The 62775-nt window shown below is 54.9% G+C and overlaps 3 protein-coding genes across 3 annotated transcripts; all 3 read left to right on the top strand.

Annotated features, from left to right (window-relative positions):
• The first annotated feature begins 25018 nt into the window (after positions 1-25018).
• On the top strand, positions 25019-31242 carry LOC131483028 (USP6 N-terminal-like protein). The gene is made up of 8 exons (XM_058679892.1): positions 25019-25057; positions 25529-25636; positions 26453-26562; positions 27872-27920; positions 28839-28959; positions 29602-29696; positions 30083-30148; positions 31231-31242. The coding sequence occupies exons 1-8, from the start codon at positions 25019-25021 to the stop codon at positions 31240-31242; spliced, it is 600 nt and encodes a 199-aa protein (XP_058535875.1).
• On the top strand, positions 31017-37706 carry LOC131483027 (podocalyxin-like protein 2). The gene is made up of 4 exons (XM_058679891.1): positions 31017-31383; positions 31993-32266; positions 33065-33201; positions 37510-37706. Exons 1-4 carry the CDS (start codon positions 31245-31247, stop codon positions 37704-37706), a joined length of 747 nt encoding a protein of 248 aa, XP_058535874.1. The 5' UTR covers positions 31017-31244.
• A 6134-nt stretch (positions 37707-43840) lies between these two features.
• SLC52A3 (solute carrier family 52 member 3) lies at positions 43841-51696 on the top strand. The gene is made up of 5 exons (XM_058679549.1): positions 43841-43901; positions 47052-47658; positions 49365-49861; positions 51114-51237; positions 51381-51696. The coding sequence occupies exons 2-5, from the start codon at positions 47110-47112 to the stop codon at positions 51591-51593; spliced, it is 1383 nt and encodes a 460-aa protein (XP_058535532.1). The 5' UTR covers positions 43841-43901; positions 47052-47109; the 3' UTR covers positions 51594-51696.
• Positions 51697-62775: the final 11079 nt, after the last annotated feature.

Raw genomic sequence — 62775 nt, 5'->3', positions numbered from 1 at the left:
GGGGGCAGGGAGAGGAGTTTGAGGTGTGGCAGGCTCCCAGCTGGGTCCTCCAACCCAGCCAAAGGAGTCTGGCTCCAAGAACCCCAGGGATTTGTCCTACCTGGGTCAACCTTGCTTCTGGAACCTGCATTAATTCACTTTGCTCCCATGCTACAAGCCTGTTTCCTAAGCTGTTAGTGAAGCCCTCGGCCTCCCCACCTACGTGGCTGCTACCTCAACTCTTCCCACCATCCCCCTCTCTCCCCCCCGGTACTGGCTAGCAGACCTGGGGTGGGTAATTTGGGGGTCTCCACATTGATTCGTGGGTGAACCCCATTGTGGCACAGAGGAAATGTGTGGGACTCCAGTGGGGTGATGGGAGGGGCCGGGGATTTTCAGCTGGGCAGGTCGGAATCTGGCTCCAGCACCTACCAGCTGTGTGACTCAGGGAAATGACTTAACCTCTCTGTGCCTTCATTTCCTCTTGAAAGAGGAAAATGACGCCACCCTTGTCATCATGCAGGAAGTCGGTGGGGGGCCACTAAATGCTTCGGATGCCTCTCCCCTCCTCAGCCCCTCCCTGGGATTACACCCCCAGAGCAAGGGGGTAAGGGGGAATGGTTTGCCGGGTGGGAAGGGCCCAGAAGAGGGTTGAGTGGGCTGACCTGGCCTCCTGGTTCCCCACTCCTCTCCCTGGCTCTTGGGTTATTGTTTCTTTCCTTTGTTTTCCCAGATCCTGAGCTGGGCCAGGCTGCTTGGGGACAGCGGAAAATGAGGGGTTCATCCGGGGGACTGAGACCGCTCCAGCAGGTGCGAAGCTATGGCAGGAAGGGGAAAAGGAGCCACTGCCCAGCCTGTGGTGGGCCCTGCCTTCTGGAAGAGAACCCTGACCCCAGTCCTGAGGGTGAGGCTGGCTCAGCCACTCAGTCTGGAACCAAAGAACTGGAAAGGCTCCATCTTCCCTAAGCCAAGTTCCGTGGCCTCCACTCAGCCCCCTGGGGGCAGTGGGTGAGAACACATGCCCCCATCTTGGTCATTGTCCACATCGGTGCCTGGCATCCGGGGGAGCTCCCAGCATAGGATGTGGTTAACCTTCTGGGGAAGACTGAAAGTTTCGTTTGTCCAGACTTTGTTAGACACAGGTCCTAGAATCATACTCAATGCAACATGGAAGCGGAAATAGGTTTATCCATCAACAGGGGAAGAAATGAAGGCAAAAGAGCCCTCTGCCTCGTGCCCCACCTGCCTGAGCCTTGCCAACCTCTGCAACATCATATCAATCCCATCTGCGCACCCCAGGGCCTTTGCACCTGCTAATTTCTCTGTCCAGAAGACCATTGTCCACCTACCCTCACTCCACTTTTTATCAGTATTCCAGTTATTACAGCTGGTGCCTGCCGGGTACACACACCCCAATATGTGGTCATGCCCTGGCCTAGGACATCACTGTGGCATTTTCATCACTGTCTGTCCCTGTGGAATGCAAACCCTGTGTCTGTGGAGAAAAAGGTCACAGTTATAATGAGGGCAGGCAGAAGGGATGGCATTGTGGCACCCCAGTAGGTTAAACTGCCACCAGCAAGGCCAACATTTCATAAGCACACTGGTTTGAGCCCTGGCTGCTCCACTTCCAATACAGCTGCATGCTAACACGCCTGGGAAGCAGCAGCAGATGGCGCTGGAGCTTGGGAGATCTGGATGGAGTTCCAGATTCCTGGTTATCACAGTCATTTTGAGAGTGAATCAGTGAGTCTCCCTCTTTGCAACTTTGCCTTTCAAATACATAAGTACATTAGATTTAAAAAAAAGCGAAACAAGCCAGGGCATGCCTGGGGATGCCCAGTGGCTTCTGGAAAGTGCCCTCCAGCCCACGCAGGGGAATTCCCCTCTCCCCTTTCCAGCTGCTGTGGTGTTGATGCCCATTCACACCAGCTCCTGCCTACGTCTCAGCTCCCATCAGAAGCCCATGTTACAGACCCCTCCTCTTCACCTCACGGCTTCGTTGGTGCTACGAGGCTGATTCCTTGGACAGTGACCCCACAGGCCCTGAATTGGACACTCAGTCAGTTAGCACCTTCTGGATGATATGCACACCAGGAGATGGGGCCAAGGACCTGGGAGAAGCCTTTGCCAAGGTCATACTCAGTTTTCCTGAACTCCCAGATCAGGTGGCAAATGGACAGCTATTCCTGGAGGGCTGTTGGTCACCCTGGGTTCCTTAAAGGGTATGTTTCTGGAAGCAGCGAGTGGCCACGGCCTGAGCCCACCACCACTTCCAGCCGTCATCCGCACAGTCTGGCCCTCCTTTGCTAATCCCTGTGTCTCACCAGTCAGGGTGACCACTGAGGGTGCCAGCAGGAAAGACCCAAGGCTCCTCTGCTGAGCTGCTCCTGGTCATTGCCTGGCCATCTCCCAGGGCCGTGAATAGCATGGGGTGAGGCCTTGGTGGGAAGCTGTGTGAATGCTGGTCATACTGGAGATGTTAGTGTCCCTGGAGGACAGTGGTGAAGTTCATGGGCAAGCATCAAGGTGGGCCTGGAGCCTTGTGGCCCCAGACAGCAGCTGTGTGTCCCCCACCTCCTCTCACCACTGCCCCCAACCCAGGGACCCACTCAGCTGCAAGGTTGGCTCTGAGTCCAGCTGGGGATCCACTTGTGAGACAGCCCATGAGCAGGGTCTCACACCCCTGATACGGACCCTTATGTTGACTTTGTTGAACAAGGCTTTGTTTCCTCATCTATGACGTGAGGAGCACAGGGGCTGTCAGCCCCCTCGGCTTCCCAGAGGGAATGCATTTATTTGTTCAAGCGGCTTGGCCAGGCTGCCCCTGGGGACAGGGCCACATGTTCCTAGTTCTCTCCTCGGAGGGTCCTAGAGCCCAGCTGAACTGGGATGAGAGGGAGTTAAGCAGAAAGCATCAATTCATACAATCCAGCTTCAGGAGCCAAACAGGTCCACTCCTCTGCGCTTGCCATGGAGATGCTAAGTCCCATCCAAGTTCAAGGGGCAAGAGACCAGCATCCATAGCTCCATGGGAAGTGGCCCAGCTTTGGAAGAGGATCCGGTGTGTGGTTGTGGGCGCATTTGGAGCATGCAATGGCTTGGGAGGTAGGAGGAGAAGTTGTCCACCCCTAAATCCCAAGACTACTGTGTCATGCCTCACTGCTCCGTGTTGCTAGCTGTCGTGATTCTCCTTGGAAGGCCTCTGCCTCTGGGCAGGAGAATGTCCATCAGACAGCTGCCACAGGTGCTGCAGGAAGTAGTGCTATTTCCACTGGAGCTGTCAGAGAGCTTGGCTCACAAATTCAGGGGGTTTAGCTCAAATCAGCTGGCACATTGGCATCCAATCCGAGCCGGTGGGGCCTGTTGGCAACACCTTCTCTCTCCAAGCCTCGGTGTCCCCTCTGCAATGCAATGTCCCAGCTCTGCCATCTCAGGGATTGAGGGGACAGAACAGAGGACAGGCACCCCATGGGCTGTGTACAGCCTGGGCCGCCAGCCCTGCTCGTGCTTCTCAGGCCTGGGGGAGGGGGTGGGGTCAGCTGCTGCTGAGCCCATGTCTGGCGCTGTGCCAGGACGTCAAGAATGCATCTGCCAGGTCGGAGGGCAGATCTATTTTGGAAGTGGGGACCCCGCAGAGGCCCCAGAGGAGCCTGTGGCCTGGAGAGCCGACCACCCCTGTGCACTGTTTGTTTTCCTTATGCAGGCACAGCGTATCCCCTGCAGACAAGTCAGAGAACACACACTCACGAGAGAGAACCAACGCTGTTTGGGCTCTCAGCAGCCACAGCCAATGCAGAGCTGTGGTCCCTGCATCATCTTCCTCTGCACAGGGATACAAGGATTGGTGGGAGGACTCTAGCACAGACCACAAGGAATGCTCTGTGAACCGTGCTTAACCTAATTTTATTTATTTTGGACTGCTATGAAAAGTATCAGACAGGTGCACAGGATAATATATCTCCATACAACCATCATCCCCAGTAGGCACATTGTGATATTTGCCCCAAGTTTCTAAAGACATAAAATGTTGGAGGGGAGGGTGGGAATCAGGGTGGCTGGCACGATGGCTCACTTGGCTAATCCTCCCATTAAAAACACCAGGATCCCATATGTGCTCTGGTTCACTTCCCATCTAGATCCCTGATTATGACCTAGGAAAACAGTGGAAAATAACCCAAAACTATGGGACTCTGCACCCGTGTGGAAGACCCAGAAGAAGTTCCTGGCTCTTGGCTTCGAATTGGTTCAGTTCCAGTCATTGTAGCCATTTGGGAAGTGAACTGGTGGATGGAAGATCTTTCTGTTTCTCTCTATATAAATGTGCCTTTCCAAGAAAAACAGCTTTAAGTTTTCCAAAACCTATGGAATGTTACAGGTAGTGTTGGGATCCCTTAAGACATACCCCCCAGTCTCATTTGTACCCCCTTCTTGCAGGTAGCTCCATGTGTATGCGTATAAACTGGGTATATTCTCGTGTTTCTAAAAATGCAATCTAGGGGTTGGCATTGCTGCTAAGTGGCGAACTGAGACACCAGCATTCCATATCAGAGTTCAAGTTCTGGCTGCTGTACTTCTGATCCAACTCCCTGCTAATGTTCCTGTGAAGGTCACAAAAGATGGCTCAAGTGTATGGATTCTTGCTACCCAAGTGGGAGACCTGGATGGAGTTCCAAGCCCCTGGCTGCAGCCTGACCCATGGTTACTGTGACCATTTGCAGAGTCAATCAGTGGATAGAAAATCTCTTCTTATTTCCCTTTCATTTTCTCTGTGTCTCTGTCTCTCACTCTCTCTATATAACTTTCAAGTGAATAAATACATTGAAAAGAAGAACAGGAGCTGGCATGGCTGTGTAACTGACCACTCCGTCTGTGATACTGGCCTCCAACATAGGTACTGGTTCATGTCCCGGCTCTTGCACTTCCCATCCAACTCTGCTTATGGCCTGAGATATCATTAGAGGATGGCCCAAAGTCTCAGGACCCTGCACCCACATGGGAGACCTGAAAGAAGCTCCTAGCTTCGGATCAGCCCAGCTGTGACCACAGTGGCTATTTGGGGATTGAACCAGCAGACGGAATCTCTCTCTAATTCTGTCAAGTAAAATAAATACGTTTTTAAAAATGAGCAAAAATAGGGCTGTTGTGATAGCCTAGTGGCTAAATCCTCACCTTGAACATGCCAGGATCCCATATTGGCACTGTTCATGTCCTGGCTGCTCTACTTCCATCCAGCTCCCTGCTTGTGGCCTGGGAAAGCAGTAGTGGATGGCCCAATGCTGTGGGACCCTGCATCTGTATGGGAGACCAGGAAGAAATTCTGAGCTCCTGGCTTCAGATCAGCTCAGCTCTGGCCTTTGTGGCCACTTGGGGAGTGAATCAGTGGATGGAAGATATTTCTCTCTTCTCTGTAAATCTGCCTTTCCAATAAAAACAAATATTCTTTTTTTTTTTTAATGAACAAAAATGTAAGTATGTCTGCTGGGTGCAACATTCTGACTACATGCTCCAGATTCGTCTATGTTACGTGTATGTATCCCATGATAGTGTCACGTGCTGGTGTTGATGCCTCCAGCCCTTGGAGGATGGTTTGTGGTTAGGTTCTTCCTAACCATATGCTGCTACTCTCTCACCCAAAGCTGGTGCAGACTGGGGAGCGTGTCTCCTGGGACATGGGATCTGCATGTTGCTGGTTTGAGGATATTCCCAGACCATGCCTCCCAGCGACTGCTCCCAGCTGCTTCCCATTGGTGCGTGAAGCTGACCGCTGCACCTCCTCCTGCCCTTCTTGATATTGTCTGGCTACTCTCTTCTGCTGATTGGTTGCCTAGGAAATGGCATTTGTAATGCTACAGCCAGTTTTCCTGTTTAGTGATGTATACATAATATTTCCAAGTGTATTTGGGGCAAATATTTTTTTGAAATCCAAGCATATGCATTGATCTGCAAAACGTTCCTAGAGAATGTGGATTGTGCATGGTGGATTATGGTGGGGGGGAAGTATGAATTTTTTTTTTTTTTTTTTTTTGCACCAGGGTAGACTTACCTTTTAAACCCCTCTCTGTGATCTTTTGGGAGTATGTTTGTAGAGCAATCTGCTTTCTTCAGCAGGATGTTCTTCTGGGAGTGTGTGTTGCAGGGTGGCGTCAGTCCCCAAGCCTCACCAGGGTGCGGCCGGGCTGTCCTCATTGCTCTACTATTCTTGGGCTCCAAGGTTTGTTCCTGTGGTGGATTGCAAAACTGACCATGGGCGGTGCCCTTCCCTGAAAGCCTGTGTCTTCGCAAGGGTATTTCACACCCTGCTCCTCCTGTTACCTCTTCCCGTGGAATCTGTCTCTGGCTGCTAATTGATGGTGAGATAGTCATGGCTCTGGTCAACCCCTTTTTCTGTTCAGTCAAGTTCTGGTTGTGAACTTGGCCAAGCCTCAGTGTCCCTCTCAGTAGGGTAGGGCCACAGTGTTGACCCCTTACAGCCTCTGTGATACCTGTTGATGTCACATGATGCGATGCCATGGGTGCAGCGACTCCCATGCTGCCTAGGGCACCCTCATCTCATGCCCAGTGCCTGACTGTGTCTCAGCTCCAGTCCTGGCTACAGCTGCCTGCTCACGCACAGCTGGAAGGCAGCAGGTGGTGACTCTAGTCTTTGGGACCCTGCTACTTTCACTGGAGACTGGATTCAGTTCCATGCTCCCAGTTTTACTCTGGGTCAGGCTGTTGGACACATTGGTGAAGTGAATCAGAGAATGGGAGATTTCTATCTTTCTGATAAATAATAAACAATTAAATAAAAGTTTTAAAAAATGTTTGAGTTGGGTTCTGAAGAAAGAAAAGTGAAACCCAAAGGTCCCTTTTTCATATGCCCAAGATTTTGGACATGACTCATGACCTTTGGCATCCCTGTTATATGACCTATGACCCCTCTATCTCCTTGTTCTCCCTGCCACTTCGTTATTCAAAACACACTCATGCTGCCCCATTTCCTAGCAGGCATCAGAGTGCAGATGTGAAGGCAAACACAACAGTTCAGTTTCCAGTGGTGGCCAGGAAAGCCTCCCTAGTGTTCTCCAGGTCCCCCCTCTTGTCCAGGACCCTCTGACTTGACATGCAGAATGACCACATGACTAGCTTTGACCCACGAGTGAAGGAGAGCCCGTGTGTGGGTCTTTGGACCTCCTTCTCATACTGCAGAGAATGCAAAACCTTAGGTTGGGACAATATGAAATGGCTCAACCTTACCAGCTTTGGTTGCTGTGAGGTTGTGCTAAGACTTCACCTGATGTCCCTTAAGAGTGACGAACATGAGACAGAAAAGCCATTTCTGTCACACTGGGCAGCATTGCCCAGCCAGTGTCGTGTCTCTCCCTGCAGCTTATGCTGAGAACGTGACTGTTGGGAAATAGGGTCTTTGTAGGTGTCATTTCGTTAAAGGACAATGAAGTCATCCTGGAGTAGGGTGGATTCCTGATGCAGTGTTCCTGGTGTCCTAGTGAGAAGATAATGACAGCATCAGAACAGGACACCATGGGAAGACTAAAGCCAAGACTTGAGTGACGCAGATACAAGCCTATGCACATCAAAGACTAACAAGCGAATTCCAGCCACTGCAGGAGAGCAGGAAGGAGTGTATGAAGGACAGCGGAGTTCCCAGCCTCCCAGCCTCCAGGGCTGCAAGGGGTGTCCACCCAGCTGGGGCAAGCCACCTGACTTATAGTGCTTTGTCATGGCAACCCGGGGTATACTCGGTGACACTGACTGAAGCAGCCATCAGCAAAGGTCACCTTGTGGAGTCACCATGTGGCTGTCCAAGGGCATACACAGGCCCACCCCCCCTAACCTGGCATTGCACACCATCCCTGCATGTTGACATGCCACCTGTGCGGCCTCCTGCTGATGGAGACTTTCTCTAAATCTGGCATGAGGTTCTGCACACAGTGTTCATTCACCTTTCTTATATTTAATATTAATCTATTTTTATTGGAAAGACAGATTTACAGAGAGAGAGACAAGATCTTCTATCCACTGGTTCACTCCCTAAATGGCCACAACAGCTGGAGCTGACCTGATCTGAAGCCAGGAGCTTCTTCCATGTCTCCCACAAGGGTACGGGATCCCAAGGCTTTGGGCCATCTTGTATTGCTGTCTCAGGCCACAAGCAGGAAGCTAGATGGGAAGTAGAGCAGCTGGGACATGAACCAGCACCCACATGGGGTGTCAGCAAAGGATTAGACAATCGAGCCAACCCTATTAATTCACTTTTGTCATTTATCATTTCACTGACTGTGGGCTGTGGTAAGCCTGGCAACGGGGATGCGGATGAACCTGCACCTTTGCCCTCACCTCTCATGGAGCTGGTAGACAAGAAGGGGAAGGTTAACCCTAATCCCCTGGGGGGTTTGAGGGTGGGGGTGGGAAGCCTGGCTTGATTCTCTCCCCTGCTCAGCCAAGGAGTCCCCCTGCCCCTGGGAGCATCTCCTGCCCTCCTCCAGCTTGCCATCTGAACCGGGATCAAATGAGCAAAGGTAGGGAGCCCAGAGCCTAGTGCACAGTGGGGCCAATAGTGGGGGTGGAGTCAGGTCAGGCCAGGCCTGGGCACTCTAAGCACGAGTAGAAAGGGGAGCCTGGGAGCCAGCAGCAAAACAGAACTCTGGGGCTGGCTCACCATCTCGCCTGGGTCTCTTTCCCTAAATGAGATGCTTTTATGTGCACTTGGACAAGAGGGTGCTTGTCTCTGCCCTCCAACAGCATTCCACCAAGCTAACTCCAGACCCTCCCGCACCCAGACAGCGCCTTCTGCACTAATTTACTCATCTGTTAGCTGGCTTCCTATTTGTCGCAATCTGCTTGAGCTGTGGCTATAAATGATCACAGATTAAATGATGGGCATTTAATTGTCACAGTTGCAGAAGTGGGAAGCCCCAGATCAAGGCCTGGGCAGATGTGCCATGTGGTGAGGGGCTGTAGCGTTCTCGCATAGCGAGAATGTGGTACCAGGTCTCCATGCACCCCCACCCCTAGGGCTGAACCACCCCCCGGAGGCCCTGTCTCTTCATACCTACACCCTGGGGAGGTTTTGATTCTCACTTGTGAATTTTGGAAAGACACAGACATTCAGATCCGATCACCTGCCAAGTGATTGGTAAGAAAAAGGCTAAATCCAAAGCCTATACTTCTGCATCTTGTGGCATGCCGTGTGCCTGGCATGCAGCAGGTGCTCAGAAGTGTGACGTGGACAGACGAAGTATGGAGCACTGTTGGGCTCTGTACCGGCCTCGTGGATGGAAGGTGACTTCAGACAAACCTCCAGGGCTCTTGGTGTAACAAATGTCACAGCAAGCACAGCTGGGACACATGTCTCCGGCTTCTGCAAATATTCATGATTGAGGGGGGCAGATATAATAAAAGGGAAGAACTGTCCATGAGGGCCTCATTGATAACAGATTCTGCCACAGTTGAAGCAAGCCACACATCAGCCCACTGCGTGAAGGACTTGTACAGGTGGAACAAGTTGGCTGAAATCAAACTGTGCAGGGAGCTGGGAGGCTCAATTCCACACTTGGAGCTCCATCTCCCTCTACCACAACAAGGCTTTGCTTGTCCGTGAGAAAGAGTTTAGGTCCTGCCTAAGAGAGTGCAAGCAAAAACGATACCTGTGTAGAGTATGTGTGTACACACTCAAGGACACACTGTGTACACACAAGAATAGTCATCATTATTGTATTGCCCATGTAACAGGCACAAACATCACCCTTCCCCATCAAGAATCAAGTCCAGAGAGAGAAAGCACCTCACAGCAGGCCTCAGGGTGGGCTGGTCTGGCATCCATTGCTGTCCGCCTCTTCCACAAGACAGCCTGTGTGACCAAACACCTGACCCTTCTCCCTCACCTACAGCTGGGTGGCCCCTGGATCCCCGGCCCTGGCCAGTGCAGTGGAAGCTGGAGCCAGCAGCAGGGACATGAGTTGGTGCTGCCCTGATGTGAGACTACCCCTCTCCTTACTTTGCCTCATCGAGAACATGAACGGGAGGGACCCTCTTTGACCACGACTCAGCCCCAACCATGCTAAGCAAGCCTTAGACTTCTGGAGTGAAGGAAATTCACCTGTCACTGACGCCCTGTGTTTACTGCCCTGCTGTTAGCAGTGGAGTGTATTGTTTATGGCACAGCTCCACCCATTGCATATGGCACAGCTCCAACTCAAGCCCCACAACAGTCCAGAGAAGGCATTACCTTGCCCCCATCTGGAAAGGACTTGGTGGCCAGCAGCAGCTAGCTATCTGGACCGCCTGCCCATTGCAGCAGCAGCCTCAGATTGCGAGAGGGTAGGCAGTGGTTTCCCCAGAGCCAAAGTGGGACCGTGGTGCATCTGTTAGCAGATCAGGGAGGAGGCAGCTGCATGCCCTGCACCCGGGGATCAGAAGAGAATATAAACACCCTGTTCCTCAGCCTGAGGTTTCTCCCACCATTTCCAGGGTAGTAGAGGGATGCTGGCTCATTCACCCAGTATGAATGGAAGGGTGTGAAAGAGGGAAAGGACATTGGAACCACGTGATCTGCCAGGGCCCAGGAGCCCAGACTCCACATAGAGCACCAGTGAGCCTGCTGTCATCTGGGTACCAGGAGGGCCACCTCTCCTGGGAGCAGGATGCCTGGGGGAGATGGGGCTGGTGTGTCCTCCAACCCCTCCCACTCTCCTGACCACACACCCTTGTGTGGGACTCAGGTCCTGCAGCAGCAGGAGATAGGACCACACATGACCTGAGGCCTATACCACGCCTGGGGTGGATTTCCCCTGGCGGCCTGGAGGAGGCAGGGGAAGGGCAGGAAGGAGATGAAGCTCCAAGGCCATCTGTGGCTCTGGTGCCCAGGGCACTGTGCCCACCACGCTCCCTGCTCCACTGTCCCTTAGGCTCCTGCCCTCTCCCTGCTTTCCTGCCTCCCCCTCCCCAGGGGATGCCCCTTCTCCTTCTCCAGCCCCACCCCTCGCTGCACCAGGGTCAGGCTCTCTGTGGTACTTACAGAAGACCCGTCTTGCAGAAAGCTTGGCTCGACCCTGGTCACTCCCAGCCTGCTTGGCTTCGTGGCCCCGGCCTGTTGGCTGCCCTAGCCCAGAGCTGGGTGGAACGAAGTAGCAAGGGCCCGAGTGTACTGAAAAGTGGGCTTCAGACCCCGGCCGAGTGCTCAGGGAGGCTGTGGAGGCACTGGGGGCAGGGCTGGCACTGGCTGGGAACTGGAGCCCAGTGCTGCCCTACACCAGTTGAGAGAGATGCCTTCTGCTCCTCTGTGAAGTAGGGACCATGAAGAACAGTGATACACCTGCAGCGCCTGAGCCAGCCTCAGTGTCCTGTGAATACCTCCCACTCCAGCCATCCCTTCCTCCCTCCAGCCCTTTTTGCCACTTCTAGTAGGAAGTTCAAGTGCACTTGAGGTCCTGGGCCAGTATGGTCCCCGACCAGCACCCAACTGTTGCCAGATTAGGACCAAGGCCTGTCGTGTGCAGGCACGGCCCAGGCTGCTTGCTCTTTCGCTTGTCCTGAGCCGGCAGTGGTTGCTCAGTGATGGAAGTCCTGGGTGGGCGTACAGTGAGCAGCTGCAGTCACATGGCCCCCGTGGGCTCCCCACTCCCCTCTGGCACCCTCCCAGACCCCTGGCTGACAGCCTTGTGGTCAGTGCACTGCGCAAGCAGCTCACAGCTTCTTTTGTTTGCGGGACAATCAGCTCTGGCCCGGCCCTGTCAATGCCACAGCCCTGCATCAGGCTTTGTCATCACAGCTTCATCCCCCTGCAGTGCGGCTGGGCCACCGGCAGAGCAGATCCCACCCTGAGGGACATCCAGGCTGCAGCCAGATCTCTCTTTTTGCCACCTCTGTGTCCCACCCCCACCCTGCCCCAAGACTGGCTCCGGCAGGTCAGGCTCTGGAACCTGAGACCTGTGGGTAGCAAATGTTTGTGAGAGTGGGGGGATCCATAAAGCCTCCCGTTCCCACCCCCAGCTGCTGTCCTAAACCAGGTCCCAGTGCTTGAGGTGTCTGGGGTCCCGGCGTCTCTACCCCAGATGTTCCCCACCTCCCAGCCACTCTTGTTTTCCTGTTGGGTTCCAAGTGGTTCACCACGTGGCTGGCAGGTACTTGCCTCTCAGTTGATCAGCGCCTCTCGGTGATGACATCATAGGCATCCAGAGGCACCAGGGAAGTGTGGAGCAGGGGGCTGGTGCCTGGAGCCACACTTTGTAGCCAGCTACCTAGGTTTAAATCCTGCCCAGGCCCCCCTCTGCTGACTGTGTGACCTTGGACAAGTTACTCAAAGTCTTGCAGCCTCAGTGAGGTCATCAGAAGAGCCAAGCACTGCAGCCCATTTGGTGTAGCAAAAAGGAGACGTTGCTTGGGACTCCCACATCACAAGTTCAAGTCCTAGCTTTGCTCCCCATTTCAGCTTCCTGCTAATATGCACCTTGGGAGGAGGCCTGTGGTGGCTCAAGTCCTTGTGTCCCTGCCACCCACATGAGAGATCCAGATTGAGTTCTTGACTCCTGACTTTGGAATCTGAGGATTGAGTCAGTGCATGGACATGATCTCTGTCTCTAAGAAATGAGTGAGGAGAGGAGGGGGGATGCTGAGAAATGTTCTTGTGTTAGGATGCACCCTGGATGGGGCATGGCTGCACTCGGAAGCTGCCGGTGTGTGGCTTGGGGGCCTACAGTAGTGCAGGGAGCTGGCAGGGGTGATGGCAGGTGACAGTGGTTGCAATTGCTCCTGTGCATGCACTGGAGCCAGTGCTGTGCCAGGCGCTTGGAGCTCTGAGTGGGAACCGGGCAAGCTGACCATGAACTAGAAAACTGCTGCTTCATGGGCTGCTTCTCCACAGGACTGGTGAGATTGTTTAGGTCCCGGGGGGGAGGGGCGGCGGAGGGTGGCTGGCCTGAGGGTGGCCTGACCCCACTGGGAAGCAGGATCTCTGGGGCTGGCGCCAGGGCCGGAGCACGCGCCTTGATGAGGACCAGCTGAGCATGCGGTCCGGCGCCCTGGCCCAGCCCGCTCTGCAGCTCAGGGAACGGCTGTGCCAATGGTTTCCAGATGGGCTTGGAGCAGTACCTTAACTGATTCCGAGGGGGTGAGGCTCCGGGCTGTTCTTGGGCTGTTGGGCCTGCTGACCCTGGTGGGTACCCAAGGCGGGAGTTTGTTTCTGACAGTGTGATCTTGGACATGTCAGAACCACAGTGCCCCTACCTGAGCAGTAGGTGTTATCTAAAAGCTGGTAGGGCTCTGTCATTGGTTGGTTATTTGCTTTCTTATGTGTTTTCTGGATGGCCAATTCATATCCATGGCACAACATCTCAGAGGTACAAAAAGGTGACACACTGAAGAAAGTACTTCTTTTGTGGCCAGCACTGTGGCACAGTTAGTTAAGCTGCCACTTACGACGCTGGCATCCCACATCAGAGAGCTGGTTCCAGTCTGGACTGCCCCATTTTCAATCCAGCTCCCAGCTAATGCAGCTGAGAAGCAGCTGATGATGGCTCAAGCATTTGAGTTCCTGATACTCACATGGGAAACCTGGTTATAATTCCTGGCTCTCGGCTTTAGCCTAGTCGAGCCCTGACCTCCAAATCATCAGGATGTTTTATGCTCATATAAGGAAACACAGAAAAGAATTTTTACCCGCTGCTATTGAATCACACACACACACGCACACACTCACACACACCAGCTGCTTAGACAGTGGACGTCACTCCATAGAGTACCCATGTTTTATGACTTCTGACCAAAATGAAGTCAAAACGTCACCCAATTGCTCAGCGTGGCAACTAGGCAGCCAGTGTGAACTGTAGCAATGCAGAGCCCCACAGATGTCCACGGCTGGTGGCTGTGGGCCAGCTCTAGGTCTACGTCTTTACCCATTACGTGCCTGGCCCGATGTGCACCTTGCCAATGACTGGGTGATGGGCACTAGCCTTGTGGTGTATTCACTTTCGGGATTAACCAGCCTGCACATCTGTAGGGAGACACCCACGGGGCAAGTTTCTGGAAGAGAAGTTGTGTTCTATAGTCACTTGGAAAAAAACTCAGGCTCCGCCTCACACCATGTGGTAGACTCAACCTGAAGGAGATCACAGACCTAAATGCCAAACCTCACTGCAGAACATTTAGATCAAACATGGGAGACAATCTCTATGATCTTGATCTGGGCAAAGATGTGTTAGATATTACACACACAAGAAATGAGGACGGCCCAAAGCCTTGGGACCCTGCACCTACGTGGGAGATCCAGAGGAGCTCCTGGATCCTGGCTTCGGATTGGCTCAGCTCCAGCCGTTGCGGCTCACTTGGGAGTGAACCATCGGATGGAAGATCTTCCTCTCTGTCTCTCCTCCTCTCTGTATATCCGGCTTTCCAATAATAATAAAATCTTAAAAAATAAATAAATAAATCTTTTTAAAAAACAGCTGTATTTATTTTTATTGGAAAGGCACATATACAGAGAGGAGGAGAGACAGAGAGAAAGATCTTCCATCCGATGTTTCACTCCTCAAGTGAGCCACAACGGGCCGGTGCGCGCCGAACCGATGCCGGGAACCAGGAAACTCTTCCGGGTCTCCCACGCGGTTACAGTGTTCCAAAGCATTGGGCCGTCCTCGACTGCTTTCCCAGGCCACTAGCAGGGAGCTGGATGGGAAGTGGAGCTGCCGGGATTAGAACCAGTGCCCATATGGGATCCCGGGGCGTTCAAGGCGAGGACTTTAGCCACTAGACCACGCCGCCGGGCCCGATTTACTTATTTTTATTGAAAGGCACATATACAGAGAACAAGAGGCAGAAAGATCACTGGCTCACTCCCCAAGCAGCCACAACAGCCGGTGCCAAGCTGACGCCAGAAGCCAGGAATTCTTTCTGGGTCCCCCACATAGGTACAGGGTCCCAAGGCTCTGGACCATCTTCCACCACTTTCCCAGGCCACAAGCAGGGAGCTAGACAGGAAGTAGAGCAGACAGGACATGAACCAGCACCCATACGGAATCCCAACACATGCAAGGCAAGAACCCAACCACTAGGCCATTGCATCAGGACCCTAAAAATAATTTTAAAAAAAGATTTATTTATTTTTATGGAATTTCAGATTTTACCGAGAGGAGAGACAGAGAGAGAGAGAGAAATATTCCATTTGCTGATTCAATCCCCAAATGGCCACAGTGGCCAAAGCTGAACTGATTTGAAGCCAGGAGCTTCTTCCAGGTCTCCCACATGGGTGCAGGGTCCCAAAGCTTTGGGCGGTCCTCCTCTGCTTTCCCAGACCACAGGCAGGGAGCTGGATGGGAAGGAGAGCAGCTGGGACATGAGCTGGTGTGGTTAGGGGATCCCGGCACTTATAAGGGGAGGATTAGCCAATTGAGCCATCATGCCAGGTTTCCTACCCCCTATTTTTAAGCAAGTATGTATTGATGACAGACAAGCTCAAGAACAGATACTCTACATGCTTTGTCGTCAGAGAAATGCCAGTTAAAGCAACAATAGCCTACATCTGCACACTTATTAGAATGGCAGAAATTAATCGCAATGGAAAATATGAAGTTGTATCTGTGGGACGATGGGGTGAAAAGGTAAATACACTGCAGTGAAAGAAATCTTGAAATCATGAATAGTTTTTTTTCCATAATATATGTTTCCTTGAAGCTTTTGAAGACCCGTTGCATGCCTGAATTAAATAATAAAACTTCTTTGCAAGAAAAGAAGTTTATCTTTCCATTTCTATTTTCTTTTTAAGGGTTTAGTGTTTTTTAATTTTTATTGGAAACTCAGATATGCAGAGAGGAAGATCTTTTGTCTGATGATTCATTCCCCAAGTGACAGCAATGGCCGGTGCTGTGCCGATCCGAAGCCGGGAACCAGGAACTTCCTCCAGGTCTCCCACATGGGACCAAGGTCCCAAGACTGGGTCATCCTCGACTGCTTTCCCAGGCCACAAGCAGGGAGCTGGATGGGAAGCAGAGCTGCCAGGACTAGAACTGGTGTCCATATGGGATCCTGGCGTGTTTAAGGCGAGGACTTTAGCCGCCAGGCCACCGCACTGGGCGCTTTTTTCCATTTCTTTTCCCCAAACCTTTAGAAGGACCCTCGTTTCAAATGCTGCAAAGCCACTGGGGCCTGGGAGAAGAGGGTGGAACTTTGTATAAAACTAAAAACACACACTTCTGCCATGATCACATGGCCTGCTCCTATGTATTCCAGAGTAAAGAGAATTGCTAAAATCTGTGTGCCAACCTGGGTACTGGCTTCTTTGAGGATCACCAAAATCTGGAAATCATTGTTTACACACCAACAGGTGAGTGAGCCAGCAGCATTGGAACGCAATTTAGCAATCCAAAGGAGTGAATGCTGCCCCCTGCTGGCACAGAGGGCCATCTCTCATAGAATTCAAGAGGCTGGATTCAAAAGGCCACCACTTCAGGGAAGGTCACCTGGCCAGGAATGGCAAGGGGCCCCTACAAGTCCCTGCAGTGCACAGGACAAAGGATGATGGGATGGGATGGGGCCATTTGGGATAAGAGAACTTTGCCCATGCAGAACAGAAAGTGTGAGAAGTGGTATCATGGGTAGCTTGATACACCCAAGCCACTCTCCTGGGCTGCGGCTCCAAGCAAGGGGTTGAATCTCCGTACCTCAATTTATTTCTGTGACATGATCCTCATCTCTTAGCCTGAGAGCTGAAATGTGCCTGGCCCAAACAGTAAGGGATCTCATTTGTCCCACTGCCAGTAACCTAGGGTCCCTGTACTCTTTGGGACACATGGATTAGGGCAGGAAATGAGGCACACACCGTGCCTGTACAGTCTGGTGGGGACACAAACACTGTGAAACCACAGCAAGGGCTGGGAAGACATTTACAAAATTGCTAAACAGTAACTATGACTTATAGGTATTCCTATTAGAGGTTGCCAGGGGAGGCCTCTTGGAAAAGGGGGCATTGTAAGTGAGAGCTGGACAATGAGGTGGGGCCAGCCAGGGGCAGAGCTGGGGGAGATGAGCATTCCAGGCAAAAGGGAAGCAGGTGCAAGGGCCTTGAGGCCAGAATGAGCTTGATATGTTGTAAGGTTCCACCAGGCCAGCGTGGCTGCAGGGGCAAGGAGGAGAGGGCAGGAGAGCATTGGAGAGAGAGAGAGACAGAGACAGAGAGAGATAAATACTGAGATTGTGGGGGCATTATAGCCAATTTGTTTCTTCCTGATGCAGGGCAGGGCACCCTCCAGGCTTTGGTCCCAGCAGCTTCCTCTGCAACCCTTCATATCAAAGGCTTAGCCAACCCCACACCTTGGGGGCCCCAGCACCTGCTCTGTTCCATCCACAGTGAGACCCAGCCTCCTGATGGCATTGTGACCAAGTGCACAAGATTGATGGGGTTCTCATAACTCTAACTTGAGCCTCAGTTTCCCCTCCTATCGGGTTGCTGGCAGCAGGCAAAGGATGTACAAACATGGTACAAGTGGGAGGAAGTTAGGGAAGTCTACAGTGACAAGAGAATGGGGAGAGAAATTGGGTGCAGGCCCCAAAGCTCTGCGCAGTGACTGACACACAGTGGATACCCAGTAACTGCACCACTGCAGGACACGAGGGCTGCCAAATACTTGTGCCGAGAGGAATGAGCAGGTGAGCTGCTTTCAGTGCAAGACACTGCAGCCCACGCCCTGTTCTTCCACGAACTTCTTATAGACCTCTCTCCGATCTTCTCATCATTCTGGACCCTATGCTCCTTATTAAAAGGCCCATGGTTCCTAACTTACCTGCGGTGGATGTCCGAGTAAGAGGCCACTTCCCGGTGACTAGCAGGTGTCCATGCCAGGTAAGGAGCCATTCTCACTCAGCTGGGGCAGGGAGGCAGCCTCTTTCCCTTCTCCAATCACTCCTTAAAGGGCCACACTGCAGCCTGGCTCCTGAATGGGCAGTGCGGTGCTCTTTGGTGTCTGGATGTGGGAATGACAATCCAGGCAGTGATGAGGGCTTGGTGGAGGATGGGGCCAGAGCAGGGAATCCAGAGAGGGGGTGTTGAGGTGGCCCAGTTGCTCTGGGATGGAGCAGCAATGTCAGAACCAGGGTGGGATCCTTGCTCTGTCCTTTGGAATAGCGTCCCAAGGGCTGGAGCTGCTTGCAACCTTCTGCTAGGCTTAGTCCTAATTGCCCAAAGGCTGTGTGCGCGACCCTTGCTTGTTTTGAGTTGCTCTGTCGCCTCTTGAGGCCCATATTTGAGAGGTAAGCAGGTGGCCAGCAGCCACTGGACAGTGTGCTCTCCTTTGCAACACCAGTAACTTCCACTGGTGCCTTGGCCTTGTAGAATGGTGGGATTAGGGGTACTGGCATGAAGCTCAATGGCTACATCCTCACCCTGCACACACCAGAATCCCACATGGGCATCAGTTTATGTCCTAGCTGCTTCACGTCCTATCCAGCTCCTGATTGTAGCCTGGGGAAGCTGCACAGGATGACCCAAAGCCTTGGGATCCTGCACCCATGTGGAAGACCTGCACGAACTCCTAGCTCCTGATTTCATATTAGGTCAAGCTTCAGCTATTGCAGCCATTTGGGGAGTGAAATAGCAAATGGAAGATTTTTTCCCTGCTGTCTCTCCTTTCTCTCTAAACCTGACATTCAAATAAAAATAAATAAATCTTAAGAAAAAATAGACTTAGTGCTTCTTGACTCATACAATTAGGGAGACTTCTGTTAAAAAGGAACACCCCCAGCTGTTGGCAACTGCCGAGGTTGACCTGTACCTGGGCAAGTGTTACACTGCTGGGAGAAGAGCAGCCACAGCTGGCTGGCATTCTGGGCCTGGTTCAGGGCAAATGTGTGTTACCTGTGCCAGTGTGGCAGTATAATTGCTTATACTTTCTCTTTTTTCTTTTTGAAGATATCAGGAGAAGGCTGGGCAGACCAAGACATGCCAGCCCAGCACCCAGGCAGGGGCACTGCAACTGCCCGAGGGAAGGGGTCCAGGGAGTGGGAATGGCTGAGGGCAAATTCAAAGGTTCCAGATGATTTCTCTGTTTGAACGTCTCCTTCTTGTTGTGGGGCCGTTGCCATCACAACAGGAAAAAAGAAAAAGGAATGTGAAGCTCAAGGTCAAGTTGCCAGTGGTTTTTCACACCTAACAGCCCCAAGGCGTGCTGGAGGAGGGCGCAACATGAAGGGGCAGGTGTTTCGATTTGCCAGTACCCCTAATCTCAGACACACACATACACACACTTACATATACACAACTGTCAAAGGTGTGTGTGTGTGTGTGTGTGTGTACAAGGAAATGGCCCACGTTTTGACCATTAGAAAAGCAGTGAAGTCACTTCCTGTGCTTACACAGCAAAGCAGGCAGGATCACAGCTCAGGTAAACCAGAATCCCAAGTCACATCCAGTTCAAAAGACCCCTCCCACCTGCCTTGGAGGAAGAGCTCAAGCCTCTTGTAGGGAAGCTTCCATCTTGTAGGGAAGACCAGTGCAGTGGACCAGAACACAGGTTGACATGAGGGCCCCTCCTCTCTGGAGCTGGAGACCACTTTCTGGTGGACGAGGAAGAGGAAACTGGCATGATTTCAGCTTCGACCTGCCCTGTGCAGCATGCAAGGCCCTCGTCCCTCTGACCTGACATTCCCTCCTCCTTCCGACCCTCCTCTCCCATCTGCCTCTTTCTGTGGCACCTGTCATGCCCAGCTTGGGGTTCCTCCCCCAGCATGTCCTGTGGAGTCCACGGTTGTCATTTCTATCACTGAATGCCTCCCTTGTTCTGTGCCCATATGAGCAACCCTCATCACCCTCACTTACAAAATCGACCCATAAGGGGGACACCTACACAAGATTCCCACTGTCAACACTCAACTCTTGCAAATCCCTGTCCCAATGGAGGGCTTCCATTCACTACCCAAGGACAGAAGACAGGCTCCATGAGGACACAATCCACCACTCACCGTGAGGACAGGCACTCACTCAGCGCATGGCAGTGGAAGACAGGAACAAACAGAACCCCCAGAAAACTCTGCAGGCTCTTGTTCGTGGCCTGAGATTCTCTGCACACAGGACCCTCCATCTTTTCCCTGAAGGCAGCAAAGAATGAGGCTCTCTTATCACTCCACAAGGCCTACACCTTCTTAAACTAAGAGCACAAGAGAGGAGCAATCACAGCAGGCAAAGCTGTTTTAGTGCCCAGCGTGGGGCGACTCCTCAGCCCCACGGGAGCTGCTTTGCCCTGCAGGAGAGGAACCCAAGCAGCCTTGTCCTACTCCTGCCCACTGTCGCTCAGCTCTGCCTGCTGTGCACTGAGCCCCTGCCATTGCTTCAATCCCAATAGACACCTGACCTACTGGGTGCCAGCACGACTCTAGGCTCCTCTGGCCACCTGCTGTGTGACAGTTTAGCTGCCCAGGAGGCAGAGATCATGTCAAGTGGGTGTAGGGACACTGACACAAGTAGCTCAGCTGTGGTGAGGCCACCTTTACGAACACAGGGGACCCAGACATCTCTGGGAAACAGTCAGGCTTGATTCCTGAATGCTCAGGAGAATGGAAGCTCTGTGAGGCCCGGGGTGTGGCCCTGGCAGTGGAGAGCACCTAGCAGCCACAAAAAGGACAGGGTCTCCTCCTCCACCCCTTTCCCCTCGCCACATGGTCTGAGGGCTCCTGCTGCTGTGTCCTGTTCCCTGAGTCTCAGCAGGGGACTCGGTCAGCAGGCTGGTGCTTCCACCCTCACTCTCCAATGGGGTTTTCTCCATCACCTTTGGCTGGACCATACTCTCTGCTTCTACAAGTGAAACTCACAAACCCATGTCATGGCCTTGCTGCCTAGCTTCGCTGCTGATCCCCCATCTCCCTCCTCCCAGCTTCAGACACCCCTGCCCTTGTCTCCTGCTGAAATGACTATGGCAGCCCATGGCCAACAACCCAAACTACCACCATTCCAATGGCAGAATAAAGACCATGGCCTTTCAATTCAGTAATTGGGTGACTAGCTCAAGAATGTAGGGTGCTGCTGGTTTTTAAGACAGGCACAGCTTAGGACCCTCACCTGCTGCCACATGGACACCAGCTGTGAGGGACTGGCAGTAACTATGATGTCACATTCAATGAAGGTGACTCCTCTGGGCATGAGGTAACTGGTGGCCAGTAGTCTGCTGACTAGCACACTGTAAAGTTGTTGCTAACCAAAGCAGGAGAGATTTTCAGAAAAGCGATGGATTTCCGATGGAGGTGAGTGGGACTTGTTTTCTGCTGTGGCATGGGGCCTACCCCTGCCAGGTGGGTGTGCCTGGTTTCCCACACCTGTGTCCATGGGTGACACCACTGAGTACTCAGAGGATCCCCGGTGTGGGAAGAGCCACTGGGGTCGCCTGCAGGGTCCGTGATGACCACTGTGGTGGCCCAGATGCTGGCAGGGCTGAGCTGCTGCCAAGAGTGACTGCTGCGTCCTCCAGGGCTGGCTCTCCTGGCAGGGAGCACTCCAGATGTGGCAGGTGGTGCTCAGCTGGCTGCTTTCCTCCCTTGCATCCAAGGAGGACCCGCTGGTGCCCACACCTAAAGCACCAGGGAGGAGGGGCAGGAAGAGTGTGAGCAGGAACAACCAGGGCAGCAGTGCTGGAGTGGGGTTTGTGTCAGGACAGGAGCTGGCCTGGCGCTCCCAGGTCTGGTCACTGCAGCAACAAACACAGCCTGTGGGGACTTCAGTTGGATGCACACCACCTGTAAGCTTTGGTGCTACCTTGTGCTCAAGGAAAGAGGCCTTCACAGCTGTTATGCAGAGGAGGAATTGAAGGGGGTGGAGGGGAAGTCTTCTGGGACCTGGGAACTTTCAGGCAGGTGACAGAGGGCCTTGGCACCCCTGGCTCCATGGCATCCCAACCTCAGCTCTGCCCTCTTCTGTGCCCTCGAAAGATCATAGGCCTCGCATGAAGGTGGGGCTTAGGACCCTCACCTGCTGCCACAGGGACGCCAGCTATGAGTGACTGGCAGTATCTATGATGTCACACTCACTGAAGGTGACTCCTCTGGGCATGAGGTAACTGGTGGCCAGTAGTCTGCTGACTAGCACACTGTAAAGTTGTTGCTAACCAAAGCAGGAGAGATTTTCAGAAAAGCGATGGATTTCCGATGGAGGTGAGTGGGAATTGTTCTCTGTAGTATAGTGTGGGGTCAAACCCTGCCAGGTGGGTGTGCCTGGTTTCCCACACTTTTTTTTAATGGGTGACACCACTGAGCCACAGGGGTTTCCCTGTGTGCAAGGCATGTGTACAGTCACCTCACTCATACACTGTGAAGTGTGGCAGGTTGAATGTGTTAAGTTAGGCCTCTGTGAGTGTTCACAACAACCTGTTCTCTGCTCTGCTCTTGTTTGGAGCCGAGGTTGGGGGCAGCAGGTCTGGCTCTGAGGGTCCCAGAAATATGGAAGGCCAAAGAGGGAAAGGAACTCCTGGGTTAGGATACCCTACTGGGAGGCCAGACAGGGAGCTGTCCTGACATGGCCATCCCACTGTCCCGTGCTCTGGGTCCCAGCCTGCAGGTGCCTCCCTACCTGGCTGTTGGGCTGCCCTCTCTCTGACCATGGGCACAGATCTCCTGGGCCATCAGTTCCCGTCGACTCACCTGTGCTTTGTACTCGTGTTTTACAGATTCAAAGGGGCTGCCCTGAGGACCCGCAGGGACCAGGAACGTGCTCAAGTCTTTTCCCTATATCAACAGGTACAGGCCAGGTGCTGGGAGAGGATGGGGGTCCCTTGCCTCATTGGCTGTGCCTATGATCCTCTGACTCTGGGATCCCAGGGGATACTAAAGAGAGAGTGGCTGCAGAGCTGTCCTGGACTTTGAGCAGCCCTGGGGTCTGATTGGTGTCCCCTCTTGGCTGCAGGGACCATCTATTGAGCAGGACGATGATGGTGACGATGAAGTTGTTCCGGACAGGTTTGGTTTCTTGTGGTGAGTTGTTCACATCCAAGCTCATCTCTGGGCAGGGATGGCTTTCAAACTCCTACAACTGACACTGTGGTGTAGCGGATAATCCCCACCACCAATGCTGGCATGCTAGACAAACACCGCTCTGTGTCCCGGCTGTTCCACTTCTGATTCACTTCCCTGTGGATGGTCTGGGAAAGCAGAGGAAGACAGCCCAAGTGCTTGCGACCTGAACCTGAGTGAGCCATCCAAATGAATTGCCTGGCTCCTGGCTTTGACCTGGCATAGCTCCAGCTGTTGTGGCCATATGGAGAGTGAACCCATGCATCAAAGATATTTCTCTCTCTCTCACACACACTTATTCATTCTATAATTGTATCTTTCAAATGAATAAATCCTTAAAAGGAGAAAAAGAAAGCCCCTCTGCATGAGGTAGCACACCTTTCCCGAAATCCTGTCTTGGATCCATGTTGCCATCTCAGGGGTCAGCATTTGGCCAGAGCAGGGTGACCCAATGAGTGACTCGGGACATGATAGGGATGGACCTGGACATGGGGCAGGTGTGGACACTTTGTTTTGAGGGAGGTTTCTGTTGAGGTCAGGGGGCAGAATGAGGGTCCTGGCCTGTTCTCAGAGGACTTGGCCTGGCCATCAGCATTCCAGGGCTGTGTGTACAGGCCTGGCAGTTGTCCAGCAGGTGCCTGCCTTCGGGGGCCTGGCTCTCAAAAGGCCTGTTGAGGTCAGGACTCAGGGACAGCCAGGGAATGGTCTCAGGGCTCCAAACTGCCTGGGACCTCTGAAGAAGAGACTAGGTAGGAGGTTTGGCAGCTGAGGGCCCTGGTCCTGGGTCTGCTCTGAGGGGATAGCAGGGCAGGGGGCAGCAGCCAGGACTGAGGCTGCCCCCCTTGCTGTGCAGGACAGCAGAGAGGCCCGGAAGGGTGGATGCAAGTGGCCAGTAGGGGTGGAGCCTGGGCTGTTTCTGGTCATGTCTTAGCAGCTCACCTTAGGGCTGGGATTAGGCAGGGAATTCTGGCTCGTGGTCTAAAAAAGAACCCAGGTGGAAAGAAGGGTCTAAGTCAGGGGGAAAGAACACCAAGGGCTTGGCCTCCTGAGGACCGCTGTGGGAGCAGGTACTCCAGGCTGGGTGTGCACAAGGGAGGAGAGAAGAGGCAGTTCCAGGAAGGGCGGAGGTGCTCCCAGGTGCCCTGAGCCCAAGCGGCACACTCACATTTCAGAGCAGAGTGCTTTAGGCCTCCTAGAGTTGGCCAATTCCAGGCTGCCTTCCCAGGGCTGGCTGATGTGGGTACACAGCCCCCTCAGCCCTGGGCAGCCTGTCCCTTCTCAGGACAGCAGCCTCACAGCTGCTGCAGAGGGGGCTGCCACATCCAGAGCATGGGCCTCGGGACAGCACTGGACTCCCATGGACAGTGAGAGTGCTCATGTGTCCCTGGCATCCCTGTGCTCCCAGCCCCCAAGGCCTGCCTGGTATCTGCCATCAGGGAGACCACCTCCCCTCTTCTCCATCCCGTGAGCTGAGGAGATGCAGTTGGTTCTTTCCTGGCTGCTTTGCAGGTAGAAGGGCTTGGTCTGGGACCTAGCCTCACAGCTCTGCTTCCCTTCCCTTCCTTTCCAGTGAGAAGCCACTTCCCAAAGACAACACACTGGGGACTAAGGTGAGAGCTAGGCCTTGGCCTTGGGCCCCTCTTCTGCTAAACAGAGCTAGAGCGCTCGTGGGTGCAGAAGGTGGGAAATGGGAGCCCTAGGGTCCAGAACCCACAGCGATTGCAGGTGCCTGTGGGGGTGTGAACTCACTCACCTGTCCCAAAGCTGGCTGTAGATCTGGCTTCCAGAACTGTGGGCCACCTCAACCCATTTGCGTGGTTGTGACTGTCTTGAGGGCAGCTCAGGGGTCTCTGCCTTGAGCATGGGGTGTGCTATGCTCAGAGGCCAGGCCCTCGGCACTCCCTCTGACACTAGCTCTGGGGCCCAGGTCTGCAGCATCTTGGGCTCCTGAGCTGCATCTAAGGGCCATGCTCAGAGGCTAGCCCCTGGGCTCATGCCATCTTCTCTCCTTTTCCAGCAGAGACGAACAGAGTCCAGGAGACTGACCAAGTGGGTCAAAATGCTAAAACACTATAGCAAGTACCATGACAGTGAGAAGGTACTGTGGGGAGAACATGGCTGGGGAACACATTGAGCAGAGCAGGGGTGAGGGGTGTCCTTTGCTGGGACAAAGGAAGTGGGAAGTGGGAGCCCCCCCAGTGGGGCTGGACACCACTGGGCTCTCAGATGCCTGAGGCCACTGTCCTGCCCAGAGCTACATGGGTCATCTGCACCCCTTGTCCCTACGCACACTTCACAGTCCTGGTGAAACCTCTGAGGGTCAATCAACATGGGTGGGAATCCCAGATGCAGGTGCACATGCATTCTCCGGCTCCCTAGGGAGCAGGCAGTGCACAGCAAACCTGTGTCCTCAGCCTGCCCTCCCTCTCACGCTGGGTCACCAGGACTAGGCAGATCTTTCCTCTGAGGACACAGCATGGAGCCCAGGGCGCCCCCTCTGACACCTTGCCTGCACTCCTTCCCCTGAGCGGCCATGGCCCCACTCACCTGAGCCTCTTCTCTCCTGCAGTTCCATCAACACATTTTTAAGGGAATCCCTGGTCAGGTGCGCGGGAAGGTGTGGAGGCTACTCCTGGGTGTGGATGCAAAGAAAGCCCAGAAGCCAGGCAAATTTGAGGTAGGTCTGTGTCCTCAACCCACAAACAAGCTGCCTGCTCAGGCCTTAGCAGAGCAGAGGGTCCCCCATGGTGTTTGGTCCTGCAATGGAGCCCGGGGCTGCCGCCTCATCCTGCATCAATCCATCTGCATTCACCTGCAAGCATCCCTTCATGTCTCCCATGCTCAACTCAGCCTGGACATCCTTGCTTCTGCCCAGGCCCTGCTCTTCTCCCTACTGGCCCGGGCCCTGGGCAACTTGGCACAGGGCAGGTACTGATCAGTGGCTCAGTAATGATGGGCACACGGCTCCTGGCATGAGACCCCAACCTGGGGACAGGCTCTGTGCTACCATGGGCTGCCCTCACGTGGGCCTGCCTTCTGGCCTTGCATTAACCAGCAGTGCCCAAACCTCAGGTGACTGGTCGACTTGTGACACTTAGCTCTCAGCTGCTTCTGGGAGATGTGGAAGCCAGGACTTCAGAGGGTCGGCAACAACTGCCCACTATCAACCCTGTCAGGCTGTCATCAGGAAGCAGCCCAGCTAGGGATGCCAACCAATTTCTCCTCCAAGCCTTGCGTTTGGGTCTGTCCTTGGGTGCTGGGCTCCAGGCAAAGCCAGGAGAAGCTTCCAAGGTCTAGGTGGAGACAGGCCCTCTTGGAGGGGCAGCAGGGTGGGCTGATGAGGGTGTGGCTGAGACCCTAGGGAGGAGGATTGGAGGCCTGATGCGCTGTTGGCTGAGAAGCACTGTGGGCAGGCACGGTGGGGGAGAGGTGGGTAACAAATAGAGCCGGCGGAGCCCCTGGCTGATGCTGATCATAGTGGTCTCCTCTGCAGGAGCTTAAAGAGCAAGCCAAGCTGTGCTCCAATCAATTTCATCAAATTGATTCTGCGGTGTGTTGGACATTTAGAAACCACCTCATGTTCCAAAAACGATATGGACTAAAGTGAGACGCTGGTTTGCAGGGGCCCCAGGGGGTTGAGAGCTAGTTTCCTGGGAGAGATGGGGTACAGACCTAAAGCACAGGCAGTTTATGAACAAAAAAACCGGATCTATACAGCTTTATTTATATACATTTTCCAAAGACACCAATGAAAGAAGAAAATGGAAAAAAAAAAAAAACCAACAAAGCATGAGGAAGAGAATACATTGTACTCTCATCGAATAATGGTGTTATTTGTAGAATACACAAGGAACACCTAAATTCAATAACAAGGCCAATGGACAGCCCCCCAGCACCCCATGGACACATGCTCAGAAGGGACACTTCATGAAATCACACACAATTCATCCTGTCAACGTATGAACATGTGCTTAATGCCTAAACCAACATGGGGTGCCAGTAAATGCTGTTAGAATTGGTGAAATGAACCCAATGAGGACATGAGCTGCTAGTGAGTGTGGGACACAAGCACGAACCTGGGTCATTGCTAGGAGGGAAGGGCCAGGGTCACGACACTCAACAGAACAGCAGGGCAGACTGTCACAGATCAACACTCACCTTCTGAGTGAACCAACCACATGTGTGCACACCACCCAACCAGGAGAAACTCAGGGCCAAGAAAGTCACTAGACTTGCCTGCAGGAGTCACTGCTGTGTTCACAATCACTAAACATGGAAGTAGCCTGAGTGATGGTCAGCTGGGCACCGAGAAGCATTGTGTGTTGCATGTGAGTCACAAAGCAGGATCAGGGAGAGGCAGGAAATGCAGGGCCCTGGGCCGACATGAGTGGATCTCAGGTGCATTCTACTCAGAGCAGCCCGACCCACAAAGGCTAGCCAGGCTGTGATCCACTCAGGGGGCACCTGAAAGTGTCCAAGGCCAAGAGGCAAGGATGAGGCAAGGGTGGCCAAGGCTGCTGGAGGGTGGAGAGCTTGCCCCAAACAACCCATGGGGAACTGTTGGGTATAGGAGTTGCTTTTACATGCCTGCACTGCCTTGTGGGCTCATTGATTCCCCATGGATGGAACCTTGTCAGACTGTACTTTGATAGAACGATGCTAAGCCGGGAAAGCTGAAATCCACCAGAGGAAGATTAAACCACACACAACTGCACCCTGAGATGTGTGCGGGTCCTGGCGGGCAACTCTTGCCCAGATGGTGCAGAACATGCAGGTGCCTTAGATCATGGCCCTGCTCACGTGGTGGAGAGGTGGACTGGGCCCTGGGTGGGGCCGGCAGGGTCTGGGAGACAGGACTGCACCAAGAGCCTCAGCAGGGAAGGAAACACTGCTACCTCCTCTCTCGTTGCAGGCAGCGAGGTTTGTTCGAAGTCTTGATGGCCTATGCCATGTATAAGCCGGTGAGTACTTGGGGATCAGCTCCACAAGTCCAATTCCCAGGCTGGCCATTCAGGGTGTCCCTTGTGACAGAGGACCAAACTGGCTTGTTGGGGGCTCCCCAAGCCACATCTGAGAAAGCCAGTGCAGAGGCCAGGCTAATAGCCTCCCTGGTCCCAACCTCAAGTTTTGGGAACAGAAGGAGTGCCTTCCTCTTGTGTTGCTCTCTGCATCCCAGGAAGCAGGCAGGGTGGAGGATGCTCCTCTTGAGTACCAGCCTTCCACAAGGGGTTGGACAAGCCGTGCGACTTTGCTGTAGTCATCACAGTCAAGTCTGGGTCCCCCTGATGCCACTGCACCCATCAGACATGTGGCAGGTGCCACTAGCTTGAATTCCACTCCGCACAGTTCCATGACCATGCAAACCCACACACACCTTTCCCATGAGAGACACAGCTGCTGAACTCCCTCCAGTGACCCCAGCAGAGCATCCCCTCCCTGACCTTAGAGGAGTGCTTCCAGGAAGCCTGGTCCACACCCATCACTTGTCTGTCCTCTGTTCTGGCTCTGGCAGGTCTCACAGTCCTAGTTCTTCCTTTTGTCTGAAATGACCCCATCAGGGTAGATAGCACAGAGCTCCAGAGGTGACCATGGGATGGAGTCTGGATTCTCAGACCAGCATGCCTCACATGAGTTCTTGGGGGTGCACCTGTGTCCCTGCCTCTGGTCTCCACGCTGCCTAGCTGAGGCCCTGCAGGATTTGCAGGAACAGGGAAACCTGGTGCATGCTCTACTTGTGAAAGTCCTGACACCCAAGGGCAAGAGAAGACCAGGGGCTGCCACCTCCATCTTCCTACTCCCTTCATCAGTGACCCAGCCCTCCAAGCGAGGTCACCCAACCCATGTGAGATCAGCTTAAACAATTCTGGGTTTTCTTGCAGGAGGTGGGCTATGGCCAGGGCCTGAGCCACATAGCGGCCCTGCTGCTCATGTGGCTAGGTGAGGAGGATGCATTTTGGGCTCTGGTCCAGCTCATGGAGAAGGAAAAATACTCAATGGATGGTAGGTAGACCACAATGGTGGACCCACTCTGTGCACATCCACTCACATGGCCATGAAGGCATGGGATTCAGTCTTTTCTCCCTTACTGTTTGCTGGGTGTATAGGGCAGTCCTCCTCTGGAGGATTCCTGAGAAGCCAGAGCTGGCAGAGGCCTCCTCTACTGACCACACACCCCTCCCTTCCCATCATCAAGTCTGGCCTTGCCCAGGCTGTCACCTGTGTGGGAACCTACAGGTCAATGAGTCCTGTCTCTGTCCAAGTGGCACATGTCTTCACTGGCCTCTTCCTGGAATCTACCCAGACTCCAACCCACTGAACCACACTAGGGCACTCCAGAGGGCAGCACCCCTGTAGGGTCACCCCTCAGCCCCCTCATTCATGAATGTTGGGATGTCGTGATGCACATGGTCTGACTGCAGTGTTCCCAGCAGTCACTTGGGGGCGACTTGCATTGGAACCCACACAGTCCTGCATTGGAACCCACACTCTGAGGTTACACTGCCCTGGTCATCTGTCCACCCTCCTGCCCCTTTATTGCCTTCCCTCCCGTGGGTGATCAGAAAGGCTCTGCCCCTGTCTGTGGCTCTGCAGCCTTCCTGGAATGAGGCTCTGATGTGAGGGGTGGGGACTGATTCTGCTCAGGTCTCTACAAACCTGGATTGCCACAGCTGGAAAAGCTCCAGGAACATCTGGGTGATACTGTGCAGTGCACAATGCCCACTCTCTCAAAACACCTGGTGAGTAAAGTGCCTCCTTGCCTCCCCCCAACCCCGAGGGCTGTGTTCACAGGGATGAAGGAGGCTCAACGAGGTCTACAGGCCCTGGTGGCCAGGGAGGCCTGTCCTGCTAGGGCTTTCCTTAGTTCCTTGGCTCTGCAGCAGTGCGGGCATCAGGTTTGCTTCCTAGCCAAGTGGTCCCCAGAGTTTGCATAGATCTTGTGAGACTCACCAGGGAGAGTGGCTGGAGGGGACCTGTGTCCCTTCAGACACCTGTGTGGCTGTGAGGTGCAGATGTACCTGTTGCTGGGCTGCCTGCACCCTGGGGGCTCTGCTAACGAAATCAGAGCAGGGAGGGCTTCCAGGCCTGCTCCACACCTTGACACCTCCTCTTACCTCTTCTTCAGGAGGAGCAGGGAGTGAGCCTCAAGACCTGCACCACACACTGGTTCACCCAGTGTTTCCTGGATGCTGTAAGTGCCCACTCCTCCCTCATCCCCGGCCCTGCAAACCAGGAACCTCTTTCACAAGGAAGCTCCCACCACAGTGCCTGGCTCTCCCAACTCTATATCCAATTGCCCAAAGTAGAGCTGAGCTCGTATAGCCCAACAGACACAGTAGCACGCTGCCTGTGCACACAATGCAGACCCAGAAAAGCAGAGGCTGGCCCAGGCTGAAGTTGCATTCCAGGGCAAGCACGTAGGAGACAGGTCCTATGAGCACATATCCACAGAAGCCTGAATAAGTCCAGAACCCTCCAGAAGGAAATGGAAGGTTCCAAAGACCTCTGTTTCGACCCCTGTGTGGAGCTGGGCTGCCTCAGTCTCACTTGTAGAAGGCCACTTGGGGTTAGCCCACAGGATGAGTGACCCCTCACCCAGGTCACAAGGGTCTCCTGCATCTCCCGTGTGGCCTCCAAACTGCACAGAGAAGTCTTGGTTTCTCCAGCATACTGGCTGTGCTGGCCAGGCAGGCCTTATCCCTCCTCTCTCAGGACCTGTGGACAACAGCTCAGTGGGCTCAGATGTGGCTGATAGACATGGTCCCACCTGCCACTGAGATGGGTCTCTCACATAGGAGCCTAGGGCTTCCTGTGAGGCAGCCTCCTGGGGTCTCTGGCTGTGCTGGGGGCAGAGCACTGCACTCCAACAGCCTCTGAGGGCTCTGCTCAGGCCAGCATGGGTGAGGTCCTCTTTTATCTGATCTTCCTAGGTGCCATTCCATCTGGCTTTGAGGATTTGGGACATTTTTATATTAGAAGGGGCACACGTCCTCACCATCATGGCCTATGTCACCCTAAAACTGAACAAAAGTAAGTGCTCAGGGACCAAAGGAGCTAAGGTGTTGTGGGTAGAGGAACCAGGATCCCCTGCCGAGGAGCAGTGAAGGTGGTTTGGGTGGGGATGTGGAGGGCTGGCCGGTCATGGGCCACTGGGGAAGGTCTCTGCAAAGGCAGCAACCAGCACCCATTAGCCTTGAGACGGGATCAGAGCAGCCATGGCTTCTGGGCCATCCCTGGGGCCCCTCCCAGCCTGACACCTACCCTGATGCCTAGAACGCCTACTGAAGATGCCCCAGGACCACATCCAGGAGTTCCTGCAGGTGACTCTCAAGCAAGCCTGGGACCAGGATGACAACATCATTGTCAAGCACCTTCAAGCTTCCAAGAGGGATCTGGCCAAGCGACAATGCCTCCTGCCTCCCCAGGGTGAGCCCAGCTCAGGGCTCAGGCCCCAATCTCTCCTGGGCATGGGGTGGTGGTGTCAGCAGTGGAGGGCCCCGGGCTGGCCACCTGCTGCAGGGCCTTCTACCCCTTCCGTGCTGCCTAGTTCTGCTCCTGCTCCTCAGCTCTGCTGGAAACACTTCTGAGCCCAAGACCTGGCTGGGCCTTGGGCAGCTTCCTGGTGTGCTCTTGTGGGATGGGGCAGGGTGATGGCTGTTAACCAAACAAAGGCACCACCCCACTCCTGCAAGCGTGGACCCAAATGCTCAGAGCTCAGCCATTCCCATGATACAGCACAGGGATGCAGGGGCTTTAGGTGATAGGAGCACCACCAGGTGCTGCTTAGCTGCCAGGTGTCCCCAGAGATGAGACTGAAAGGCAAGGCGCTCAGGGCCTGTGCACCCCTGTGAGGCTCTCCAAGATGAGCCAGAGGTGTCCCCAACACTGCCCTGGCCCAGGCTGCACACAGCCTTCCCTTGGGTGTCCTCAGTGGCACCCAAGCAGACAGGGACATTAGGGATCAGGTGCGGACACTGCCCCCTACAGGCCATGTGGTGTCTGTGGAGAAGCACACCTTGTCTGTTTGCCTTTCAGCAATGCCTGGCCAGTCCTGCAGCCTGGATCAGCAGCCTGTCAATGTCCCTGAGCAGCCAGTTCCTGCCCCCACAACACTGCAGGGCACGGAGTCAGCTCAGGCCCCGGAGCCACTGTGCCCACACCCTGAATCCTCAGCACCACTCGCTGAGACTCCCCCCGTGGAACCAGCCACGTTTCGCCCCGTCTGTGGAAAAGATGAAGAGGAGGAAGAGGAGGAGGAGGAGGAAGAGGAGGAGGAGGAGAAATGCACTGCCAATGAAGAGCCCTCAGAGTCCCTTGGCCTAGGCACGCCAATGCAGGGTTCGGGGCCTTCACGTGTGCCCAGTCCTGCCCAGACCCCATGGAGCGTGTGGGACAAAGGGAGGCTGCTCCAGTGGTGGAGTCTGTCCCGTCTCTGGATGCCTGTCCAAAGTGCAGACTGCCCGTCTCCAGTGCTGGGCACCGACGCCCGTGTCCGGGCCTCTTCCCTGCCTTTCTTGGAGCCCCTGGGCCCAGGGCCCATGCAGGCAGGCCCAGCCCCAGGGGCAGGGCTAAAGAGTGCTTCCCTCAACAATGTCCAAGAGACATGCCAAGAATATGGTTACACCGATGGACTAGAGCCTCCCCGAGCCAGCAAAATGATGGGAGCACAGCCCCACCTGCCCTCCCCAGCTGGAGGCCGCCTTGCTGCCCACTCCATGGGGCAGCTTCCTGTCTCTGATGGCCTGGAAGACGGGGTGAGCCCCTGCAGTGGCCACCTCAGAAAGGGCCACAGCCTGCCTTGTCTAAGTATGGTGGCCCCCTTGCTGCAGGAGCCTCGCCTACAGAGCTCCTGCCCCCCATGTTGAATGCCATCACCTCCATTCCTCTGCTGGCGTCACCCTGGGCAGAGTGGAGAGTTATATGTCAGGGCACTGAGCCACGAGCCACCTGGCTCTGCCCCCTTGGACACTCTCAAAGGAACCTCAAGGACTTTTACCCTCTTGATGCTTAAATTGTACTCATTTTGGAAGCATAGATCCTCAATTTGGAATAAGCCTTCATTAAATTGTTTGCTTGGAATGTGTCTGCTCCCATTTTGTGTTCCCAGAGCCCAGCTGCAGCAGTTGCCTCAGGATCCTGGTGAGTGGCCAGAGGCACCCGGGCCCCCAGCTCCAGGCACAGACCTGCTGACCGACCCCGGTGTCTGCACTGCCCTGCTGGGGAAGGACCACTATGGGGATGCGGGTATGTGTGCTGGCCATGCTCACTCCGGGCCGGCCCTGAAGATGGTAGAGCCCCGGAGCCCACAGTCATATGAGGACCACCCAGGGCAAGGACTTGCCAGGGTCCCTCAGCACCCAGGGCCTGGAAAGCGCTCTGGTCACTGGAGACAGCACAAGCAGGGTGGGATTTGGGGGCATTTCCTTTTTTTTACTTTTTTAAAGATTTATTCATTTTTTATTACAGTCAGTATACACAGAGGAGGAGAGACAGAGAGGAAGATCTTCCGTCCGATGATTCATTCCCCAAGTGAGCTGCAACGGGCCGGTATGCGCCAATCCGATGCCCGGAACCTGGAACCTTTTCCAGGTCTCCTACGCGGGTGCAGGGTCCCAAAGCTTTGGGCCATCCACGACTGCTTTCCCAGGCCACAAGCAGGGAGCTGGATGGGAAGTGGAGCTGCCAGGACTAGAACCGGCGCCCATATGGGATCCCGGGGGCATTCAAGGCGAGGACTTTAGCCGCTAGGCCACGCTGCTGGGCGGCATTTCCTGATATTTACAGACATTCAGCATTCCAATGCACTAGTTCCAAGATGTGACTTCCGTTTTTTTTTTTTTTTTTAAGTAATCCTGTGCCCTGGGGGAGCTGGGGCAGGTCCAAGGGCTGGATGGAGGATCCTGAGGTGATCTGAGGGCAGGCCATGCCTCAGGGGAGACTGGGTGCAGTGGGCACCACTTGGGACACTGTGCCAATGAACATGAACCATGGATGATGACTTCATCAGGGTCACTCTGTCACTTACTCTACTCCTGTAACATTGTAGATTCCCCAGAAGGACAAGACCCCACCCATTCCCTTAGGCAAGGAGGCTCTACATGTGTCCTCCCCTGTGGGTGGTGGGGGAACAAGGCTAGGAGGAGTTTCAGGCTGCGTGGCAAGGCCCGGCAGAATGTCACTGGTCACCTTATTGCTGCCTCACCCCACTGTATGGATACTCAATCACCTGATGTTTCACAGAATTTTCCTTAGGGGGGTGTTGTTGTTTTTCTGCAAATGTGAAATGACTCCTGTAACTGGTATAACACCTCAAACTGATCAATCGTATTATGATAAAAACATCTTTAGCAATTAAGGCAATGACACACAGCTAAAAGCATACAACAGTACAACTGAGGTCACAGTGTCTCCAAACATTTTGTTATGTGCCCACCTTTGAAGCGTGCCCTAATATAAGTAATGTTTTCCTTAAGAAATGGCTTGATAATATCTTGGAACAAATGGCAATCATGGAGGTACAAAGAGTTTGTTTACCGTGCTCCTCGAACTGTTACAACACATGAAATGACGCATTTTGGTTTCTCACTACAGAAAGCAGAAAGTAAGTATATGGAAAATCTTCTAAGCGGAGACAAATTTGAACTCCCCCAAAAATGGCTTAAAACTTCTAACTTATATTGGCACTCATATTTAGGGAAAGAAAACAGTTTATAAAGATAAAAGGAAGTTTGTTGTAAAGGCCCTGTTTGTAGAATGGTTGAGTTGCCCTGATCTCTTTCACTGCCCTTTAACAAAAGAACAAAAAACAATTGAATCAATACTAGATGAAGGTGATGGTAATTAATGCATGATTGATTATAAGATTTAATAAAGAATCTATGTTACATGCTTTTATAAATTCCTTTCATTTATGAGCTTTTCTTTTAATTCTGTATTCTTGATATTTTAAGTAATATTAGTTTATGTTTAGTGAAAATTGATTTTGAATGCAATAAACCACTTGTCACTATGTCACTGCATGTGTTGCCAACGGTGGAGTTCCTGGCTTCAGCCAGGTCACTGCAGGTTTGAATGAGTAATAGCTTGCTAAAAATATTTTCTCTGAAGTAAAATAATAATAATGTTTTTTAGGATTTTTAAATAATCATTCTTTTATAATGAAGTAAAAATGAAACAATTGGATGTTGTGCAAAAGCTTGTGATGATTTGTGTATAAATAAAGAAGGCAACTTATCTGAGTTGTCCATTATGAGCATCAAGTCTTAGTGGTCTATATCTCTCGTTTTTCTCACCGATCCACAAATCCTTTGTAAGCTCTCGAGTCAGCTGGAACTGGTCTCCAGCAGAGCTGGACATTGTCAACCAATAGACCTTGGAAAGAATTTCTCAACCCTGGAACAATGAAACCAACAACTTGTCACAACTATGAAACCACTCAAGTAATAGCTTCAGAACACACTTCCCCACATCTCCAGACACTATTGTCTGGGATTTGGGGGCCACAACTATTGAATCCCTAACAGAGAATCACCTAGAGCAGCTGGGAGGTTCTCCGTTGGATCTCCTTGATTCTGGCTAAGAAAGCAAGGCCGGGATGCTGGATCCAGACAAGCCTGTGGCCCACATGGGACAACTGAAGCCTCTGGCCTTGGGGCCAGGCTGACACTGAAAGACACAGGGGAAGAAAGCAGCCTGAGAGCCCTAGATTGGCCCTGGTGACTCTCCAGTCCCGAGGCCTCAGGGACAGGGATGACATTGGAGCCCGGGAGTCCTTCAGGTATTTCAGCTTGAGGTCCTCAGAGGGCCAGCGTTCCCTCCATCTGCTCTGCCTCTCCTTCCCCTGCCCCTCCCCCAGCCTGCGCGGTCAGCTCTCGGCCTCCAGGGTCAGCAAACTTTAGGGTCAGCAAAGCCACATGGGACATGTCGGGAAAACCCGGGCCCAGGAAGGGAGGAACAGGTGGCTGAAAAAGGAAGAACAGATGGTGGAGGCTGGAAGGACAGAGGCTGGGGTCTCCCCTTCTCCTTCCTCTCCCTCCAACCTGCACTGTCTACACAGAGTCCTAGGCCTGGGTCTGGCCCTGACAGATGGCATTCTGTAGGGGCTCGGGGGTGGGGACTTGCCCTAGCACACAGACAGCTCATGAAAGGAGATGTCCCCGTGGCACCTCCTCGACCCCAGATGGCAGAGCCAGGTCACAGGGGCTTGTAGGGAACAGGGGGGAACTGGAAGGTATAGGGTCCCTCCTGGACAGCAGGCCATGCTTGGGGACAGGCTTTGTTGAGATGCCTCACCCAAGGTCTCTTTGACTTGACCTCTCTGCTTCCCATGCAAATTAGACACAGCTGAGCCTGCCCTGGGCTGTGCAGAGGTTGGGGTTGGGGGTGCTGCTGCTTCCTGGTCTCCCTGGATGTCGCCCCCTGTGGAGGGCTGGACTCCTGCTGACACCCCAGGCCCAAAGGCCCTCTCCCCAGTACAGGGCAGGGCATACAGTAAGGACAGGGACAGGAGCAGGGCTGGCTTCATCTGTCTTTTGCAGCTCGGACTACCCTCCTGCCTGCCCCAGCTCTGCCTCCTCCTGCAGCCTGGCCCTTGTGGTGTTCACGCCAGGCCCTGGCACACTCCATTCCTGCAGTCAGGAACCCCTTGCCCCAGCTCTTCGACCCCCGGTGGGTTCCTTCTGGTCGGCCACACAGTTCAGCAGAAGATCAGAGAGCCAGGCAAGCACTCTGGGGAGACAGCCCACCTGTGGCTGGGAGGGCTTAGACCCCTGGTGTCCCTTTCCTGGGATACCCTAAGCATCAGCCATAGCTCCAAGCAGCTGTCAGGGCCTGGCCACTCACCGTCCCCCTTCCCCAGACATCTGTCCTCAGGTTTGGAGCCAGCCAGGAAGCCCATAGCGTCCTGTCCCCAGACCCTGCGAGACTGGGCCACTCTACTGGTGCCTGGGGTTGGGAGAGGATGGCAGGGCATGGTCCCTCTGCACCAGCCCGGTCCTCCCTTTCCCAGGGGTCTGTGCTCCCACTGTCCACTTCCTGGGACAGATAGGGAAACTGAGGGGAGTTCCTCAGCTCAAGGCCTGGAAGTTTCCAAAGGATCCAAGCCCCCCAAGGCCTGCAGTGGGAAGAGATGGAGAAGAGCCAAGGACACAGAAGGTGTCAGACATTGGCCACTGGGAGCCAACATCGCAGCACCACCTGCAGTGTCAGCATCCCACACGGCACCAGTGTGAGTCCCGGCTGCTCTACTTCCCATCCAGCTCCTGCTAGGGACCTGGGAGGCAGCAGAGGATGGCTCAAGTTCTTGGGCCTCTGCGCGCCTTCACATGGGAGACCAAGATGAAGTGCCTAGCTCCTGACTTTGGCCTGGCCTAGCCCTGGCTGCTGTGGTCATCTGGAGAGTGAAGCAGTGGGTGGAAGATCAGCCCTCACCAACTCCCCAGATAGAGCAAGCATCAAATGCAAGGGCCTGATGCAGCAGGACAGTATGGTAGAGCTGGGGAGGGGAGTGGGGGAGGTCCCAGGAGAAAAGGCTCTCACTGCTTCTCCCTGCAGCTGAGTATGCTGTGGAGGAAGGGCAGCAGCCCGATGTCACGGGAGATACTGTGACCGCCGGGGCAGGACGCCAGGGAGGCTGGGGGACCAGCGAGCAGCAGAGGGCTGTAGGATGGCAGGCTCCCACAGAAGGATCCGTCCATGGACAGTCAGCAGCCCCAGACCGCGATGCAGTCCCAGAGAAAGGGGTCCAGTAGACCTTAATATCCAGTCACTGCAGGAGAAGCCGCCAGCCAGGGGAAAGGCGTCCGGCCTCGGCGTCCCCCGCTAACCCAGTGGTCTTCGAAGCCTTCAGAAGGCACCCTCTGGTGGCTGACCGTGGGAACTGCAACCTCCCCCTTATAGGTTGGTTGGTTTGTAAGATTTATTTTATTTTTATTGAAAAGTCAGATATACTGAGAAAAGGAGACAGAGAGGAAGATCTTCTGTCCGTTGATTCATTCCTCACGTGGCCTCAACGACCAGAGCTGAGCCGATCCGAAGCCAGGAGCCAGGACCTTTTTCCAGGTCTCCCACGTGGATGCAGAGTCCCAAGGCTTTGAGACGTCCTTGACTGCTTTCCCAGGCCACAGGCAGGGAGCTGGATGGGAGATGGGGCTGCGGGACACGAACTGACGCTCATATAGGACCCTGGCACGTGCAAGGCGAGGACTTTAGCCACCACGCTACCGCACCAGGCCCGCTTTAAAGGTCTTAACCAGGAACCCCAAGGCCATGGCCAGACCAGGCGCTTCAAACACTCGCGGAAAAGCTACAATTGAAGCTAACTTTATGTGGGTGTAAAAACGTTTTGAAATACATGGGTGTTTTTTCCTATACTGTATATTTCCCATGTTCCTAAGTGCCCAGAATCATAAACCGCCCTCCACAGGTCCACTCACTGTACACACGAGGACACTGAACATACCGGGAGACCGTGTGGGAACCCGGTCCCCACGCACTGATAGCTCCGTGTCTCGGGCTTCCCACTGCTGTTTTCCACAGCTGCAAGAGGCTCCCGTGCCCCATCTCCCTACACACACACGCTCACACACATATACACCATGCAAGCCTGCACACACACACCATGCAAGCCTGCATACACACATGCACACACAGGCATATACATGCACAGACACGTGCATACACACGCATGTGCACACGCACGGGTCCAAAGGTAATCCCTGCTGTCCACCAGACATCGGGCTTCCAGATTCTTCCATGTCCGTGCAGTTGAGCACATCGGGTGGTCACACACACACACCCGTAAGGAATTTAGAACTGGGGACACTGTTTCTGACACCCACGGACTCCCGCTGTCTGTGGGGATCCTGCCACGCCGCAGGCCCCTAGGAGACGTAAACGGACCCTGGAAGTCCCTCGGACCCCTCGGACCCCTCAGAAGCCGCTCTCTCCCGCCCTTCCCACACTCAGGCACCGGTGTGAGAGGAGGACAAGGTCCCGCAGCAGCAGGAACCCTGACGCTCCCGCGCCGCCCAGCGGCCTCTTCCGCCCGCGTCCCAGGAGAGCAGGAAGTCCCGCCCCCGCGGGGCCGCTGTTCTGGGCGGGGCTCCGGGGCGCGCAGGCGCAGATGAGTGCACGTCGCCCCTGGGGCGCTCCGAGGGACCGGGCTGGAGGCTCGGGCCGCTGTCGCCGCTGCTGCTGTCCCCGGCGTCCTTCAGGTTCGCTGGCAGTCGTGGGTTCTGCGGGAGCTCCGCGCAGAGGAGCGGAAGGCTCCGGCCTTGGGGTTTGGCCCGCGTCGTGGGGCTCCGGGCTCCTGCCTTGAGGGGAAGAAGGGACCCGCACACTCTCCCCTGCCCGTCTCCGCGCCCATCGCCGTCCCCAGGGCCAAATTGAAATCACGGAAGGAAAATCTTCACTCTGCCGGCTGATGGGGGTGGATGTTTGGGGCGAGGCTGCGGTGTGCTGTGTGGCGCCCCGCATTCCTTCTGCTGCCCCAGGGGTGTCCTGGAGGTCCACCAGTGGCCAGATTAGACCTGGCTTGACCAGACATCCCCACCACACACACCCCTTTGAAAAGAAGCTGAGTTAAGAAGAAGGCCTCGGGCCTGGCGGCGTGGCCTAGCGGCTAAAGTCCTCACCTTGAACGCCCCGGGTTACCATATGGGCGCCGGTTCTAATCCCGGCAGCTCCACTTCCCTTCCAGCTCCCTGCTTGTGGCCTGGGAAAGCAGTCGAGGACAGCCCAAGGCTTTGGGACACTGCACCCGCGTGGGAGACCTGGAAGAGGTTCCAGGTCCCTGCATCGGATCGGCGCGCACCGGCCCGTTGCGGCTCACTTGGGGAGTGAAACATTGGATGGAGGATCTTCCTCTCTGTCTCTCCTCCTCTCTGTATATCCGGCTTTCCAATAATAATAAAATCTTAAAAAAAAAAAAAAAAAGAAGAAGAAGGCCTCGTGCACCCCAGGACAGGGCTGGATGTGGGGCGTGGGGAGGGGCATGCAGTACAGGTCCTGCAGCCTTAGCTTGCACCCGTGCACCCAGGCAGGCCCACTGGGTCAGGTGGCAGCCAGCCCACCCTCCCCTCCTAGGATCCCATCCTCCCGCACACCCAATAATGTCTGTTTTTTCTATATCATGGTCCCAGTCTTACAAATGAGTTCAGGTGAATAAACGAATCCAATGAACAAAGGTCTGGATGTGCCAGGTGACAGTGAGTGTAGGGCCGACTGGGGGGCAGCACCAACAACACCCCTAGGGCGGTTTCCCCGCCCCTCCCAGGTACAGGTGCAGAGCTTTACCGAAAATACTCCCAATTTCCAGAGTTGGCTTATTGCAACATTCGCTGTGGCCTGTAAATAACTTTCTCATTCACAAAAGCCTCACCCTAACCCTACTCACCAGTCCAGTCTACTCTACATCAACCCCAAACAACCCTCAAAAGTTGTGTCTCCACTGGCCCGTTGCCTCTCCTCCCACCAGTAGACCTCACCCAGGAACACAGCTAAGAAAGACTCTACTAGCCATCTTCCTCTGCTTTTTTTCTTTAAAGATTTATTTATTTTTTATTACAAAGTCAGATATACAGAGAGGAGGAGAGACAGAGGGGAAGATCTTCCGTCCGATGATTCACTCCCCAAGTGAGCCGGAACAGCCGGTGCTGTGCCAATCCAAAGCCAGGAACCAGGAACCTCTTTCGGATCTCCCACGCGGGTGCAGGGTCCCAGTGCTCTGGGCCGTCCTCGACTGCTTTCCCAGGCCACAAGCACCTCTCCTTTTTTTCTTAAGATTTATTATTGGGCCCGGTGCCATGGCCTAGTGGCTAAAGTCCTCGCCTTGAACGCCCCGGAATCCCATATGGGCGCCGGTTCTAATCCCGGCAGCTCCACTTCCCATCCAGCTCCCTGCTTGTGGCCTGGGAAAGCAGTCGAGGACGGCCCAAACCTTTGGGACCCTGAACCCGTGTGGGAGACCTGGAAGAGGTTCCTGGTTCCCGGCTTCGGATCGGCGCGTACCGGCCGTTCCGGCTCACTTGGGGAGTGAATCATCGGATGGAAGATCTTCCTCTCTGTCTCTCCTCCTCTCTGTATATCTGACTTTGTAATAAAATAAATAAATCTTTAAAAAAAAGATTTATTATTAATTTTTTTATTGGAAAGGCAGATATACGGAGAGAAGGAGACAGAAAGATCTTCTGTCCATTGGTTCATTCCCCAGGTAGCTGCAATGGCTGGAGCTGAGCCAATCCAAAGCCAGGAGCTTCTTCTGGGTCCCCCACATGGGCATGGGGTGGGGTCCCAAGGCTTGGTTCATCCTCCACTGCTTTCCCAGGCTGCAGGCAGGGAGCTGGAAGGGAAGTAGAACAGCCAGGATACACAAACATACCCATGTGGGATCCTGGTGGATACAAGATGTGGTTTCAGCCACTGGTCTATCACACTGGGCCATCCTTTTATATATATATTGCAAAATCAGATTTACAGAGAAAAGGAGAGAGAGAAAAAGATCTTCCATCTGCTGGCTCACTTCCCAAGTGTCCACAACAGCCAGAGCTGAGCTGATTCAAAGCCAAGAGCTTCTTCCAGGTCTCCCATGTGAAGTGCAAGCAGTGCAGGGTCCCATGGTTTGGGGCCATCCTCTTTCCCAGGCCACCAGCAGGGAGCTGGATGGAAGTGGAACAGCCAGGACATGAACCAGCACCAATATGGGATGCAGACGCATGCAAGGTGAGGACTTTAGCCACTGGGCTGCCGCACTGGGCCCACACTCCTTTGTGTGCATAGACTCAATTCTATACTTCAGCCCTACAGTGAGTAGAGTAAGCAAGTGTGGAAATGTGATTCTGACATTGCAGGTGGCACTTGACCCCACCATCTCACAGTGCTAGCCCCAAGAACAAAACCCTCTAAAAGAAGTTATTTTAAGAACCTCTGGATATTATAAGGAATGGGAGAGTGGTTGTGTTTTTGAACCTACTACAACGCATGGCAGGTAGGATGGCTAGATAGGGGTCAGTTGCTGCTACAGGGGGAATAGAGTTGGGAGAGCCACATGGTAGCTGCTGCAGGGGCTGCATGCTCAGAGGCATCCTGTGGCTGCAGTGTCTCCTCAGTTAGGGTGAGGTTTTCTCCCATGAGCCAACTGGTTTGGATTTGCATTGCTGGGCAGAGCTGCCTGCACCACCTGTAGCCTTGAAAATTCCCCAGTGTCCTGAGGTGACCCTCCACAGGCAGTTCACAGATCAATGTAGAAATCTTGGAGGGAATCAGATGCCTCAGGGAAAATGGTCCAAATGTATGGGCCCTGGTACCTATGTGGAGACCCGGAGGAAGCTCCTGGCTCCTGGCTTTGGTCTGGCCATTGTGGACATTTGGGACATGAACCAGCACATGGAACATCTCTTTCTTCCTCTCTGTAAATCAACCTTTTAAGTAAATAAATCCAGCACTTCCTGAACTCCTGCCTGGGCCTCCACTCCCAATGTGTCCCATCAGTCATCCTGGGCACCAGCCTGGCAGTGGCCTCTCCCTGGAGTCCGCACATCTGCCAGAATGACACTGAAAGCAGCACAGAGTCCGTCACCCACATCATCACACGCTTGCCGAGCCCGTCCCGGCTGCCAAGACCTGGGAGCTCTGATACCATGCGGCCTGTGTGGGAGCCAGGATTTGAATCCCAGTCCTGGCTCCAGCACCTTGAGCGAACTCTTTTATTCCCCTATCTCACAGATGGGGCACCTGCCTCCTGGAACTGCTAAGACGTAATCAGGTGTTTGTTAGTGTCTGTCAGGGTCGCTCGGTGAGCATCAGATCAGCTAGTAAGACCCTTGACCTCTGACCCTCCATCACCCCAGAAGGCTGATATGCAGAGCAATGCATTCGTTCATGACAAGTCCTAAGATCATGCCCAGCGTGGAGCTGCTCAGCACACACTGGCCGTTGGTGCTGCCCACCACCACCACCCCTCCCCCGCCCCAGGCAGTGACTAGCTAAAATGCTACTGCTTGAACTATTTCTACTGCAGGGTCTCTATCCAGTATTCACCCACCACAAGCCATTACCCCACTTCCTGGTTCAGTGAAGACACTCCAGAGTGATCAGACAGTGATGTGTTTGCAGTGAAGAAATCGCATCTAAAACCTGAGCCAGGGAACAGGCAGCTTGCTTCAGGTGGAAATTACTGCGCTGGAGGGGACATTCTTGTCATTGCAAACAAGGGCAGGTACGGGTTCACAGAGCGTCCAGTCAGCCTCGTGTGCCAACCACCATTGTGTGTCCCACCTTCATGGGGGTGGAGACCGGAGTGCCAAAACTAAGTGAAGAAGGAGGGTGCTTGGCGTCACAGTTAAGACACGGTGTGCGACCCCTGCATCCCGTATGAGAGCACCTGGTCAGCATCCTGGCTCTGCTCCAGATCCAGCTTCCTGCCGGTGCACACCCTGGGAGGCACGCAAGTCACTGCCACCCTCCGGAAGGCCTGGGTTGAGTTCTGGGTTCCTGCCTTCACCCTGGCCCAGCCTCTGGCTGTTGGGGATGTTCGGAGAATAAGCCAGCAGAAGGAAGATCTCTACCTGTCTCTTTCTCTGTATCCTTTTCAAATAGAATGAAATTCCCTTTTTCACTGGGTGGTTTTTCAGACCCCACCCCCAACCCCCGTGCTCCTGCCATTCCATCCGGGGGCTGGTGTTTGCACTTGTCCCTGAAAGACAACTTTGCAAGCCATAGGATGAAATGAGCCACCACAACCATGACAAAGACTTGAGTTTCTGCCTCCCCAGGGTGGGGGGAGGGGTGGGTTAGCGTACAGGTCAGTGAGTCCTCACTGAGGGCTGGAACACACTCTACAAGTAGGCTCCGCCTGCTGCTCCAGGCCATGGGGCGGGGACAGGTTGCTACTAACCCAGCTGCCTAAACCCCTCCCATGCAGAGCTCCTGGGGAAAGGGACCAGCAGGTAAGTGGGCAGAGCCGGGCAGCTGCCAGCCGGGGCTGGGAGGGCACAGTTGCAGCCACCTGGGGGCATAGGACAGTGACACTGAGCACCTGCCTTGGAGAACGAACCAGCGTGGACTTTACCCAAGTTGCAGGTTGCTGGCTCAGCGGCAGACATAGAGCCTGGTGATCAGGGCTGCCTGTGCACCTGGTCGGCAAGTTGGGCTGGAGTTGAATCAGGCAGGCTGAGCCAGCTCACTGGGCTCACACTGAACGTTGCCCGGTTGTACCTCCACGCTGCGGCCACCCCTGCCACACTGGGGCAAGAGCTGGGACGGGGATGGCCTGGGGGAGGCTGCTCCATCAAGGTCAGCTTAGGGAGGGTGGTGAGCAGAGACTCGTCCCAGCCAGTGGACCAGCGGAGCTGCCGTTATCTCCTCCTTTCCTCCCTGCTGAGGGGAGCTGAGCCATCCCAACCTTTCACAGATAGTAAACTCCAGGCTCAGAGAGGGTGAGCGGCCTGCTAAGTCACACAGCCCAGGAGCACAGGTCTGTCTGAGATTGGGATAAGCAAGAAGCCACTCGTCCCTGCCACCTGCGCCTCGTTAGGAAGAGGTCAGCACAGAGAGAGCTGGGGCTACTGCTGGCTATGCAGGGATGTGGGTGGTGGGCCCGGCCCTCCCTTGCCCCACCTGCTGCTTTGTCCCTATCTCTGTCCCTCCGTCTTTCCTTCCAGTCTTCAACCCACAGGACCCATGACGGGGGTAGGGGTGCTTCTCCGGGAGGCTGGGACCCCGAGGACAGTGACACACAAAGCAGCATGTGTCCTATGCCCGGGCTGCAGCTGGCACTGTGCTGCGTGACTGAGCAGGCTCCCTGCAGGCTGGCCCAGGGGCTTGGTGCCTGCCAGCTGCCAGCTTGTTCCTTCAGAGCCAGCCCTGGATGGGGGTTGGGGGAGGAGGGTCAGGTGGTCCAGCCCTCCACAAAGCAGATGGCCACCTGGGCACAGGGATGGCAGGGAGAGCACATGGGGTTCACCCTCCCTCAGGAGAACTCAGCGCTCAGCAGATAAGCTCCTGGAACCAAGCTGCCGCTGATAACGCCAGGAAGATGTGAAGTCCCCAACGCTGGGAGTGGAAGCTGCTAGCGCGCCAATGGCCAAGGTCAGACAGGGAGGGAAGGGCATGGCCCAGTCCTCACTCTAGGGTGGACAGAGCCCTGCAGTCTTTTTGAGTGGCCTAGAACCCTCAGTTTTAGCCTCCAGTTGTGAGGCAAGAATGCAGGAGACCCCAGCCCCACACAGTACAGGGTAGCTCCACTAGCTCACACAAAGCCTTCATTACAGAAGGCCCTGCGGGCTGCCTTGGAGCCTTTTGTAGCATTTATTTATGAATTTATATATGTATTTGGAAGACAGAGTGACAGGGAGGGAGAGAGCTTCCCACCGCCAGGCCACTCCCCCAAAAAGCCATAAGGGTCAAGATTGGGCTTGGAGACTTTCCCGAGAGCTAGAGTGGCCTGGGGGAGATGCTCGGGCAGACCTGAGCCTCATCAGACCATCACCCTGAGGCATAGTCCACAGACTAGCTGTGCCACCTCAGTTGCCTTATCTGTAAAATGAATGCAATCATGATGTCATGTAGTCATCATGGTGTGTGTGTGCTGCTGTTATCCTGGTGCTTCCCCAAGGGTGTTGCAGCAGTTCCCATACCAGGGACACCCCCTCTTCCTCCTTGACTCCTCCCTGGACCTTCCTCTCAGAGGGCCACATGTTTAAAAATTAAATAAGAGCAGGTGTCTAGGGGCCATGTGGAGCGCTCCCCCATGGGCCCCAGGCTGGCTGCCTTATCCCACTCCTGCCACAGCCAAGCTGGCTTCCTGGCTGCTCTTTGAACAGCTGGATCTCATATCTTGCCCTGGGACTTGACAGATGAGGCCCCGCCTCCCAGGATGGGGTGGGACAGGAATTTCCAGTCCGTTCTTGTCTCGAGGCAGGCAGCTAGAAATGACAACATGGACAGGGCAGGTGGGTTGTGGGGAGTAAGCAGACGCCAAGGTTGGCTTTATGGCGAAACAGGGAGAGCCACAGGGGCAGCTGAGCACGGGGTTTCAGAGGGGACACTTGTCAGTCAATCCTGACACCAGGATTGTGTGTGCCCTACCCTTTTGGATATGGTCACAGCTGCAGATCCGTTCACAGACGCTCAGCTCACTAGCTCGCAAGCCACCAAGCAGTGTGAGCATAGAGAACTTTATTGTTGACCTGATCAGAAAGGAATGCTGAAGTAGCTGCTTTGTGATGTGACCCGGGCTGGTACCTTTCAGTGCTTTATGGGCCCCTTGGCTTCCCGATTATCCATCTGTCATCTCCTTGAGGCAGCGCCTGTGTCTGCCAGGTGGACACTGAGCTGTGCCCCCAGGGGCTGCTTTACCGGCACCTGGCTCCTGGCTCCTGCTGGATCCCTCCCCACCCTTCACTCCAGGCCCTTCGCACTCACCACTGCTTCCTCCCCAAGTCTCTGCTTCCTCAGACATGTCCTTCCTTGCTGTCCACTCAAAGTCTGCTTCCTGCCCACGGCCAAGAGCAGAGAGCACTGGCCAGTGCACAGCGGCAGCACGACGGAGCAGGAGCCCGCGTCCCTGAGAGAGAACACGGAGTACTAGGCCTCTATCCCAAGTGGCCCCCCACCACTTCAGCTTCACCCCTCCCCTAGCACCTTCTTTGCTTTCCTCTGAAACAGCCAGGCATTTGCCCAGCCTGCCTCTCCACTTTGTCCCTACTGGCTGCTTCTCACTGTGTCCCAAGGCCCAGAAGCAGGGGCGTTTAGGAGGTTGGGTGATGCCAGGCAGGAGACTAAGTCATTTCCTTCAAGCTACGCAGCTGTGGTGGAACCCAGGCAGGTACCCAAGGAGCTTGGCTCCCATGGGATGGGTGTTTGGGCTTGTGGTGCCTGGCGTCCAGTGCCCATCGGGGATTCTGCAGGGGAGTCACCAGGGCTTGTCGATGTGTAACTGACTGTCCAGCTGGAGCTGCCCAGGAGCCCCCTTCCTGCTAATAAATTTATTCACAGGAAGTAAGGCAGGGGGGTGATAAGAGAAAACCTAAGGCCCCCAAGCAGTCTCCTGCTAAGCAGTGGGCTTGGGGTCACTCATGGGGATCCCTCTTTGTCAGTCCCCCTTCAGGCTGAGCCAGGGTGGCCGAAGCTGCTGGCCCCCAGGAGGACACCACCATGACCGTGCTCACACACCTGCTGGTTTGCATCTTCGGCATGGGCTCCTGGGTGGCCATCAATGGTCTGTGGGTGGAGCTGCCCCTGCTGGTGACAGAGCTGCCTGAAGGCTGGAACCTGCCCTCCTACCTCACCGTGGTCATCCAGCTGGCCAACGTCGGGCCCCTGCTGGTCAGCCTGCTGCATCGCTTCCGGCCTGGCTGCCTCTCGGAGGTTCCTGTGATCTTCACCGTGCTGGGGGTGGGCACCCTGGCCTGTCTGCTCATCGCCTTCCTCTGGAACATGACCTCCTGGCTGCAGGGCGGCCAGCACAGTGTTGCCTTCGTGGTCCTCACCTTCTTCCTGGCCCTGGTGGACTGCACCTCCTCTGTCACCTTCCTGCCCTTCATGAGCCGCCTGCCCTCCTACTATCTCACCACCTTCTTCGTGGGCGAAGGGCTCAGCGGCCTCCTGCCTGCCCTGGTTGCTCTGGCCCAGGGCTCAGGGCTCACTGTCTGCGTCAATGTCACAGACACGCTGGTCACTGCCGAGGACAGCAGCATCACACAGGTACCCAGCATGGCCCAGAGCCACGACACATCCGCTTCCCTCTACCTCTGCAGAGTGTTCTGTGGCTGGCCTAGGACACAAAGTGACCTAAAGCACATGAGCCACAGAAGCACCATTTGAAAAAGTTTTATTTCCTTTTCATTTTATTTGAAAGGCAGAAAGACATAGAGGGAGACAGAGCATCCATCCATTCCTGCAGTAGCAGGAGCAGGGCCAGGCTGAAAGCAGGGACTCATAACTCAGCCTGGGTCTCTCCCACATGGGTGACAGGGACCCAGGCTGCCAAGCCATCAGCTGCTGCCTGCCAGGGTCTACATTGCCAGGAAGCTGCCTTGGAAGTGGAGTCTGAACTCAAAACTCGGAGACTCCAATACAGGATGCAGGTTGCAGGGTTCCTAAGGGGCATGTTAAGTGCTGCTCCAAATGCCCACCCCCAGTAAAGCTGTGTGAGTAATATGTGAGCCCAACGAGAATGTGAGATGCCAAGAAGGGCCAGATGATAGAAGCTTGACACCCTGTGCTACAGAAAAAAAAAAAATGGATTAAGGGGACAGGGGGCTGGCCACATAGAGTAGTAGACTAAACCTCTGCCTGCAGTGCTGGCATTCCATATGAGCATCACCGGTTCAAGTTCCAGATGCTCCACTTCCAATCCAGCTCCCTAAGATCACAGCAGAGGATGGTCCAAGTCCTTGGGCCCCTGCACCCATGTAGGAAACCTGGAAGAAGCTCCGGGCTCCTGGCTTCAGACCAGCCCAGCTCTCGCCGTTGTGGTTATTTGGGGGAGTGAATCAGTGGATGTAATAGTAATAAGGTCTCTCTCTCTCTCTCTAAATATGCTTTTCAAATAAAAATAATAAGATAAAACTGTAGGGGAAAAAAGGAACAAGGGCCTGGGGGTTTTGCAGGGTGGTGGGATTCCAGGAGACAGACGGGAGGAGGGGGCAGTATGTGGCACCCTGCTGTGCAGATGCAAGCATACCGGTGATAAAATGTTGCCCACTTTCTCCTCCAGGCGCAGGAGCATTTCCTTTAGGGAATCTCCTTTGCAAAAGGGCAGCTTGGCAGAGCTGCTCCTGAGTCGGCAGTTTCTCAAAATAACCAGCCGCAAGTCCCCTGTGTGCCGGAAGTTGATTCTGGGGCAGTGCATCCCACTCTGGCAGTCTTTCCACGCCTGGCACATTTGTCGGGGCCAGGGGGTGTGTCCCCACGCAGGAGGACAAGTGAGCCCCCGCAGAGGAGCCCTGTTCCCAGACAGCTCCTGGCCTGGGGGAGCCTCTGAAACCAACCAGCCCCGCCTCCAGGCCAGTCCGTTTCTGAGGGTGAGGGGTTCCCAAAATCCTTGGGGCCAGAGTTTGCTCCAGAAACTGCAGATTCCTTCATCTATTGATGTCTGGAAGGCAAACACCTGGGAGATCTGCAGGCTCGCTCCCCAGAGGCCTGAAGCAGCCAGGGCTGCCACCCCAAGCCTGGGCTGCTGGTGATCGGTGGTGGTGTAGACCACGAAGATGCTGGGGCAAGGAGGGGGCTGGGCCCGACAGGAATGGAAGAAGTAGGGTGGTGTGTTTCTGGAATGTTCCCTCAGAGATCAGGGACCCTGCATTCCTCTCCTTCCCAGCTCTCCTGTCTGATCTCACAGTTGTCCTTCATCTGAACTACCAGCTTGTGCCCCACAGGTCAGCCTGAGCCTGCCTTTCTTTCCCCAGGGAGCCAACAGCACCTTTGCCCCGCCTGGGGACTCCGGCAGCCACCTGCAGAGCCGCTACCTGGCAGCTCGCTTCCCGCCCCTGGTCTTCTTCCTGCTGCTCTCCTTTATGATGCTCTGTTGCCTCGTGGCCTTCTTCCTCCTCCAGCGCTGGCCCCAGGGCCATGAGGCCTCCACCGAAGACCTCCTCAGCTCCCAGGTCACCCTGCACGCCATCCGGACGCCGGATGAGAAGCCCCCGACCCCCCTAGGCCCGGCAGACAGCAGCAAGGGTCAGGGGCACATGGAGGAGGAGAAGGTGGGCACCCCAGAGGCTGCCCAGCTGACCCTCATCTACTCCCTGGTGGCCTTCGTCAATGCCCTCACCAACAGCGTGCTGCCCTCCGTACAAACCTATTCATGCCTGTCCTACGGGCCTGTCGCCTACCACCTGTCTGCCACACTCAGCTCCATGGCCAACCCGCTCGCCTGCTTCCTCTCCATGTTCCTGCCTAGCAGGTGAGTCCCCCAGCCTGGCTGGCCCTGGGGAGCCCCACCTATCAGGCTAGGCTCCCTGTGCAGTAGCTGAGATCATGTCCTCTGTGGCACCTGCTGCTGAGATTCAAATCCCGGCTCTTCTACTCACCAGCTGCATGATGCTGCTGGATAAGCCACTTTACTTCTCAGGGCTTCCGGCATGTGTCAGTGCAACGGAAGGGTGACAGCAACTCGGCCAGGGCACGGTGGCCGGCCTCAGCTGGGCCCATCCTCCCAAGCTCCCCTAGGGGTGCTGGGCACAGGGCAGGTCCGATACCAGGGTCAGTGGCACCTTATCAGCTCTAGGGCACCAAGACTTCAAGAAAGGGCCTCAGCTGGTCCCCCACCCCTGGGGATTCTGCTTCCCCTCTTCCCCACCATCCCCACTGTCTTTGAACAATGGGACAAGTGGACGGGACACGCCTCAAGCCAGCCACCACTGTGCCCTGCGTTGTGAGCAACCCATTCATTGCCCACCTTTCTGGCTGCCTCGCCCCACACAGGAGGGACCGTGCTGGCAGGAGAGGAAGACAGAAAAATGCCAGCTGGCCACAAAGCCTGGACCACCTCCCCTGGGGCTCAGAAACCATGGAGAGAAGGCCAGTAGGGGGAGGGACAGAACCCGGGCAAGGCTTTTTGGAGTTGGAAAAGCCCAAAATGTTGCTTTTCACCCAGGGCACAGGCCAGCAAGGGGACTTCAGCACTGAGAGTCTCCCAGGACAAGGGGGACCTCTCCCCACCCACCCAGGAATGGCTAGTGTCCTCAGTCACCAGACCTGGGTCCTCCTGGCCACCTGGACAGAGTCCCTTTGCCTCTGAGCTTGTCCCCCAGAGCATCCTTCTTGTGAAGTTGCCTTCTCATGGCCCGACTTTCTGAGGAGTGGGGAGAGGGCACAGCAGGTAAGACCTGGTACCCAGGAGGGAGTGGGGATCAGGCAGGCTGTGCCACTGTAAACTCATTTTGCACGGGAGGAAACGGGCTCATAGCTTCAGTGCCAGGACTGGGATTTGAACCTGGGCCTCTGACACCAGAATCTGTCTCTGGGAGATGGAGCCCTGCTCTTAACCTCCAGAACGGCCAGCCATGCTCTGAGGAGCCTCACCAATGCACTCAAGCCATCTAGCCTAGGATTTTTCCACAAGTTCTAACCTTGACCCCGGGGATGCTGACCATTTCATGTGACCCACCGGTGCAGAGCTCTTCCCCTGACTTGGCCCCTTTGTGCCACCCTAGGTCTCTGCTGTGCCTGGGGCTCCTGGCAGTGCTGGGGGCTGGATTTGGTGCCTACAACATGGCCATGGCTGTGATGAGCCCCTGCCCCCTCCTGCAGGGCCACTGGGGAGGGGAAGTCCTCATTGTGAGTATCTGGGCTAACTCCCTCCCATCCCTGGGTGTCCAGGTACAGACCCTGTCGGGAGGGGGGAGGTCATCCCATGAGCTCTCCTCGCCCGCCTGACTATGCCATCTCTGCCCTCCCCTGCCTGCCGCACCACCCCGCAGGTGGCCTCGTGGGTGCTCTTCACCGGCTGTCTCAGCTACGTCAAGGTGATGTTGGGCGTGATCCTGCGCGACCGCAGCCGCAGCGCTCTCGTGTGGTGTGGGGCGGCGGTGCAGCTGGGCTCGCTGCTCGGAGCGCTGCTCATGTTCCCGCTGGTCAATGTCTTGAAGCTCTTCTCCTCCGCTGACCCCTGCAGCCTGCAGTGTTCGGCCTAGACCGGCCTGGGAGGACTCGACCGGCCTGGGGCGCCGGCCCCGCCCCAATCTCCCACGCCAGGAAACTGTGGCCAAGGTCACAGAGCAGGTGTTAGTGAGCCAGGAGGCACTTGTGCTCCAAACCAAAGTCCGATTGGACTGTGGAAACCACGAGCCTCCCCCGGGGATCGGGTCCTCCCCCACCTCTGTTCCTGTCACTCCTTGGACTTATGAGAGGGAACTGGTTTACAGCAGCCATCTGGGGCCTAGCGCAGGAGTATGGGAAGAGAAATAACTGGGAGGCAGAGCTGACGGCAAGCGCCATAGCTTCTTTATGCCTCTGTCTGCTCCTCCATGAAATGGGTTTATAAAAACAAGCACCTGCTATGTGACGGAGGCAAAGAAGGGAGCAGCGCCCAGCACCTCTTGGGAGCAGATGTCAGCAGCACCCTGACATGGCCAGACCTGCCCCGTCTGCCCCGAGCCACCCTCCAGCAGCTCCTACAAGAAGCGAGTGGTAGTTGGGAGGGACCCTCCATGGCCCATGCTGCCCTCTGCTGGGGGACAGTGTGTCCCACTGGGAGGTGGAGAGACACGGATGCCAACTCCCCACCCACAGCAGACTGGATGCTGGGGGTTGTGGGGCAGTTCTCCTGGGTAGAGGAGATGTAACTGTCATTTTGTTTGCCTTTTCAATTTTTTAAAAAATAATAATAAAAAAGACATCCCCTGCTTTTATACTCAGAACAGCCCTCGAGGGAGCACAGTGGAAACCCGCCCCTCCCAAATGTATCAGTACCATCAGTTTAGTCGTGCCAAGGTCAAGGCTGACAGCTGAACAGGATCAAGTGTGGAGCGAACGCCTGGCCCAGGGACTTCCCTCCTGTGGTGGATTGTTTTATGCACCTGCTACCACTCCTGTTACACTCCCCCGCACACACACCCCTTTGATTTATTTTAGATGAGTATTACAATCGCAGGTGTCACAGGCCGGGTAGGGGTACATGGCGGACATTGGACAGGGACCTCTGTGGGACGCCTTCTACTGTTTCTCTTTGGCTCACTGTTCTTAGACATCTTCAGCTGTCAAGGTCACGTGCACAAGTCTGTTGACCTCGACCTCCCCCTCAGGACAGGGGGCTGCTATAGGCACCCCTCTCCTGGGATTGTCCTAGCACCAGTTGAGTTGGTACATGCAGGATGCTTAGCTCTGCAAACAGACGTTGCTCAATGATTGGCACTAAAAGCCATTGGAATAGCCTTCCATTCACCCAGGCCAGCAGCCGGGAGCTGAGTACAGATGCATGTGGGGAGTGGAAGGGTGTGGAGGTGGCTGCTCGGATTTGACGCTGTCCACCCATGTCTCAAAGCAAGACTGTGTGTGGGGGTGAGGGCATAGGCTCCCAGGACACACAGCCCCTGGCCCTGTCACTGAGCAGTTCCCTGGGAGCCACTGACAATCGGGGAAGGGCCCAGGCACTGTGGCTTCCTGGGGACTTGGCCTGGGCAGAGCTGCTTTGGGTTTACACGTGCACAGTCTACCTGCCCAGGACTCCTGGAGCCAGGCCCAGCTTCTGCCATGCCCTGTTCTCCCTGGCCAAGGAGAGATCATTGTCACTCTCGGGGGTTGACTCACACCTCAAGCCATGTGTTCTGCTTCTCCCCACCAAACCTACCTCACCACCCCCACCTCCCCACCCCTGCACGGGTCCGGCTCTGCACGTAGCGCAGGAAGTAGTGATCCTTGCTCTCCACATCTCTGAGCTCGACCAGGAAAAAGCTGCGTCTGGAAGGTTCTAGAACTCCAGAGCTCAGCACAGAGTCACACCCTGAGAAGACCTTGACAAACATTACTGGCAGACTGGATGCTCCATGTTGCTGTGAGCATGCTCCCCAGGGACAGGTGTGTGGAGCAAGGGGTCCAGATGCCACCTGGAGTGTCTGGCTTCACATCCTGCTTCCACTTCCCACCCAGCTGCCTGCTAATGCCCACCCTGCAAGGCAGCAGGGGATGGCTCAAGTAGCTAGACGCCCACCACCCATGTGGGGACCTGGATGGAGTTCCTGGCCCAGTTCTGGCTGTGGCGGGTATTTGGAGAGTGAGTCAGGACACCAGTGGATATAAGATCTCTCTCTCTATGTAACTGCACGTTTGGCAAAAAGGACTCTGCAGCCAGAATGAAGGGTCCAGGCTCACACGAGGTGATAACAAGGAGTTAACATGAGCATGAGGGGGGAAGGGGAACAGGGAGGGCAAGGCCAGGGCTGAGGACAGGAACACCTGAGGGAGTGAGCAAGAAAAACCAAGAGAGCTAGGGCCCTGCAGTCAGGCGTGGCCCCAGGGGTGGTCGGCCAGGAACAGGCAAATCAGGATCTGTGGCTGCAGGAAACCTCACAACCCTGGCAGGGCCAGAGGCCCCATCTCCGCAGCAGCTGCCGAGGGCCCAGCCAGGCTCCCCTTCTGATGGCAGACCTGCAAGACCCCATAGGAGACAGGAGGTCAGCAGTGTGTCCAAGCAGCTCCCAGAGCAGCTCAGAGTTGACCACATTTTTCTGCAGCTTGCATGTGACTAGGAATGATGGCATGACTGTTTAGACTGATCAAGAATAATGTGTGCAACTTCTAGGAGCAGGCTCTCCACTTCCCATTCCCCTCTTCCTGCTGCCAGGCACGCAGATGTGATGGCTGGATCTGGAGCAGCTGGTATGGACCATGAGACCATGAGGAAGAAGCTCTGGCATGGCTAAGTAAGTGTGTGTGTGCGCGCACACACACACACACACACACACAGTCTCAGAATGTTGTTACTGCAACGCGTGTGTGCCAAAATGTTAGCCTAGTTAAGGCTGGGGGAGGAAAGAAGTTCCAGGTGATTTTTTTTCCTTCTCCTTGACACTTTGCTGTACTCCAGCTTTTTCTTTGAACCTGTGATTGTAAAATGCAGGAACAAGGAGACCTAAAGAAAGGAAAATGCTATAAATAGATCCTATTGTTGCACTTTCACTGGCTTCTGCTGAGCCTGCAGAGGTCTCTCTCACACACCCACACACCCACACCCACACACACCCACACACACACGGACTTGGAGGTTCTGGGCTATTTGGCAGTGTTTCCTGTGGGTTACAGAACATTTTCCTTGGATGTTCTGTTTTGCTGCACCCCAGGCTGTGAAGGCAGTTCCCTGTCCTACGCGCCTGCTGGCCTCCTTTCGTGTCACCAGCACAAGGCCCACCCTGTCCAGGGGCCTAGGCTGACCAAGTGGTCTATGGACCTGGACGTCAACGTGGTGTGATCCTCCTTACTCCCCACGCGAGGCTCCAAGGTCCACCAGCGCGGGTTCCCAGCGGGCTCCCAGTGCCCGGGCATAGGACATCAGGCAGCTGATGTCACTTCCAAGGCACCTCCCCTCACTGGAAACAGAGGCGTGGATAGAGCCAGGCCCAGGACACGGCTGTGAGGACAGAAATCAGACCTGACCCCACACTTGCTGCGAGCTGGTTTTCCGCCTGTGCCTCCCAGGAATTTGCTTGTTGCATGCTCACAAGGGAGTGACACAAGATAATGCTCAGACCAGCTATCCTGAGAATTTTCTGGAAGCTTCTAGCATTCAGACAACCAGCACCTATTGCAGTTTCATTGGAACCCATCCACTGACCTCCTAGAGTGGAGGGACACGGGGACCTTGTCAAGTGAAGACATTATCTGGAGACAGTGTGGCCACATGCAGCCCCTCCCTTCTCCATGTCCTTTGCTAGGTGACTCAGCATTGTGGAGTGGAGGTCATGTGATTCATACTGAGTCACATGGCTTGTGGCAGATGTGACATCCTGTCATTTCTAGCACCTGGCAGCACCCCTGGAACAGCAGGTGCACCCATCTAGGATGTAGGAGCCACTGGCATTGCCCACTGCACCACCACGCCTGCCCCCACCTTCACCTTTCACAGCTGATCTTGCTGAATAAACGATTCTGGGTTAACACATTTTGTTTCAGACTATGCTATACCACTGTCTCTAGGCTTCCGTGGCTCCTAAAGCGTAGTCAGCTGTTAATCCCACCAATGTTCCCTTAGAGGCGAGGAGGTGTTTTCTTTGCTGCTTTACTGGTTCTTCTTTCTGTGTTTCAGTCTCTTCTTTGATGTATCTGGCTGCAGATCACTTTTGCATTTATGTGACTTTTTCACTGAACTTGGTGACTATGTACCTGATTGCCCATCAAATCATACAAAGGTTTAGGGTGGATGCGGTGCCCCAGTGGGCTAAGCTGCTGCTTAGGACACCTGCACCCTATAGCAGGGTGCTGGTTCGTGCCAAGGCCAGGAAGGCAACAGAGGCCAGCCCATGGACTTAGGTTCCTGCCCCCATGTGGGAAACCCCAGTGGAAGCTCCTGACTCCTGGCCTGGCCCAGGCCCAGGCCCCATTACTTCAGGCGTCTGGGGAGTGAGCCAGCAGATGCAAGATTTCTCTTGTCTCTCTTTCCCTCTTCTCCTTTCTCTCCATCACTTTGTAAATAAAACTCTGAAAATCATGCCAAAGGCTTCAGCCGTTATGCCTGCAACCATCTCCATTGTAGTGCACCTGACCGTGTCCAACGTGTCTCCGAAACTTGGTTCCATCTTCTTCACATCTTTCTCTGGCGATCCAGTTGCACAATCTCTACCAATCTCCACCGAATCTTCCCTTCGCCAGCTCTAGGGTGAGCTATGGAGCTCACTGAGTCTTTCATGTTACTGCTTAACTCCAGCACTTCCATTTGGAAATTTTATGTTCTTATTGATTATCCTGGCCACCACAGCTGTGGTTAAGCCTGAAGCCCAGCTTCCGGTGTTTCTACGAACATGTTACAATGGCTGCTTTGACCCCTCTCCCAAGCAGTTTCCGTTCATAATATTCTTCGCGCCCGTGGGTCACATATTCTAGTCTTTCAGCAGATTTTCTCACAATTCTCTACTTGAAAATGAACATTTTGAGGGTTGGCATTGTGACACAGTGGCTTGAACTGCCACCTGCAAGGCCAATATTCCACACGGGCACCAGTTCAAGTCCTTGAATGCTCCAATTCAGATCCAACTCCCGGCTAATGCACCTGGGAAAGCAGCAGAAGATGATCCAATTGCGTGGGCTCCTGCCATGCAGGCATAAAACTAGGAGGAAGTTCCAGGTTCCTGCTTTGACCTGGCCCTGGCCTGGCTATTACAGCCATTTGGGAGAGTGAACCAACAGGTGGGAGATTCTCTCTCTCTCTCTCTCTCTCTCTCTCTCTCTCTCTCTCTCTCTCTAGCTCTGCCTTTCAAATAAACAAATCTTTAAAATAAAGAAAATGAATATTTCAAATGAAGGGCAACCTTAAATTCCAACCACCACCCACATCCCTAATTCTTTTGAGAGCGCCCAGTTTGTCCTGCACAAAGCCAGCTCTCTGGGGCGAGCTTCAGCTGTCTCTATTGTACACGGGCCTCTCCCTGGGGTGGCATCTCAGGACCTGGGAGGAAACAAGATCCCGTTCTCTCAGAGCAGCTTCCCCCACTTAATGAGCAGGGATGTGTGAATGGGGCAAATGACCTCTGGTCTCCTCTCGGGTTCTCTGGGAGACTCTCCCTGCCCAAGGAGCAGGTGGGAGCCAAGGTAGCCTGCAGCACGTGAGTGTAAAGAGACTCCTTAATGACAAAGCAAAGCCGTGGGCATCACAGAAGTCAGAGTCTTTTACGATTTATTCTATTTATTTGGCAGAGAAACAGAGTGAGGAAGGGATTCCCAAGCTGAAGCCAGGAGTCAAGAACTCCATCCAGGTCTCTTATGCCAGAGCAGGGGTCCAAGTCCTTGGGCCATCCCAGGTGCGTGGGGGCGTTGGAGGCAATGTGGACTCAGGTCAGCAGGTGGCGCTGCAGTCCCAAGGAGCAGGGAAAAGTGGGGCCAAGAAACAGGCAAACTTGGTGAGCTGGGTAGGGGCTTGCAGTGGACAGCGGTGCAGGTGGAGGGATTCAGGCAGATGCAGGAGGTCTGGCTGGGTGAGTGGTTGCCTGTGAGACACAAGTAGAGGGTCATGAGCATGTGTGACTGAAAACCAGCTTTGCCCCCACAGGCAGCATAACACACATGAATTTCCTAGCATTGTTACAACGCCCTGCAGATGATCCCACTTCCCAAGCATGGTAACTCAGCCAAGAGAGGCAAGAGAGGCCTGCGTTGAGTCACCCATGGACTCATGATAGAGGTTAATCTCGGCACACAGGGATATCCACAGCATCAGCTTACTCTCCCGAGCCAGCTCCCCTGCAGTTCCTGCCTGGTCCAACACTGTCCAAGCAGGCCCTCTGCACCTGCTCCCCTGGGAGTCCTATGGCAGGCCATGGGTGGGCATGTGTGTGCAGCCTCATGTCACAGAGAATGGCAGCACAGAGAGGGTAAGCAACTTGCCTCAAGTCACACAGCCAGAACATGAGGGCCAGGACTGTAGCTACAGAGTGTGTGTTCTCAGCCTGCTCTCCTGGTACTCAAGGGCTTGGCCCAGGCTGGCCCCCAACTGTCCAGGGCACATGATCCCCTGAGTGCTATGATGTGACCTGGCCACCAGCACAGCCCTCACCAGCCCTGCGGGGTGGCCACTCCTCTGGGGGTCAAAGTGGAAAGGGCTGCTCTCAGATGGGCCCTGCTGAATACCTGCTGGGAAAGGGAACAGTCACAAATTCAGCAGGTGACTTCGGATCTGGGCTGTCGTGGCTGACATGCGGCCAGGGCATCCATATGTATTGAGATGTTTCCCATCCCCCTTGCAATAGCATCGGTCGTCAAACACTGCATAACCCACAACAACCCACTGAGTTAACCCCTAACTCGGGGGCCGAACACAACAGCAGGCTTGAAACCGCTTCTGTGGCCCTGCGGCCCAGCGACCCAGTGGCAGCTCAGGAGAGTGTTGGCTCGGACTTTCTCATGTCATCCAAAGATGTGGCAGGGCTGGGGGAGTGGCTTCTGAGGTTGGCCAAGTCCAGGGCAGGGTGAGGGGGGTTGCTGTTATCATGGGCCCCAGTGCCCCCTCCTGGGCCCACCTGGCTGCCTCCCCTAGGCCAGCCACCAAGAGAGTGGGTGGGAAGCCTGCCCAATGAACAAGAACTGCCTGGTCCTCCCTCCCCATCCCCTAGTAGTCTCCATTCCGCTTCCTGGTCCTGTGGATAGAATGACTCATACACATGGCCCTGGAGTCCCCAGCCCTGGAGACGTCCGGCCTCTGCAGAGTGATGGCAAGAGAAGTGCTAAGGCTTCCAAGGCAAGGGCCACTGTGAGCTAGCTCTCCGCTCAGCCAAGCAAACAGATGCCCCTGACTGGCAGTGAGGGGGTGTCCTTATACACCTGCCAAACATAAAAAATACCATAAGTCAAAGAGGCATTTAAGGTGGGGATGGTGTGTAGTGTGATGGCTCAGTTGGCTAATCTTCTACCTGTGTACCGGTTCAAGTTCTGGTTTCTCCACTTCTAATCCAGCTCCCTGCTTATGGAATGGGAAAGTAACAGAGGAAGGCCCAAAGCCTTGGAACTCTGCACCTGTGTGGGAGACCTGGAAGAAGCTCCTGGCTCCTGGCTTCAGATTAGCTCAGTTCCAGTCATTGTGGCCATTTGGGGAGTGAACCAACAGATGGAGGATCTTTCTCTGTGCCCCTCCTCTCTGTAAATGAAAATAAACAAATCTCTAAAAAATGTGTAAGGACTGGAACGGGATGGAAGCAGTTCATCTTCAATAAAAATCAGTTTGTCAGTTTCTTACAGAATTGTAAATGAACCAATCATTCTCCCCGGTCCCTACTCCAGAGAAAGGACAGCTCGTGGTCCCACGGAGAGCTGTGCACCGGCCCGTGTTGGCAGCAGCATTGGAAACAATGCACTATGGGGCCGTCATAAAGATGAACACTACTCGACCCTGAAGAGGAGCAGACTTCAGACACACTCAGCAAGGTGGCTGGATCCCAAAGCCTCGGACTGAGGAGGGCAGCCTCAGGCCAGCCGCTCACTGTCAGAACCAACTGTCCGCAGCCAGAGCGGGGCAGGCTGCAGTCCTCTCCTACAATGCCTCACTAACAGCACGACCCAGGACAACACACACACAGGTCTCCTCAGAGTCAGCCAGCCTCCCACCGCCAGAGGCTGGAGGAGGGTCCTTGCCTGCCGCTCCCTGGTTTGTGGCCACACTGCTCACATCCCCGTCCTCTGTGGGTTTGCCTCTCTTTGCCAAGGAAGCGTAGGCGAGCATTCAGTATCTCTAGGACTGTCCAGGGCCACCTGCTCATCTCGGGACCTCGGCTTTATGCTGATTCCTGCTGCGATAAGTTACAGTACTTATGACTTGGAACTCAATCCCTTCAGAAGGTCATTTACCTGACCTCCCATGCCAGGGCCTGGGGGCAGACACGAACTATAAAGGGGCATGAAGAGACTGTGTAAGAATCTCTGTGTTGCTGTGCATACATTTGGTGATTAATGCTTGCCCATCGTTGCAGCCTGCAGAGCTGGATTCCCCGAAGGCAGCGATGGGGATAAAAGAGGCAGGCTGGGGCAATGCGTTACGCAGTCAAGGTACTGGGTATGATGACAGGGAGGGACGGTGGGGGGCACATTAGGAGTGAAAATTTCAGGCTCCACTGCTAATATCACAGCCCCAGCCATGAACACACGCGTCCATGGGGCTAACCCCTGTGCAGCTCCCTGGCTGCACAGCATCCCGGCCCAGAATTCCATGAGGCAGAGCCACTGCCCATGCTGGGGCGCAAGGGCAGGCGCCTGGGAAGGCTGTGGTAGCTGGGCGGGGAGGGGTATACAGGGTGGAGGATGGATGAAAATAATGGGAGAGGGAGAGGGGCATCTGACCCCCTCCCCTCGGAGCACTCCAGCCCTGTCCCCAGGGACAAGGCCTCTGTCCCCTCCATTCACTCAGCCCAGCTGATACCACACTCCCCCACCCCTGAGGCCTCCCTCCCCTCCTCTTAGTCTGAAGGGCTCAGATGGAGGGGCAGTCTATTAACCCCTTCCTGGACTCGCTGCTTCACTCTGCAGCTGTCACACCCCAGCCTCGGCCCGAGCAGAGACAAGCCAGGTTGTTCATCACAATTAGGGAGTGGCGTGTCAGCTGGGAGACTGGCCTCCCTTGCACCCGCGGCTGCCAGCCGGCCCAGGCCCGGGGTTGATCCACACCAGCCACGCAGCAGGTCCTGCGATGTGCAGAGGCAATCCCTGCCTGGCCCACTCCTGGGGAGCTCCCTGAAGTCCCCACTTAGGGGCCCTCTGCTGCCTGACCCTCAGCTAGCAGGCCAATGCAGGTCACTGTTAAAAGGCTGCCTCCTGCAAGAGGTTCTCCCCAAGCTCCCTAGCTAAGGTGACATTATTCACAAACAGCATCTTTCCCATGGCCCTCTCCCTGCTGTGTTTTTCCAAAGCCTAGACTCGCTGGGTGTGAGTACTTATTTCCTCTGTGGCAGCTTAAGGCTCCAGGAAGGCATTCTCTCCCTGGTCGGGGGCGCAGAGACCTATATCCAGGTCAAGGCCGTGTGCTCTTGGGAACCCTAGGGTGTGTCCTCGGTCTTTCCTGGGTTTTGAAGGGCTGTAGCACGGCTTGGCTTCCATGGCTCCTAAGTGCAACACTCCAAACTGTCTCCAGAGTCACATGGGGTGTGTGCCCCCCCAGCACCCCCAGTCTCTGTGCAAACCCCTCTCCCAGGAGGCCACCAGTTGCTGGGCCTAGCCCCGCCCCCAAGCCAGGGAACCTCAGTGTGCTTGCCTAGGCCCTATTTCCAAATAAGGTCACAGTCACAGGAACCGGATTTGAGACTTGAGCAGTCACCCCACAGCTGACTGCTTTTGTGGATGTTCTGAGAGAGCAGGGCCTTGAGGGGGAGCGAGTGGGAATGTCTTGCCACGGAGGGGGGGAGGGGTCCCCCATGTGGTGTCACTTCATTTTGTCAGGCTCTTGTCCGAACTGGAGCTGCACTCGGGGAGGGGGTGTGGTGACGCAGGAGTAGCCACGGCCCATAGTGAGGGGAAGGCGGACTGGCATGGACACGGACAGGCTTTTCCAGCTCTCTCTCTCTGTGGGTGCCAGCAGCCTGGCAAAGGGAGGAAGGGAGGAGGGCCCTGCATGCAGAGGGTGAGGATGCCCCCAAGGAGCTGAGAACATTGGGCAAGTGGGGTGGGAGCCACAGATGACGCTGCCTGGCTGGGACAGCTGGGAGTCTGCGTGTTGCCCCTACTCTCCCAGAAGAGCTCTAAGAGAATTCAGCAGACACATGGGGAAGTCAAATATGCACCTGGCCAAACTTCTAACTCTTAGGCTGGAAAGGTTCAACAGGAAGTGGCACAGGGGGCCTCTCTTGCCCAGCTGTGGCCACCTAGTCCCTCTCTGGAAGCCCCTCCCATGCTGACCCGCACCCCACTCCAAAATCACAAGGTTGTCATTGATGTGCAGTGAACTGCCCTGCCCAGCAGCCCAGTCCCGCGGCAGGCTGCTCCCAGCCCCGTAGGCCACTCTGTGCTCCTTCCCAAGCTCCTGGACCCCCAGCCCAGAGAAAGCTCCATTCTGCCTCCATCACCTGCCACTGATGACCGCTTGACATTGAATGCCACAGAAAGGGCACCGTTACACATTAGATCTCGTGCCCAGCCTCTGGCCTCAGCACATGCTGTAGTCCACCCACGTCCCGGCGGTCCAGCAGGTGCAGCAGTCCACAAAGCTGAGGCCCTGGGTTAGTCATTCACTGTCAATAAACATTAGGGTGCTTCCGGTCATCATGGGTGGCGTGAGGAACTCTGCTGGACATATCCGGGCAACTTCTCACAGGAAAATGCATCTTCTTTTTGGTGAAATTCCGGGTTGTGGCCAAGATGTGGGCGTAAGCTTATGTGAAACTATCGAACAGTTTTCCAAAGTGGGTTATTTGGAGGGCAAATATCATGCCCGCAGCCCATGGAGAAGTGCCTGGGTTCAAGTGCCAGCTCCCTGCAAATGCCTACCCTGGGTGACAGCAGGTGGTGGCCCTAGCCCTGCCACTCACGTGGGAGTTCTAATGGAGTTTCGGCCTCCTGGCTTCCACCTGGCCCAGCTCTGCTGGTTTGGAGAGTGAACGAGCAGATGAAAGAACCTTCTCTCTCTCTCCCTCTCTCTCTCTCTGTTTGGCTCTCTGACTTTCAAATACATGAAAATAAGCCAACAGCGTGCAA

The sequence above is a fragment of the Ochotona princeps genome, chromosome 22 (genome assembly GCF_030435755.1).
Source record: "Ochotona princeps isolate mOchPri1 chromosome 22, mOchPri1.hap1, whole genome shotgun sequence".
Lineage (NCBI taxonomy): Eukaryota > Metazoa > Chordata > Mammalia > Lagomorpha > Ochotonidae > Ochotona > Ochotona princeps.
The sequence above is the reverse complement of the archived record's forward strand: the minus strand, read 5'-3'. Positions and strand labels throughout refer to the sequence as shown.

Excerpts from the sequence above, each read along its gene's own strand:
- LOC131483028 (XM_058679892.1), top strand. The coding sequence starts at position 25,019 with ATGCTAAAACACTATAGCAAGTACCATGACAGTGAGAAG. Across the intron at positions 25,637-26,452 it reads AGAAGCCAGGCAAATTTGAG|GAGCTTAAAGAGCAAGCCAA; the intron begins GTAGGTCTGTGT and ends TCTCCTCTGCAG. Across the intron at positions 29,697-30,082 it reads CCACTCTCTCAAAACACCTG|GAGGAGCAGGGAGTGAGCCT; the intron begins GTGAGTAAAGTG and ends CCTCTTCTTCAG.
- LOC131483027 (XM_058679891.1), top strand. The coding sequence starts at position 31,245 with ATGCCCCAGGACCACATCCAGGAGTTCCTGCAGGTGACTCTCAAGCAA. Across the intron at positions 31,384-31,992 it reads ATGCCTCCTGCCTCCCCAGG|CAATGCCTGGCCAGTCCTGC; the intron begins GTGAGCCCAGCT and ends TTTGCCTTTCAG. Across the intron at positions 33,202-37,509 it reads GGACCACTATGGGGATGCGG|CTGAGTATGCTGTGGAGGAA; the intron begins GTATGTGTGCTG and ends TTCTCCCTGCAG.
- SLC52A3 (XM_058679549.1), top strand. The coding sequence starts at position 47,110 with ATGACCGTGCTCACACACCTGCTGGTTTGCATCTTCGGCATGGGCTCC. Across the intron at positions 47,659-49,364 it reads AGGACAGCAGCATCACACAG|GGAGCCAACAGCACCTTTGC; the intron begins GTACCCAGCATG and ends TTCTTTCCCCAG. Across the intron at positions 49,862-51,113 it reads TCCATGTTCCTGCCTAGCAG|GTCTCTGCTGTGCCTGGGGC; the intron begins GTGAGTCCCCCA and ends GTGCCACCCTAG.